The 71,034-nt window shown below is 39.2% G+C and overlaps 7 protein-coding genes and 1 long non-coding RNA gene across 8 annotated transcripts in view; 4 read left to right on the top strand and 4 right to left on the bottom strand.

Annotated features, from left to right (window-relative positions):
* The window catches only part of LOC134656607 (uncharacterized), a 2,583-nt gene extending 1,009 nt beyond the window's left edge, over positions 1-1,574 (bottom strand). Inside the window, exons 1-3 of the mRNA XM_063512163.1 lie at positions 1,309-1,574; positions 351-516; positions 1-19 (exon numbers count right to left, since the gene is read on the bottom strand). The exon at positions 1-19 is cut by the window's left edge and continues 93 nt beyond it. Coding sequence (XP_063368233.1) covers positions 1-19; positions 351-516; positions 1,309-1,372 — 249 coding nt within the window. The 5' untranslated portion in view covers positions 1,373-1,574. The remainder of the gene's footprint in view (positions 20-350; positions 517-1,308) is intronic.
* A 268-nt stretch (positions 1,575-1,842) lies between these two features.
* LOC134656208 (DET1 homolog) lies at positions 1,843-5,136 on the bottom strand. The gene is made up of 5 exons (XM_063511713.1): positions 4,764-5,136; positions 4,561-4,686; positions 4,129-4,340; positions 3,018-3,920; positions 1,843-2,180 (listed from the first exon to the last, which is right to left on the bottom strand). The coding sequence occupies exons 1-5, from the start codon at positions 5,079-5,081 to the stop codon at positions 1,988-1,990; spliced, it is 1,752 nt and encodes a 583-aa protein (XP_063367783.1). The 5' UTR covers positions 5,082-5,136; the 3' UTR covers positions 1,843-1,987.
* Positions 5,137-5,668: 532 nt separating this feature from the next.
* On the top strand, positions 5,669-10,946 carry LOC134656521 (cyclin-dependent kinase 7). Its single transcript, XM_063512081.1, has 7 exons — positions 5,669-5,848; positions 5,987-6,155; positions 6,794-6,928; positions 8,372-8,537; positions 8,700-8,877; positions 9,582-9,754; positions 10,732-10,946. The coding sequence occupies exons 1-7, from the start codon at positions 5,795-5,797 to the stop codon at positions 10,871-10,873; spliced, it is 1,017 nt and encodes a 338-aa protein (XP_063368151.1). The 5' UTR covers positions 5,669-5,794; the 3' UTR covers positions 10,874-10,946.
* A 2,555-nt stretch (positions 10,947-13,501) lies between these two features.
* LOC134656512 (tubulin polyglutamylase ttll6-like) lies at positions 13,502-37,426 on the bottom strand. Its single transcript, XM_063512071.1, has 17 exons — positions 37,117-37,426; positions 36,935-37,037; positions 34,806-34,980; positions 33,616-33,816; positions 33,334-33,426; positions 32,795-32,936; positions 31,867-31,982; positions 31,419-31,547; positions 29,137-29,290; positions 28,037-28,108; positions 27,398-27,564; positions 21,376-21,471; positions 20,270-20,396; positions 19,353-19,553; positions 18,311-18,451; positions 15,234-15,332; positions 13,502-13,658 (listed from the first exon to the last, which is right to left on the bottom strand). The coding sequence occupies exons 1-17, from the start codon at positions 37,120-37,122 to the stop codon at positions 13,572-13,574; spliced, it is 2,109 nt and encodes a 702-aa protein (XP_063368141.1). The 5' UTR covers positions 37,123-37,426; the 3' UTR covers positions 13,502-13,571.
* Positions 37,427-38,652: 1,226 nt separating this feature from the next.
* LOC134656484 (ubiquilin-4) lies at positions 38,653-52,660 on the top strand. Its single transcript, XM_063512020.1, has 11 exons — positions 38,653-38,883; positions 39,008-39,194; positions 39,313-39,410; positions 44,877-45,020; positions 47,255-47,393; positions 48,450-48,557; positions 49,075-49,346; positions 49,692-49,805; positions 49,905-50,084; positions 50,689-50,821; positions 52,451-52,660. The coding sequence occupies exons 1-11, from the start codon at positions 38,677-38,679 to the stop codon at positions 52,525-52,527; spliced, it is 1,659 nt and encodes a 552-aa protein (XP_063368090.1). The 5' UTR covers positions 38,653-38,676; the 3' UTR covers positions 52,528-52,660.
* Positions 52,661-52,947: 287 nt separating this feature from the next.
* On the top strand, positions 52,948-54,528 carry LOC134656520 (uncharacterized). Its single transcript, XR_010097523.1, has 2 exons — positions 52,948-53,118; positions 53,359-54,528. It is a non-coding gene; the product is annotated as an uncharacterized LOC134656520 (long non-coding RNA).
* A 2,470-nt stretch (positions 54,529-56,998) lies between these two features.
* Positions 56,999-58,835, top strand: LOC134656241 (GPI mannosyltransferase 2). Its single transcript, XM_063511743.1, has 2 exons — positions 56,999-57,057; positions 57,135-58,835. The coding sequence occupies exon 2, from the start codon at positions 57,140-57,142 to the stop codon at positions 58,739-58,741; it is 1,602 nt and encodes a 533-aa protein (XP_063367813.1). The 5' UTR covers positions 56,999-57,057; positions 57,135-57,139; the 3' UTR covers positions 58,742-58,835.
* Positions 58,836-63,212: 4,377 nt separating this feature from the next.
* On the bottom strand, positions 63,213-67,885 carry LOC134656440 (methyl-CpG-binding domain protein 2). The gene is made up of 5 exons (XM_063511973.1): positions 67,707-67,885; positions 65,089-65,254; positions 64,517-64,661; positions 63,968-64,113; positions 63,213-63,309 (listed from the first exon to the last, which is right to left on the bottom strand). The coding sequence occupies exons 1-5, from the start codon at positions 67,826-67,828 to the stop codon at positions 63,289-63,291; spliced, it is 600 nt and encodes a 199-aa protein (XP_063368043.1). The 5' UTR covers positions 67,829-67,885; the 3' UTR covers positions 63,213-63,288.
* Positions 67,886-71,034: the final 3,149 nt, after the last annotated feature.

Raw genomic sequence — 71,034 nt, 5'->3', positions numbered from 1 at the left:
CGGCTGAGGCGCTGCAAAACTATTATTTCATTTCGTTAGAATCGTTAGCTAGTACCTATTACATACTGTAGTTAGTATTATATATGGCTACATCATACACAATACGATACAAAATAATGAACGCTCAGCTGCAAAAGTGTGTGGCCACTTTATGAATGAATTCCATTCCTTATGAATCCCACATCCGATATCGGATCGGACAATGTGAACACGCTCTTACATCAATCAGCGTGGAACTAAACTAACAATAAGTACCTACCAGAAATAATATCATAAGTGCGATATATGTTTACAGCGAAACGCCATCTATAGGCATTTCTGAACATCTAGATGTCGCCCCAAATACTTACAGATTAGGAATAGTACGTATGAACCAAGCTGGAATGGCGCCCCACTGGTTGAAGCAGGTGGTCCGCGAGACGGGTATGAAGTACAGTTGGAGAGTCCCGTCGGGCAGCGTCACCGAGGTCACGTCTCCCTCGCCTACTATTTGCGAGCATGGGAACACTGGTGGCGCTGAAACTGCCGTAGCTGATGAGTATAATCGGCACTACGGCAGATAGGTTTTTCAGACAAAACCGACACATTAGGGAGTATTCCTGTAATGTTCTGCCGCTAGGGTGCAGCACACATAGAGTAACTTATATACCTATACCTACTATGCCGTAAACAGTTTTTTGACAAGTTTTCACGGATTACTTGTTACCAAGAAATGTGACATTGTGATTGATGCATCAAGGCGGTTTGTTTACTGCTAGTGGCGCCTCCTACGCGTAGCTTTGCGTAATATTCCCTACCCATTGTTAAAATAATAACACTTGTGAAGTTATGTAACTAGATAGGTGTCACAAGGGAATATGACAAGCTCTCCAACTGTGGGTCAAGTAGGGAACAGTAGCTCGGAAAAAAATTGCCGGGTACAGTGGCTCACTAAACCTAATTCAAAGGTTTGATTTAAGATGGACTATATTTACGCTCTACGTATAGGTGCGTTATTCATAAACTCTTTTCATAAAAACCTATGCATGTCTTATATTTGAATGAATTGAACAGGACATTTTAGTGCATTGACCTGCTGAGAGGCCGTCCTATATTGTACTATAGATAGAAAAACTGCTCAAGTATGTGCAGGTGTTACTCACTCCAAAAGTTAGGCGGCCTTCCCACAGGTGGAGATGGGGAGACGTGCGTGCGTCTGCTCTCATCTCCGCCTTGAAGTGGAAAGGCAGCCTAAGGCGAGTGAACCTTCTGTAGATACTTAAAGTAAGGTAAATATTACTGATTCTATATGGTATCACAGATGCTTACTTGGTATGTAAGGAAAGGCAGCCTCGTTATTCGGATATCCGTTATGCGGTGAATAGTATTGCATCTTGAAATCTAGTGCACCGGTTTGTTCATCTTATGGGGTATGTTAGAGGGCTAGATTACTTTTGGTGTTGTGTTCCCATTTTTAAATAAATGTTTTGATTGTTGACATATCTAGGCCGATATGTTATCTGTCAATGACACAGTTGTTTACATGGCATTCATTATGATTAGAAAAATAAACAAAGGGAATAGGTTTTAACAAGTTTTTTTTTACTTTCGGACTGTTTCCATTTTCCGAAAGATTCAAACAAGAGGCATAATCCAAAAGTGGTTATTTATATTTTGTTCTGAATAATGTAACATTTATATTTAATACAATTATTGCATATTATTAGCATATCATTAGATTTTAGTAAAATAAGTCATTCTTAAATATTATATTTCCACGATATAACAATCAACATTCTTGTTATTATATCATTATCACTTCTAAATTAAAGCATATATGTATTATACATCAATCTACCATCCTAAATCTTAGCGCGCTTAAATGGACTATACTCAAAACCGAGTGATAAGTTTTCCGCCAACTGCCACACATATCACACCAGACATTGTCACAATCCAACTAGCTAAAACCAGCCAGTTGAACAGCTTGATGGGGACACAGCGGACGTCAGCTCAAGACAGCGTTTCTGATATGAAAGTTGACGATGTATTCAGCGTTGGTGCGCTGCACGGAGATGGCGAAGGGGTCTGTGGGATGGAACGTGAAGGCTACGAGGCGGCGCGCCGACGCCGGCACCGACTGCCCCAGCACGCCCGCGTAGATCTTAAACTTGAGCAGGCCTGAGTCGCGGGCGTAGAATCTACGAGATATAAACGTGACTTCAGCAATGTAGGACGCATATTATAGCCTGACCAGTAATATATGATAATTGTCAAGAGGGCGCTGTTATTCTCATGTATAGGGTGACAATTCAGTGTAGTATGAAAAAAATAGTTCCAGTGAAATTCCGCAACATGGCGCACCCTCAATAGGATCCTGGTTCACCTATACTAGTCAACGAAACTGCCATTCAAATATGAAACGTGACTAGCGTTTTAAAGGTTCAAATTTATTTGACTCTAGTAAGACGCCTTTAATCATGATTAAAGCTGCAATCCACTACCTACATGATCTTTGCTACAAACAATCAAAAGTTAAATAAAAAGAGGTAATATACGAGTATCTACAGACTTTTTTGAGAACTTCAAAGACTAATGAACACAAGTAAATTAATAATACAAGTTTTGTAAAGGACTTTGTAAATGATTCTAGTTTACATAATTATTTGTATCTGAGAATTTTAACTATTCTATGTGCTATGCTGACATTACTACATTATTAGCAAAATTCATCCTGAGGGTCGCGAAGTTGGAATCTCGACACAATGCGAATTTTAATTCGTTTGTGGTGACCGTTCCGACTGAACATCTAGCGACCTTCACCAAGGAGTTTTGGCCGAAGGGTGTCAAGTTGCGGCGGTTCCGCGGCCGGTTCCCTGACACTGCGGGGTTGCGTAATGCGTTGCAATCATAATGTGTTTTTTTAGTGCTTAGTTATATTTTTATAATATGTATGCTAGTTTTTAAGGTATTTATGTATGGGCCACTAGTTGCCTGAAATAAAAGATTTCATTCATTCATTACTGACTAATTCTTACCTAATAGGATATTCTCCATAAGCTTTAGGCCTTTCCATAACTGATACCCATTTGTCATCATAACTGAATAATCCTAAATCTAGATAAGGAGATCCACTGTAAGACTGTGCACTTATTGGTAGTTGAGCCAGAATTCTTTTTGTAGCCTCTGTCCGGCCGCCATAGATGGCTCTCACTATGGTTTGTTTAAACCTCTGCTGTGTCAGTCTAGCATACAAGTTGTTGGAAGGAGAACAAGTGAACTGCGAATCTGCACACAGTCTGGCATTTCTAAAGCAGTCACAATAATTTTCAAATAATTGCAACAGCCCCTCTGATGTGTTTTCGTACACTTCCAGTATTTTACTTTGACTAATATTGTAAATGACAAAGAATGATGATTGACTATTTGGTTCAGCCACCCTCAGTGTGACCACTTCCTCGCTCGCATATTTTATAAATAAATGGTCTTCATCTAACAATTGCATCTTCCACATCCTTAAGCTTTTGAACATGTCAAAGTATTTATAAAACTTCCTTAATTCCAGAGGATCCTTTGTTTCATCACTGATGGACTTGGCTCTTTTAAACAGAAATACAAGAAGCCTGTGCTTTAGGCTATTTATTGTCTCTTCATGGAAAGGCCTCTCATTAGCTGGTGGTGCAAACACAGAGTTCACAAGGAAAGGATCATCATCATAACAAAACCTGCCGATTTTCCTGATTTCTATCAGCATTCCGTCTACAATTTGAAACAGGTGTATGGTCTGGTGTTGCACTGACAACACTGCCAACACTTCTTTGTATAGATAAATGCCTTGGTTATGTGATAAATAGATTTTGTCTATTCTAAAATGTTTGGTGTCACACAACTTTCCATGGTGTAAATCTACTAAATGAAGGGAGTAGTCTTCCAAGGCAGACCTGTAAACAAAAAAATTATGTTTTTATAAAATTTTATGAAAATCTATTTCCAATCTTTAAGTTTTTACTTTGTTAAAGCCAGCATACAAGCCACAAGACAAAGCCTAATTAACAGTCAGTTCCGAGGAATCCTATTAAAATAGGTGTTTCAGTTATAAAAAACTCACAAAACTTTTTTTACTTATTTAAGCTTCAATTATTCAATTACCTTATAGTTGGTGTAACTGCTTCATTGTTACTATGTATATGATAGAAGTGAGGTCTCAAGTCATCAGGGATATGAGCAGCGGAACCAATGATCACATAGCGGCCATCTTCCGTGAACAGGCTACACTCTCTGTTCAGCTGTTGCTCCATCGGCGGGTTGTTTGGTAGCCTCTCAAACACTCTTTGCACACACACATTAACTGTGAATTTTGGCTGTGAAGGTTAAAGTTATATTTAAAATAAAAGTTGTATTTTTAAATTCAGTAGGTACTTATAGTTGGTCAAACCAAATTGGCAGTAAATAAGAACAAAAAAAACTATACTCATTCTTCTTTTGGGTGCTAGTACTAGTGTAAGTGCTAAAGCTAGTATGATTCTCTGTCTATGTTTGAAATGAGACAGTCCTTTGACAAACTATAATAGCAATCCTTACCTTAAAAAACCTATAAAATATGTGCGTCCTTATCCTGTAATGAACGTCAGCATCAGCATTTAACAAGTCCAGAGGATAGCCGGCAACCAAGTCTGCAGCAGCAGCAGCTCCCCGATACTCATATATCTGCAACATTTCATGTGTTTACCAAAACAAACCAAGACATTACATTGATATGACCCCTTAAATATGTTCAAACTTACTTCTAGAGACATTTGATCTGCAGAAAACGCTATGAAATGTTTCCCGTCTGGACTAAATTTTCTTAGGAAGCACGGTGGCTTTTCAACATTGACTATGGTCAAATTTGGAAAAACATTTTGATAGTATTCGCGGACAACATGAAAATGAGCGCCTGGTCGCCGGGAGCCGTAAATTTCTCTATCCATGAGTCGAACTACAATGTTTTGGGGTTTTATTTTTCTTGGCACAATTTTTTCGGTGCAAATAAAATCTTCCTCATTGAGAGTACCAGGTGGAATATCTTCATAGTATACGGGATTAGTGCTAGTTGAAGCCATTATTATTCTAAACGACGAATAATCATTTATAATTACATCTAAAAGCTGCCGACACCGCGTCGCGTCTTGCAACAAATAGATAGATGACAGCATCAAAATAAATGTCAAACTGACAGATTTATATCATTGTGCGTTCTGATACCATTAAATTTCCATATTTAAATTAAATTAAATTAAAATTAAATTAAATAAAAATTTATTTCAGGAAAATACCCATTATTATTACCCGTTATTATTTAAAGGCAAAGAGTAGTATAATAATATAGGTTCAGGCGTAGGCGCTAATAACTCATGAAAATTTAACTTAATTAATTAACTTAATTTTAGAAGAAATATTGTAATAAATGGAAATACTGCGGTGATTAATATTTGATTTTCTTTACTAAATAAAAGTATGATAAGCCTGAGGTATTTGAACGCACTAAAAGCTATTTGAGCCAATTAATAAACCATCTGCTTAATCATCTTTCTTGTTCTATAAAAACCGGTTTTTGCTTTGGACCAACTTTGGACATCCCTCACGTAAGGAAAAAAAAACATAATTTGTCAAATTTTGAATTTGCCATCGTTTTGAGGCGACTAGGCGAGTTCAAAAAGGCCATCGCACCTAGAAATGAATGGTGTATTTTGTACAGTCTTTGTTTAGTATAGTTACTAGCATAATGAGAATAAGATAAATACTATTTACTTGTAATAATCAACAAAAAGTCACAATGGAAGAGCCTACCTTACGTTATGAAAAAATTGACTTCCTTGGAGAAGGCCAAGTGAGTATTACTCAAAATACATATTTACTAACCTAATCATAACATGTGTAGTTTTTAAAAGTTCGTAGCAATATAAATAAAATTCAGCCCGAAATTCATTTATAACCTCAACCTTTTGTTTTTGTTGTTGCATTTCAGTTTGCAACCGTTTACAAAGCAAGAGATGTGAAAACTGACAAAATAGTGGCTGTGAAGAAGATTAAAATAGGTTCCCGTTTGGAGGCTCAGGATGGCATAAACAGGACTGCACTCAGAGAAATAAAGCTGTTGCAGGAGCTGCAGCATATTAACTTGATTGGACTGTTAGGTATTGACCTGAAGATTCTATTTTTTGTACATATTATAAAGTTCTTATGCCTAGTTTAACCCTATGGAATATTTATCACATGGCTAGGAACAATTTTGTCAGGAAGCATGTTATTATTGTAATACTGGATATTATTACATAGATGGATGATAGATACTGTCTCCTGTTCACACTTTGAAACCATGTTTCCTCATCTACAAATCATGTTAAAAGTACTTCATGCAGACAGGCCATGTGTTACGGACTGTGGGATTCAAGGTGTATTGGCATTTGGCATGGGAATGTGGTTGATCTAACTCTACACTGCTGGATTAAGACACTTAGATGCTTTAAGCATTTCCAGACAATTTATCAGCTTTGCTTATTTGTTAATCTGGCACTGACATTGTATTTAACCTTTTGTGGCTCATGAAAGTCATGAAACAACAACAGCAAAAAATTTAACTAACCCAGAGTAATTGTCACTAATAAAATTGTTTGTGAATCTTTATTTACATCAGTCTATAACAAAACTGAAAGTGATTTTAGTGTAAATGTTGAATAGGCACTAAAGAAGCACACAAAAATATTTAATCAATTTGTTCCCAAGGTTGTGTTATATTTTGTATTTTACAGTAGGTAATATTTTCACTTTACAGATGTATTTGGACAAAAATCAAATGTATCTTTAGTGTTTGACTTTATGGACACTGACTTAGAGATAATAGTTAAGGACAGCAACATTGTGCTCACTCCGGCTAATGTGAAGGCTTACATGATCATGACATTGAGTGGTAAGTACCTTTGTAATTTAAAATAATTAATTTAGGGCATTTTATTATTTTGTATTTCATTTCATTTCATTTATTTCCCAGATATAAGCTAACAGTATTTCACCAAAACGCTTACACGGTATAGGTACAATAAAAAATAAAAACTTAAAAGTAAACAGTTGTGGGTAACAGGCATGCAATAAAAATTAAGTCAGAGAATATACCAATTAATTACACAGAAATCACAGAATAAATAAATGTCGCTATCAATAAAAGTCATTAAACATAAACAAATAAAAAATAAGTCAATAAAAATTATAATAATACAATTCATTTACATAGAGTCGAGAACAGGTATGACAGCTTCTAGGAAAATGCCTAACTGGTTAGCAAAGATGTCGGCATCCGGGACCTGCATCAGCAGATTATTTATAAGTGCGATGGCCCGAGCGGAGGGCGCACTCGCAGCACGTACAGTCCGCGTCACAGGGCCTGCCAGTAGGCGCCTACGCCTTCGTGCGGGACGTGCGCCACCCGAAACCGAATCCCCTTCCATTGGACAGAAGCTGGGTAACGGAACAGCCAGCCCCACGCGGCCCAGGACACTAGGATTGTCGACTCTACCCCAGAACAAAGAGTGGAAATGCGCTACGAGGAGCTTTTTGCGCCTGAGTTCCAGAGAGTCCAGGCCAACCATGCCCAAGACAAAGCGGGAAGGGTAGAGAAAGGGATAGTAGCCAAACATCTTTTTATAGGCAAACCTGGCAAATTTGCGCTGCACTCTTTCAAGCACGAGCGTATACTTGGCCTCATGCGGATCCCACACGATAGCTCCATACTCCAACCGACTCCGAACATAGGCAAAATAGAGCGCCAACGCTGGCCTAAGACTTGTAAATTGGGCAGCTGTTCTAATGATGAACCCTAAAGTTTTGCACGCAGTTTTACAAGTCCCAGTTATGTGTTTTCGGAAGTCAAGCTGAGTATCCATAATAAGCCCAAGATCTCGTATATCAAAAACCCTTTCTATGCTATGTATATTGATTCTGGGCTCATTGGAGATGGGCAGGACAATCAATAAGATAAAGACAGAAGCTGGTACTTTCACTATCCTTTCAATGACAAGTTGGTCATATGATTACCCCTTTATATTATTACTTAAGAACTCTTCCTACAATTTGGACATCTTAAAATATTATAACTATATTATAGGTACCTTAACCCTGACATTTGAGAGACATTAATGATTAAACCTTAAAGAGGTTGAAAACCTTAGTTAGAAGTACTAACCCATACTACTAATTGAAAGTGCTGTAAGATTTTATTGCATAGAATGTTTGAATGCCATTTTAACCTTTTACTTTCAGAATATAAGGTTTTAAATTTATATTAAAGAATGGAAGCTTCACTCATGCACATAAAAAAAGTATCCATAAGCTTAATAAATAATATTTGTATTTTAAGGTTTAGAGTATCTGCATCAGAACTGGATACTGCACAGAGATTTGAAACCAAACAATTTATTGATAAATCGGGATGGAATATTGAAAATTGGTGACTTTGGTCTTGCCAAGGCTTTTGGGTCTCCCACCAGAATAAATACACATCAAGTAGTGACCAGATGGTACAGGTAAGGCAATAATACTTAAACATATTTGTTACACATGCCAGTTTTTTATAAATTTATCAATGATTTAATAAAATAAGGATTTGTCACTTTTTTTATATTTGTTACAAAAGATAAATGTAATGTTCTATTTTCACATAGGATTTTTAGATAATTTTATTCTAGATCACCAGAGCTGTTATTCGGGGCTCGGCAGTACGGCACAGGTGTGGACATGTGGGCCATCGGCTGCATCTTAGCAGAGCTCCTGCTCCGGGTGCCCTTCTTGCCTGGAGAGTCGGACTTGGATCAGCTCACGCGCATATTCCAGGTGTTTGGCACACCTAATGATGAGAATTGGCCTGTTAGTAACATTATTACGATCTATTAGTTTCCCCAAAACGCGTAAAATAGTATTTCCTTGTATATATTGCTAGGAATCGTTTTTTTTTTTTTTTTTTTTTAATCTTAATTTTAAAGGGGTTTTGTCACACAGTGACTATGTCACCCCTGTAGTGAGATAAAGTAATAATGTAGTAGTGTAGAATTACTTACACCACTACATTATTTTTAAGTACAGGTTGCACATCATCCTGGCCTCGTCCGATAGAGGCGATGCCAGGACGACGTTGCAAGTCCCTAAGTTGGTAGTTTTGATGAATGTCATGTCACTCCTCAGCGCCTCGTTGCGGACACATTCCATCAACACATGGTGGACGTCTTCTATTATATCGCACTCAGAGCAGTTTGGTGTTGCAGCAAGTTTCATCAGGTGCTTAAATTTGTTTGATGGAATGTGCCCGGAACGAAGCCTAAGGAGTGATATGCTAGGAATCGTAAATTTAGGAATGAACTGTCGCCTGCGGTATTTCCGGACCGTCATGTAAAGAGTGTACGCCGGCAATGCACTTGCAACCTCTCTGGTTTTGAGGCGCTTACCATCGGGCGATCTGTCCGCTCGTTTGCCTCCTATATCATAAAAAATACTTTCTCAATTAGGTCAGGCACTCCCCTAAACACCAAAAAAGTTAGGAATCACTGCTCAGCATATTTTTTAAATGTCTCCAGGGAATGAAGGGGCTGCCGGACTACGTGCAATTCAAGCAGTTCCCAGCGCAGCCGCTGCGGCACATCTTCAGCGCGGCGCCGGACGACCTCATACAACTGCTGGAGAGCCTGCTCGTGCTGTTCCCGCCGAAACGCTGCGACTGCACGCAGGCGCTGCAGATGCCGTACTTCAGGTATGCCCACAGGTAGATTAAAAGATAAGATAAAGATAGTTTATTCAAGTAGGCATAATTACAATGCGCTTATGAACGTCAAATAAAGCTAGGTAGACCGGCTCCAACCCTACACGTCTGCCACGAGAAGATTTAAATCCCCCCTCAATTGGAGGAGGGTATCCCATTATGGGACCGGCAACAAACTCGGCGGGACACATCTTTTCAAAAATAATTACATCTTATAATTAACATGCATTACGAGAAAATAAGGAAAAAAAAATATACAAAAAAAATACTAATCAACTTAGAAACATTTTAGTCCGATGTTTCATTTGGTTTTTTATTTGACTGAACGCGTGTTTCAACAAGCATAACTTATTAATATCTGGGTGACCGAGCTTCGCTCGGAAAACATAAAAACTCGAAAATGCGCGTTTTCCCAGAGATAAGACCTAGCTAGATCGATTTTTCGCCCCCGAAAACCCCCATAAAGCAAATTTCATCGAAATCGTTAGAGCCGTTTCCGAGATCCCCGAAATATATAAATAAACAAGAATTGCTCGTTTAAAGGTATTAGATAGATAGATATAACGTTTATAAAAAAATATGTTTTAGAAGTTATTATGTTAGTCCGTAACTTATTTATTTTATTTTAGTTATTTATTAAACAAAAGTTACACCTTTTTTGTTAAGGACAAAGCTCCACAAAACTACATTTGTTCGACTGTGGAGTCGCAACTTGTTATAACCTTTAGAAAAAAACATGTTTTAGAAGTTATTAGATTAGTTTAGGTAGATTTGTAACCCTTCGGAAAATCCGTCCATTTAAATAAACCCATTCGTGAAACATTGGACAATAAATCTTTTGAGGTTGCGATACTTACCCGTTGTAAGTATGGGACCTATTTCCTTTTTTGCTAAAAGAAACACTACGCAACCCACAGACATGTATTGTATACTATAATCCTATTTCATTATGTTATATTATTTCCCAGCAACAAGCCAGCCCCAACAGTGGGCAACAAGCTCCCAATGCCCTCCAGTTTCACGAAGATCGAGACAGAGAAGCCCACGCTCAAGAGGAAACTGCTCGACAGTATCGACGGAGGCTCCCTACCCAAGAAACTGCTCTTCTGACCGGCGCCGTAACTTAGTACGACAGGGAGTGCAATCTATATCATTTACAAAGTGCAACTTGAGAGGTACGCTTGTTTTCTTACGTGAATGATCAATATTCTAAATCCAGAATGCAACTACTTTTGTAATAACATACAAAATCCATATCTAGAAGGCGTCTACGTATCAGTGTTGGCCGAAACGTTAATGCAATTGAAAATGTTGGCCATTAACCATTATAAATTGAACCGTAAACTGTAATCGTCCGTTACGGTTTAAGGTTCAATTTATAACGGTTAATGGCCAACATTTTCAATTGCATTAACGTTTCGGCCAACACTGCTACGTATACAGATGTAGTGCATAATTCACTGAAACATACCTACGAACGTGTCTTGCCAGTCTCGGTACAAAAAGTACTGAGGTTAGCATGACAAATATGAATGTTTCCGAGGAAATACGATGGAAAACAATTCTGCCCTGCTAATAGTACTTGCATGAAAATCATCGTTTAAATAAAGAACTTATTCAAAGAGAAAAAGATAAACAATTGCATGACTTTTCAACTGCGATTACTGCGTCTGTTGTTAGCACGGCAGAATTATGCAGTACAGATTCTGTAGGTACTTCGTTTTTTTTAGCATTAGAACGAAGGTAAGCGATATTAACGTGTTTTTTTTTATTTAAAAACAGTTATATTTTAAGTCACAGCAAATATGTAACAATTATGGTTTATGCGTCGTTGGACTAAAAGTAAATATGGCGATGTATAAAAATGTCTACTTGCATAAGTTCGTGCGTATATAATTTCGACGAAGTATAAAAATGTGCATCTGTATATTAGACCAAATACAAATATGTTGCGGCACTAGACTAAAAGTAAATATGGCGATGTATAAAAATGTCTACTTGCATAAGTTCGTGCGTATATAATTTCGACGAAGTATAAAAATGTGCATCTGTATATTAGACCAAATATAAATATGTTGCGACACTAAAAGTAAATATGGCATATATAAATATTAATAAATAAAATGTTCTCAGTTTTTTTTTATAATTTATAGATAAAAGTTTGTCTGTTTAGAATTCAGCTTGTTTGTTGATCGCTTATCTATTAGCTTGTTCATATTTATTGAATATTATTCGTTTTAATTTAAGAACTAGATGTTACGAGGGGATGAATTTGTTCCGTATATGTATTATTATAATCCTGGACCTATGTAAAGAAAGTAGTCATTTTAATATTCCGACTTGATAAGACTTAGACATTTGTATACTTTGAAAGTAGTCATTTTTATATTCCGACTTGATAAGACTTAGACATGTGTATACTTTGAAAGTAGTCATTTTTATATTCCGACTTGATAGGACTTAAACATTTTGAAGTATTGGCTTTCTAATACTTGGACCAATTTTTATTTTATATCTAGACATTTTTATACATCGCCATATTTACTTTTAGTCCAACGACGCATAAACCACAATTATAAATCTTATACGATCATTTTACATTCTTTTGCTTTAATAAACAATAGTTACTAATTTTTTTAAAGCGTTTTTTAATAAAAAGATACGTAAAGATTGTTACCTTTTATCTAATGCTAAAAAGAAGCATAGCTTAGAAGTTAGAAAGTGCAATTTGAATTTAGAAATTTAAAAGGTTCTTTGGTTCACTCGACTTATTCGTCAATTCATACTAAACAAAGTTCAGGTTTTTAACTTTGTAGAAACTTGAGCTACATTGTTTTGTGAATAGGGTATCTATCTGGGGCCCGTTTCTCAAAAGCTTGTAACTTGTAATACAAGTGGAAGTCCCTTTCTAACAAAAGCTGTCAAAAACGGACTTCCACTTGTATTACAAGTTACAAATTTTTGAGAAACGGGTTTTGATATCAATGAAAAGTAATTCCTGTGCCCTGTTTATCAAAAGCTTGTAACTTGTAATACAGTTGGAAGTCACTTTTTGACAGCTTTTGTTAGAAAGGGACTTGTATTACAAGTTACAAGCTTTTGATAAACAGGGCACAGATAGTATTAAGTGATTTCAAGTTAAAGCGGGACTTTGTACAACTAGACCTATAGTTTTAATACATATAATGAATTTGTTTCATATTGATTATGAGGAAAGTTGAAAAAAAAACTGCATTTAAGTAAACAAAAGTAAATATATTTTCACAGAGTTTGCTTATTTTTTCATCACCAGAATTTTTACAGAACATAACGATTGGACAGTGTTCTTGGAGCTTGACTAGACATAGCATAAGCATAAGATTTATGAATTAACCCTTCGTATGCCTCTGTCAAAAATTTGCTACTGAATTAATAACCTTGAAACTGTAAATTACAGTCCAAATAGGGTATTTAACTGTTGCACCATGCAAAAAATAAAACACCAGAAGATTAATACAAAAAACTATAAAGAGTAGGTAATTTGATCGTGACGTCACATGCTAGTATTTCATATAAATTCCAAAGTAGCATACAAGTTTCGACTATTCAAAAAATAAACTGATTTGACTGGTAGTCAATAAATACCCTATTGTGTGTGACGGATACGTGACAACTTGACAAGGCATACGAAAAGTTAACTAAAAAAGTACATTATAAAAAAAACCTTGAGCAAAATAGGAACGCTCGATCTTTATCTTTACATATGACAAATACAAATTACCTTTGGCAATCTTACAACTCGCTCAACGGAACCGAGCAAATAGCGTGTTCAAAAACATAACGGGGGCACGCGTTGGTCAACATTGACTTGGGGCACAAACATTTCTTTTTGAGAAATGGCATCGGTGTTGCTTATCTGGAAAAAGCAAAAAAAAGAGCTGTAAATGAACTCAAATAAGGGGGTAATTAAATAAAATGATATAAAATCATATGTCCGAACGAAGCTTTGGTTTCGGCATAAAAAATCACGTTTCGGCCGAAATTAGAGCGTTGCCCAAAAATTCGGTTTCGGTCGGACATTTAAAACAAATTATACAGGGTGCTTCCTGTAACAGGAGCAATAAATTAAACTTAAGGCTGTACTCCTCAAACTGACCAACATTTGTTCAGCAACATTTAAAAATTATGAATTCTTTAGACTTCCTCTTTTTCATACAAAATAAATATTGCCTTCAATGTAGGCTGACATCAGTGTGTTTGACGTTGCTTGTCACGCTTTAATCATAACAAAATTTGCAATACATTGCGTCTTAGAATAAACTTTAGTGTAATAAAAATCAAAACACGAGTTATTTTCAAAAGTTGCTGAACAAATGTTGGTCAGTTTGAGGAGTACAGCCTACAATTTAATTTATCGCTCCTGTTACAGGAAGCACCCTGTATATACTTACTGAAACTGAAGGAATATGTGGTACTCACGATAAGAGTCAGTGCGGCGCGACCACATTACACGTCGCGCTCCGCCAGCGCCGCCAGGCGACACTGCACGACCAGTCCTGAGGAAGTAACAGTAACTTCAGTAATATGGTGTCGCGTTCAACGAAGGAATTAGATCTTACGGTCAAGAGCTACTGAATTTAGCCCAATGTATGAATGATCACAGAAAATTAATGGATTCGGAGAAATAATCATTTTGCGTTGTTATTGAAAACGAATGGTCAGAAGACTTGAATTGACTACAGATTAAGCAGATTTAACTGAAATCAGTTCTGATATGGTTATCAAATCAATGTATAGGGATACAATTCGGCGACTTCACTGAAACCATTAATTATCGCAGACATGAGGGTCTAATCGGTAGCTTTTTCGAAAAAGTAAGTGAAACTTGCCTTCATCAGAATGGTCCCCGCGGCCGCCCGGCTTGTGTTTCTGTTGGCCAGTCTTTACAATGGCGGGCTGTATATACAAAATGTAAACTGTTCCAAGTCCTTGCGTAAGTCCTTATATCTACAATTTTTTCGTAATGTTTGTTTCGTTCCACCGATATGCATTTACACTTTCTGTAGGCAAACACAATATTTTACATTAATAATAGCTACAACGGGCAATTATATTTGTTTTTTTTTTTACTTTATGTCAAGGTTCAAACGCCAATTCATAAATAAAAATAAACATGTAAATAATAAATTAAAACAAAACATTGTGTTGGCCAACTGAAGAGGAATATGTTACAATGAAATGGCCTTTGAACAGTTTGAACACATTTTAGAAGAAATTTCAAAAGTGACGGTAAGTACAAAAATTATATCATTTATTACATTGGCGCAATTCGTCATTATACATAACAACATTGTACAGTCAGCGTTAAATAGTGATGACCCAAGTGGCCAATATATTGTTACATACTTTTGTTACCCTAGAAATAAGAATGTGTTACTATTTGGCAACTTTGGGTGGCACTCAATAAAATTAGTTAAGAGAATGTTTTAACCTTAGGCGAGTTGGAGACGATAGACAGACGACCATAAACGCCGTATTTGCGCTCGTCTTCGGGCCTCAGCGTGCCCATTTTCTTCATCACGAGGTAGATCTGTACACGAAAATTAACTCAAAAGGTTAGAGCACACATAACAAATCAACGCCTAAAATCAAAATACGCTAACAGCAGCCATCATGCTTATGTTTATTTGTTAGGTAGTCTATTTTTAATGAATAAACGGATTTATATCCCAAAAATGTGGAGAAAGGACAGGTAAAAAAGCAAACCCCGTCGCCGCGCGCTCTTAATTGCCGCAGTTGGCGCTACGCGAAATCGTTGTAAGTACTAGTCGATCACTAGAGTCTGTGCGGAAAGAGTCTCTTTCCGCACAGACTATACGGAATTCTCGCTGTCGTTGGGAAGTATTTCAGCAGAATCTCTGACCTATTCGAGCATGCCGTAGCTCCGTATGAGGAAGTCCCGCTGCGTCAGCCGGTTGACTCGCTCGCGCTCCTCCTTCTCCACGATGGGGTCGGGCTCGAACGAGCACCTCACGTTGAGCTTGACTCACTGCCCGAGAGTAAGACTTTAGTCACGGACCTGTTCGAGCATGCCGTAGCTCCGTATGAGGAAGTCCCGCTGCGCCAGCTGGTTGACTCGCTCGCGCTCCTCCTTCTCCACGATGGGGTCGGGCTCGAACGAGCACCTCACGTTGGGCTTGACTCACTGCCCGAGAGTAAGACTTTAGTCACGGACCTGTTCGAGCATGCCGTAGCTCCGTATGAGGAAGTCCCGCTGCGCCAGCTGGTTGACTCGCTCGCGCTCCTCCTTCTCCACGATGGGGTCGGGCTCGAACGAGCACCTCACGTTGGGCTTGACTCACTGCCCGAGAGTAAGACTTTAGTCACGGACCTGTTCGAGCATGCCGTAGCTCCGTATGAGGAAGTCCCGCTGCGCCAGCTGGTTGACTCGCTCGCGCTCCTCCTTCTCCACGATGGGGTCGGGCTCGAACGAGCACCTCACGTTGGGCTTCACTCACTGCCCGAGAGTAAGACTTTAGTCGCGGACCTGTTCGAGCATGCCGTAGCTCCGTATGAGGAAGTCCCGCTGCGCCAGCTGGTTGACTCGCTCGCGCTCCTCCTTTTTTTTTTATGTTAAACTGATCGGCGATTGGCTCTAGACACACCTGATGGAAAGTGAAGACAGAGCCTAAGATGGAGCTCACCGGTTCAGTAATAGCCTATTCACTCTAGCTTTAAAGAGACCGAGGTCATATTTCTCAGGGAATACGGATGACGGGAGCGCATTCCATTCCTTAGCCGTCCTTACCAAAAAAGACGAGGCAAATCGTTTTGTGCGGACAAATGGGATGTTAACCACGAACGGGTGCATTCGCTCCCCGCGCCTGGACGTCCGATGATGAAAAGGGGAAGGTGGAATCAGGTCATGCAGCTCTTGTGCGCATTCTCCAGAATGTATCCGATAGAACACCGATAGACATGCGACTCGTCGGCGATGATCGAGGCTCAGTAATTTTGATTTGACAGCTGGGTCATCGCCTAAAAGTCTATGAGCCCGGTGCTCTATTGAGTCCAGGGCCGCCAGCTGATACTTGGCGGAACCGTCCCAAAGGTGGCAGCAGTATTCCATGCACGAGCGGACCTGTGCTTGGTATAGGGAGAGAAGCTGATTCGGCGTGAAGTACCGCCTCACCTTAAATAGGACACCAAGTTTCTTGGCAGCAGTTTTAGCCCTGGACTCAATAGTCGACCCGAAGTTTAGGTTGGGTTTTAGACTTAGACCAAGAAGCTCAAGATGGTTGGTCACGGGAAGGGACACATTCTGGAAAGTGGGAGCCAAGGTGAACTGGCTCCGTTTTGCGGTGAATAGGCACGCCTGTTTTTGTGGCGTTGAATCTAACCAAGTTGGCCGCGCCCCATTCGGACACGGTATCCAAGGACAAATTCAACCGTTCCACCATGGTCTCTCTAAGGGTTTCGGTGTCACCTACACTGGCTCTGGCGTTAGAAAAGTATCTCTCTGTAACCGTGCTGTCATCCGCATACCCAAAGATACCGGGCTTGAGCAGATCGTTGATGTGCAGCAGAAAGAGGGTTGCAGAGAGGACTGAGCCTTGAGGCACCCCGGCGTTAATAGCCAGAAGATCAGACGAGCATCCATCAAGGACAACTCGAATAGATCGGCCTCTCAGGAAGTCAGTGATCCAGAAGCTCAGGCCAGTGGAGATCCCATACGCGGATAGCTTGCTTATTAGGCTGTCGTGCCAGACTGTCAAATGCCTTGGAAATGTCGAGGGACACGGCGATAGCCTCACCATGTCTCTCGATGGCCTCGCCCCAAAGGTGAGTGGCATAAATCAGAAGGTCCCCAGTAGACCGGTTTCGGCGAAATCCATATTGCCGATCACTGAGGAGATCGTTACCTTCGAGGTATGCCAGGAGCTTGGTGTTCAATACACGCTCCATAATCTTGCAGAGTATGGAGGTGATCGCGATGGGCCGATAATTTGACGGGTCCTTCTCCACGATGGGGTCGGGCTCGAACGAGCACCTCACGTTGGGCTTGACTCACTGCCCGAGAGTAAGACTTTAGTCACGGACCTGTTGGAGCATGCCGTAACTCCGTATCAGGAAGCCCCGCTGCGCCAGCTGGTTGACTCGCTTGCGCTCCTCCTTCTCCACGATGGGGTCAGGCTCGAACGAGCACCTCACGTTGGGCTTGACTCACTGCCCGAGAGTAAGACTTTAGTCACGGACCTGTTGGAGCATGCCGTAACTCCGTATCAGGAAGCCCCGCTGCGCCAGCTGGTTGACTCGCTTGCGCTCCTCCTTCTCCACGATGGGGTCAGGCTCGAACGACCACCTCACGTTGGGCTTCACTCACTGCCTGAGAGTAAGACTTTAGTCACGGACCTGTTCGAGCATGCCGTAGCTCCGTATGAGGAAGTCCCGCTGCGCCAGCTGGTTGACTCGCTCGCGCTCCTCCTTCTCCACGATGGGGTCGGGCTCGAACGACCACCTCACGTTGGGCTTCACTCACTGCCTGAGAGTAAGACTTTAGTCACGGACCTGTTCGAGCATGCCGTAGCTCCGTATGAGGAAGTCCCGCTGCGCCAGCTGGTTGACTCGCTCGCGCTCCTCCTTCTCCACGATGGGGTCGGGCTCGAACGAGCACAGCACGTACGATGGCTTCACTTCTTTCTCCTCCACCTGTTACAATATTGGATAATAAACTTTCTGGCTATCGTAACATATACAGTATGTAACTGAACGAAAAGCAATTACTCAAACGCGTTAATAAAAAATAAAAATAAAATTCATTTATTGCAAGCTACAAGGCTCATAATTGGGTGTTTACAGTTGTAGGTATAATCAATATGTCATTCCTAAATGTTTAGGTCCTGCTGACTTTTACTATGGGACCAAACCCGAAAACGAGGAAAAAAATTGGATGTTTCATACATTTTGCTGGTTTGATGTTGAAATTTCCTATGGGAAAATCAATTTTTTTTCGCGATTTCGGGGTTGGACCCATAGTAAAAGTTGCTTAGTATGACCTAATTAACGGGTTTGAGTAATTGCTTTTCGTTCAGTTACATACTGTATAACTTAAGATAGAGAATAAAAATTGAAGAATAATATTTGCCTACGTCCCTTTTCAGCAGCGTTTTGTCGCTGGAAAGGCACCACATTGACCCTGTGGATACCAAGGTTGACTACAAAGTACCTACTCACAGTGGGGCGACTCGAAGGGACGGCTTCCGAATTCTTCAGATTCCTCTCGGGCCGTTTGGACTTGGCCGTTTTGTTCCCCGAAAGACACCACACTGACCTTGTGGTTACCAAAGTTAAGTACAAATGGGTGAATCAACTTTTTCTTGTCACTCGTTGCCATGGTTACGTTCTCCTGGGTCACTCTTTAAAACCCGATTTTTAGGCATTTCACCAAACACGCTTTTTTTGTGTACCCTTTCCATTGAGGGTCGTCTACCAAGCGTGTCAGAAGTTGGTGTACAATGTCTTCTAACAATCTATGCTACTATTGTCTCTTGGCTGACCGGACAGAATAACAACAAGAAATAGTTGATGCACCCAAATACAAAGTACTCACAGTGGGGAGGATCGAAAGCGACGGCTTATTCCCAGGCTTCCTGTTCTCCGTCTTCTTGGCCCCTTCCGTCTTTTTGGACTTGGCCGTTCTCTCGCTGGTGGAGGCCACGCTGGCCTCGTCCGGGGCCTTTTTCTCTGGGTCCTTGCCCGGTTTTTGTGGCGGTTTCGTTTTGAGGAGAGCTTCTGCTTTCGCTTTTGTTTGCTATAAGATAAGATTTCTTTATTGTCAACTAGCGACCCGCCCCGGCTTCGCACGGGTAACAAATTATACATAAACCTTCCTCTTAAAAAAACGCTTCAAAATCCGTTGCGTAGTTTTAAAGATCTAAGCATACATAGGGACAGACAGACAGCGGGAAGCGACTTTGTTTCATACTATGTAGTGAACCTGTTTAAAGGAAGTAGAATGAGAAAATCCAGCACTAGATATCCTGCCTATAGAATTGGAATTTGGTGTAATTCTTTAGAAGTTCTATCTAGTTTAATAAGTTTTTGGCAAAAATTTAATTTTTGGTACAAGCTTTTATCGCTGACTGTACTTTTCTTAAGACAGACAACTAATACTCATCGAGATAATTCTAAAAACCCCTAACACAATTAGGTTGCGTTGTTTCATCACAGAGTTCCTATGGCCACCTCCTGTCTCCATCATCAGATCAGTTCGACAGTACCGTATTATTGTATTGTCATCAGAACCACATACAGCTGCCAATTTTCATGACGCTACGATCCTTGGAAGATGGTTGAATTAGTTACCTTAGGTTCCATTACATAGTTACATACAGGTCGACCTAATAAAAGGCCTGTAATTATTATATTTCAGTATATTTCTTACATATACCTTTGGCTGTTTGGCTTTGGCATATAATTTTTTTTCAATCTTTATTCCTAAGTAACAAGGTCAAATGCAGACTGCACCTGGAACTCCTCGCGCTGCAGGCGCGTGCAGTCTCCGCGGGCGCGCGAGGAGGCCGTGCCGGTGTACAGCGAGCCCGAGGGCTGCTGGAACAGGCTCGCGTACTGCTCGCCCACGGGGTACACGCGTCTGACAAACACATTACAAATACTAATTGACAGCAGAATCGAGTATATGTATAGCAGGGATGTTACGGAGCTCCGTTTCCGTTAAGTCGGAACTTCCGTTTGGTATTACACATTCGTTTCTGTTCCGGTTCCGTTACTTTTGAAACGGAAGTTATATCGGATGTCAATGCTTAGTGCGGCAGCGGGACATGAGCGGTGTACATCAAAAACAAACAGGTTTATACCTGTCATTCGCTCATAGTCCCACTTGCCACGTGCTGCAGTAATTAGATGTTCTGGTTTATCCGTGTTTTTGAATTTAAAGTACGTATTCGTATGTGTTGTGTTGTGTAATGTATACCTACTGATAGTACTGACTCAGGCTCCGGTTCTGGTTCCGGTTCCGTTTTCGGTTCCGATTCCGTTTCTGGTTCCGATAAACTAAATTTAAAACATCTGGTTCCGCTTTCGGTTCCGATAAAACCACATCCGTTACATCCCTGATGTATAGGTATAAAAGCACCTTTGACCCATAGTCTAATAAAACATGGTCTCCTCTTCCCAGAGTGACACAAGCCTACGTCACAATAACATTGCCACTTTATATAGCGCTTTTGCACATTATTATATAGCGCTGTCGCATGATGACGTAGGCTTGTGTCAGTCACGTGGTCGGAAGAGAGTACCAGGCGGAGTATATTATTATACCATGCTTTGACCCTTTGTACGTCACGCCTCTCGTGCGTGACGCATCATGATAAACCTCGCATTGCATCAAGGTTGATATGGTCTGCAAGCCACGCGCGTCATTTGACGTCTTTGGCGACATCTCTTACGTCATCATCATCTACGGCTAGCTTGGCGAATTCGTCCTGATTGCAGATCGTACTTTAACGAAATACAACTTTTTAGAATTTTCTATCTCATACGCCCCATGTTCGTAGTTTTAGAATAAGTAGGAAAAAGACGCCTGTGAATGGTGTGAAGGGAATCTATATTACCTAAAGTTTCCTAAATGCGTTTCCTCCCACTGTATCTGCGTCTGCCACGGTGTTTTCTCTGGCTCCTTTTCTTCGCCGGAAACTACCTCCGAAAACCTAAAAAAAGACCAGTATTAAGTAGGGTGAAGTTATGTTCGTTATAATGGACGTGTTGTTGAAATCACAAGTTTCACTTTCTCTGGGTGGCTAAAAACAACTTCGAAATAATTCCCATGCCGTATAGGTTCTTACGGCCGAATACAACCGGGTCGGTACGCTAACATTATAGGATTGTAGGTAGGTGTGATCCTCCTCGAGTATGAGTTGCTTGTGACGCTTGTCACACTGCCAAATGCTCAGCATGGTGAACGTGTCCATTAGGACTGCAATTTATACGGGACCCGTACGCTGACTGCACCCCGACTGCGCAGTTTCCGTAATTGCAGTCAGGTTGCAGTCCGTCTGCACCGGCCTTAGAAGGCCGTGGAATAAACGCTAAGAAGAGAGGATGGTACGATGGTAGGTACTTGTTGGTTTCCAGAGGGGCTGCCGCGAAAACCGAATTTCGCAAATTGCGGGGATCTTTCTCTTTTACTCCAATGAAGGCGTAATTAGAGTGAAAGAGAAAAATGCCCGCAATTTGCGAACTTACATTTTCACGGTTATAGCCCAGTAAGCGGTCGCGGAAGCTTGTTATGTCCGTCAGCCAGCGGGCTCAGCACGGATCCATTTTTATCCACTATCACTAAGCCCGTCACTTTCGCACTTACATACTTGTTAGAACGTGACAGGCATGGTGATAAATGATAAAAATGCGACCGTGCTACTAGGGCAGGTCTAGTCGAGTGCGACCGAGAGGTCAAGGAATAGATGCGAGGTACTTGTTGGTCTGCAGCAGCCGGTCGCGGATGCGGCGGCGGTCCTCCTCCAACACGCGCCGCTTGTCGCACTGCCAGATGTTGAGCATGGTGAACGTGTCCGTCAGGAGGCTCTAGTCGAGTGCGACCGAGAGGTTAAGGAATAGATGCGAGGTACTTGTTGGTCTGCAGCAGCCGGTCGCGGATGCGGCGGCGGTCCTCCTCCAACACGCGCCGCTTGTCGCACTGCCAGATGTTGAGCATGGTGAACGTGTCCGTCAGGAGGCTCTAGTCGAGTGCGACCGAGAGGTCAAGGAAAAAAAAGCTGGCAACCCCAGGCTAGCATACACAAATTACTCGGAGCTCTGCGACTTTTTATTCGAAATTAACATGTAAAATCATATAAAAAACAGTGTTGGTGAATTTAAAAGATATAATAGCCGAAGGACTTCAATATTATAAGGATTAAACATCTAGCTGAGACGGATTAACATCAAAATTAGATCCCGGTAAGAATTAACATCTGACCGTTTCACTTCGAAGTTTGACAACAAATCTTACGTATGTGCCATACTCATTTTTGATTGGACGACACACTTGACAGGCGTGCACTACTACCAACCGCACAGGCTAAATTAATATTACCAATACAAAAAAAAAACAGTGTTCGTTCAGAAACTGCGAATCGATTCTAAGTATCGATTATACACTCGATTTAATAAGTAATTGACGCAGAATAATAATGAATTGTTCCGAATGTGGTTTAATGATCGCCAACAACTCGGAGTTATTGAGTTGTATATCTTGTAAAGAAAACTATCATTACAAATGTCTGCATATTACCACAGCCGTTTATATGAGAGCAAATTATGAAATTAAACGCGACTGGCGCTGCTCCATCTGCACAAATGTTACATCCCGACGCAAAAATAATATCAACCCGGTGATGGTGCACGATCAACTGAATAATACATTCCTGAATGAAACAAACATGTCTATAGATCATCTATTACATATGGACCAAATCAACTTTACCCACTCGGACGATACTCAGAACTTCCAACTATCCCAACGGAACTTTCAAAATTCCTGCAGCATGACCGGCAGCACCAGCGGCACCGGCGGCAACAGCTTAGAACAAATCGGCGCTCTATTAGATGTTAAGCTTAGAAATAACAACATTTCAATTATAAATGAACTGAAGGGGATAATTATATCAGAAATAAACACTACAATCAATCAGCTCAAGCACGAGTTCAACCAACATAGCTTACAGCTTACTAGTCGCCAAGATCATCTGGAACTGCAATTGCAAGAAACAACCGCTCAAATAGATATGTTACAACAGGAAAATAAAGTCATTAAAACACAGCTACAAGAATTACAAACGCGCCTGGATCAAACGATGAATGTAAATAATAATAACAATCACAGGACAATCGTTTTATATGGCTTGGATGAGTTTTACAATGAAAACGAGGATGACATATGTTATCGACTCAATAATATGTTCTACGACTTGTTAAATATTAACATTAACGGGTTTATTGAAAGTGTAAAGCGAATCGGAAAACGAGGAAACCGTCGTCCTCTTGTCATCGAGCTAATTAGCAGACGCATGAAAAATTACATCATGAAAAATTCTAACGCATTTAGGAATACTGGATATTCTATTTCGGAAGTGCTAGATGGACACGCTCTAAAGTATAGACAACACCTAAGAGATTGTCTCCACAATGCCCGCGAAAGCGGAAAATACGCTGTCATCCGTAATAATAAACTATTTATTGATGGTAAAGAATTCATACCGATACCTCCGGTGCAATCAACGGCAACACCTACGACGCTCAACAACATAATTCAACCTTCGTTGGACAAACGCCCATCTGAGGAGGAAAATATCACAGTTCGTGAGACATCTGAGGTAGAAGACAACATAGGACGCAGCAATATCACAATTCACCACACACCTGTGGCAGAGGACAGTGCACAACACAGCAACATTTCGGCCAACAATCCAGCAAACAATCAGGGCGCAACCGGCGGAAACGATAATCTTTTTCGTGTATAACACCGTATATATACTCCACCAAAATATAAACGGCCTTATAAATAAGGCGGATATGTTAACTGTTCATTTACAAACATTAATGGAATCGAATAGGCTTGTAGACGTACTATGCATTACGGAACATAATATGAAATCTGGTGACGAAGTACATCTCGCTGTTTGTAATTATCAATTAGCTGCACATTACTCAAGGCCTAACAGGAATGGAGGGTCATGCATACTAGTCAGAAATACCCATAAATATGTAGTTTTACCAGATATTGCCCAAGCCTCCGTCTCGAATATTATTGAATGTTCGGGTATAGAACTAGTAGAACATAAGATCATAGTAATCTGTGTATATAGAATACCTAATAATAACTTATCAAGATTAGACGTATTTCTAAATAAATTACATAATATTCTAACCAAAGTCTGTTACAAAAACAAAAAAGTAATCGTTTGCGGTGATTTTAATATAGACCTGTTACAAAGAACGAAACAATCTATTTTATTTAAAAGCCTCTTAGAGAGCTTCAATCTAAAAATAGGAGTACTAGAGCCGACACGTCTTGGTAGTAATACCTGTATAGATAATATCCTACACAATGTACCCGGAAGTAAAACTGAGGTGTTAGAATTTGCTATATCTGATCACACAGCACAGTTAATGCGATGCCCGGTCAAAAAAACATGTAGGTTTTCTCACTGGTATGTTGTGAAGAGAGATTATAGTGATGAAAATGTGTCTAAGTTTGTAGAGTGCTTAGAAAAACTCAGTTTTAATGAAGTTTATATGACAGATGATCCCAACATAGCATTTAACTATTTCATGGACGAATTCACTCTATTTTACAATATGTGTTTTCCTTTAAAAAAAATTAAAGTAACCTCGCACAGTCGCCCTAGATGGATAAGTAAGGGTATAAAAAAATGTTGTAAGAGGAAGCGAGATCTCCTCTGGAAATATAGATTGCAGCCAGACATAAACAATAAAAATAACTTTCAGCGTTACTCCCGTCGATTGAGAAACATCATATTGTTAACACAAAAATCGCAAAACGACCATTATATAAATAATTCTAAAAATAAATCAAAAGCAACCTGGCACATTATCAACAACCCGAAAACGAGACGCCCAAAGGAGACTATCGAAAAAATAAAAGTTGACGGCAAAGTTATCACAAATCCAAAAGATATAGCTGAAGCATTTAATAATAATTTTATCAACCTAGCATCTTTGAATAGTAATAATGACAAGCTGAATTTAGAGAATAATAGTAATAAATATAATAACAATAGTAAAATTAATAATACAATGACGTTTAATTCAATTAATTCAATATTCATGGCACCAACAACTTGCGATGACATCCGTATAATTATAGATTCATTAAAAAATACACATAGTACAGGAATCGATGGACTAACAACCAATGTCATTAAAAAAGTAAAGCACACTATCTTGAAACCTTTGACTTTCATAATAAACTTAAGCATTGAAAAAGGGATATTTCCAGACAGGTTGAAAACATCTATCATTAAACCCCTCCATAAGAAAGGTGACAAACTGGATATTAATAATTATCGACCGATAGCGTTATTATCAATACTTTCAAAAGTTTTTGAAAAAGTTATTTATAATAATATCAGTTCGTACTTTGAAAAGAACGATCTATTTGCCAAAGAACAGAAGGGGTTTCGGAAAAACAAATCAATAAACATGGCTATATATGAATTACTACAGATAATCATGGCAAAAGTAGACAAAATAATACCAGTCTGCGCAGTATACATGGATATGACGAAGGCTTTTGACTTCGTCGACCATGAATTATTGTTAAGTAAGCTATACAGATATGGTATACGAGGTAACGCTTACGATTTGATCAAATCCTATTTAAGAAATCGGAAACAAATTACTCAAGTGAATAGAATATGCTTAGACAGTAAAACTGAATTCACGTTTTCATCAGATACACAAGAAATAATACGCGGGGTACCGCAGGGTAGTGTTTTAGGTCCTTTACTGTTCAACGTATATATTAATGACCTCCCACTAGCCGTTGAATATCCTATGATACTCTTTGCTGATGACAGCACAGTAATTATCTCAGGAGAAGATTCAGATTTAGAGACATACCAATTGAACATTAATAGAACGCTTGAAAGGATAATTGAATGGATGGACAAAAACAATTTAAAAATTAATTTATCTAAAACACAAATAATGAATTTTAGACAAAGAGTTAATAAAACAATTGATTTAAATATTAATTATAAGAATACACAGATTGACGAAACTGAAATGACGCGCTTTTTAGGATTACATTTAGACAATAAATTGACATGGAAAAATCAAACCGATATAGTATGTAGTAAACTAGACCAATATTCCTACGCTTTATATAACCTAAGGAAAGTAGCTAATCAGGCTACTGTGCTTACAGCGTATCACGCATATGTAACGTCCACTTTACGGTATGGAGTTATATTCTGGGGAAACTCCACAGATAGGGAAAGAGCGTTCAGAGCACAAAAGAAATGTCTTAGATCAGCATGTAATGAAAAATTTTTAGAGTCATGTAAACCCCTGTACATAAAACATCAAATATTAACTTTACCTTGCCTTTTCATCTATGAAGTAGCTATACACGTAAAACTTAACATCGGTCAATATACAAAACTTAATAGCATTAGACATCAAGGAGAAATATACGCAAAACCATTCAAAACGGCCTTACTTTCTAAAAGTGTTTTTGGAATTGCACCGAAATTGTACAATAAACTCCCAAAATCCATCTTATCAGACTGTAATAATTTACAACGTTTTAAGAACATTTTGCATGACTTTTTATCAAAAAAAGCCTATTACTCCATTCAAGAGTACCTCTGTGATACATTTTAACATATGAGACCGCTTTTGTTAACTAATAATGTACTTAAAAATATTGTATTCTGCATGACTTATGTATTAAGTAGTAATAAGTAGTTATAGTTATAAGTTTGACTGTTTGTACGCCTAATGGCAAGACCATGGTGATTCTATATTTTAATGTTCCATCATTGTATATACCCATGTTCTACAGACAATAAACGAATTATGAATTATGAATTATGAATAGATGCGAGGTACTTGTTGGTCTGCAGCAGCCGGTCGCGGATGCGGCGGCGGTCCTCCTCCAACACGCGCCGCTTGTCGCACTGCCAGATGTTGAGCATGGTGAACGTGTCAGTCAGAAGGCCCTCTTTCACCTCGCGGTCGAGCTGCGTGTCCGTGTGGAAACTCGGCGAGTGGTTCACCTACAAACATGAATCTAGTATTAACTGGATTGGGCATGAGTGGTGGGGATAACTGACAGAACGGGATAGACTTATGTATCTTTCAGTAGGAGTAGCAGCGAAAGCGCTATTATTGTTTGTCCTTGTCACAGTCTCACTTTTTTTTTATTCCCCACCGTAAATTAGTGGATGATTGGTCGAATTTATTTGTTGTCCACCATAACAAATAAATTCGACCAATCATAGCATCGCATTGCGCATGTTTTGTCCCTCACGGAGGCACGTGTAGACCACTTCTATAGGATGCTACCTTCTATGCCTACAAAGTGTGTTTGCCATTTACTGTTGTGTATTTAAGAACTTGTAATTTACGTGGTATGTATTTGTCAGGTGGGCTAACCTAACCTAATTAACCGTATCAAAAATAATTACCCTCCTACTCCATGATTGCGGTAAGTAGAGAATATTCTTATGGAAATAGATATTAACTTACTTCTAAAATATACGGGTGGAGCTTATGATCCAACAGGATGTCGAAGCCGAGAATTTCGAAGCAAGCGTGCACCTGAAAACGTTACACTATTATATTGTTATAGTAACAAATGACAGGAAAGAAACTTTTAAATCTCAATTTCCAAATATCTACAGCTCAAGTTTTAATAACTATTTAGGTACTTCAATATAAGCAAGTATAAGAGTAGAAAATATACTGAATATAAAGATACCATTATTTATTTACTAACGCTATAAGTACCTACATTAAAATATGGTTGCCTAATGACGATCTATGCAAATGGCGAATCGACTTAAACGCATTTTATCTACTTACTCATATGTTGTATTAACCCAAATATCGACAAATGCTTATAATAACGCCTAAAATAGAATAAAAACTAATTACTTAACGCAATGAGCAGTTCGAAAAACCATATAAAATAATACATAATTACATTAATTAGACTTAATAAAGATAAACTCCACAAAGTGAGCACCTACTGAATATTTACAATAAAATGTCTCAAATGACGTGAAGTAAGTATTCATGTTGCGTGTAATAAATATGTAAACAACACTCTTTCTACATGACATAATCAATACATTACCTATACATACCTAGGGAGGTGAATTCGTAAATGGTCCAGATCGCATAAATATGCCATCTGGGGCTTTACGAATTACCGCCCGTGGTTAGTCTAAAGTTTTACGTCTTGCCTTGGCCAGGAAGTGAGATTTTCTTCTCGCGTAGCGGGAAGAAAATTCCACTTACGGGCCTAGGGTGACGTAAAGAATGTTTGTCAAATGATCAAAGATTGACTTTAACTGAGTTTTTCTATCAAGTTGATACTTAATGTAAGAGCAATTAAAGTTCCATACAGAACGACCCGTTTTAAATTGCTTTTTAGGAGTGTATGTAATTGACGTGGGTTAGTGAAGATTAATACATCATTTAGAAAGGGTTGTGACGTGTAAAATGTTTATTGAAAGTCACAATAAGACAACGATAAATAACCTTTACAGGAATTACAGGCAAAGGATGGTATTCTGTACTATCTGCGAAGCTACGAGAACAACCGATATTGTATAGGTAGTAACCATGTCGTGTGAGGGGAAGCACGCGTGGTAGCTGTGCTTGAGGATGGGCCAGGCGGAGATGACGGTCTTCACGATCACTTGGTCGATGGAATGCCACAGTGCGTCCAGGTCCACGCCTTGCGAGAGCAGGATCTTGTTGAGAGTCGATATCTTGCTGGCCCCGGAAATGTTAACGTTGTAGGCGGTGGCATATAGCGAGTAACGTTGAGCGAGTTGTTTCTTCGCCAATGTTTTATTTTAGGATAAGTACTGAACGCGCCGGCAATGTAAACAACCTCCTTATTTAGATGGTGCGAGAACTCGCATTCGAGTTTCATTACAATGCGTCATTTGATCGGTCGGCTGAATTTTTGTAACCTCAATGGTCCACAATGTAACTAAAATCGTATACGAGTACGCGCGCCGTCTAAACTACGAGGGGTATTCAAAATATTCTCGGTATGAGAATGAAAACAAACAAGTACGAAAAGTTTGATATTTTTATTTTTCAATATACTCCCCCCCTATGTTCATACACTTAAAAGATCGATCAATTATTTTTTTTAATCCCTCGTAAAAATATTTTTTATCTTTCGTGTAAAAATGCTCCTCCACTGCCGCCTTCAATGCTTCATCGTCAGAAAATTTATTTCCACGCAGATCCTTTTTAAGATTGGGGAGCAAAAAGAAGTCGCTGGGGGCTAAGTCCGGACTATACGGTGGGTGAGTAACAGTTTTAAACCCACGTTCAACAATAGCTGCCTTGGCAATATGAGCAGTATGGACGGGGGCGTTGTCATGCAGAAGCAGAATACCTTTGGTTAACTTTCCTCGCCTCTTTTCTTTAATTACATCCTTTAATTGACGTAGAATGTTAGCGTAGTACTGTCCTGTGATATTTACACCTTTTACTTTATAATCGATTAGTAATACTCCTTCACAATCCCAAAATATCGTGGCCATGACCTTGCCAGCTGAAGGGATGACCTTGAACTTCTTGGGATGAGCTGAACCCTTAATGTGCCACTGCATGGACTCTTGTTTACTCTCTGGGTCATAATGATGAACCCAGGTTTCATCTCCAGTAACTATTCTTTGCAGCACCTCATCAGGATTTTCACCGCACAGGTCAATAAAATCGGAACAACAAGCTACACGCATGTCTTTTTGAAGCCGAGTCAGCATTCGCGGAACCCATCTTGCACTTACTTTTGACATATTAAGATGGTCATGTATAATATCATGTACGGTACCAATAGAGAGATTGGTTACTTGTGCTATAGATTTTACCTTCACTCGACCATCTTCCAATATAAGTTTTTCCACTTTATCAATATTTTCTTGTGAAGTAGCTACTACAGGCCGGCCAGGTCTAGGGTCATCTTCAATACTCTCCCTTCCGCGTTTAAACTCGCTTGACCACTTTTGAATGGTAGATAAAGAAGGAGCAGACTCCGGTAAACACAATCCATTTCCTCTTTTATGGTTTTTTGATTTTTACCCTGTTTTGTCAAGAATTTTATCACGCATCGATGTTCTAATTTAGTTAACATTGTCAATTCGCACAGGATGTTCATGTTTGTTCAGCAATTGCAGAAAAACAAAAGACTATCTCGGTTCGAATTATACTTTTTTTTAATGTCAATGAATAAACCTTAGCGGCCAGTAACGAAAGAAATTTTAGAAGAGGTCGTAAGATATCAATACCGAGAATATTTTGAACGCCCCTCGTAAATGTCGATCGCTACTCGTTGCGTTGCGCGCTGCGATACTTTTGTAATTTTACGGACCTTGTAGAGTTAGACCGAGATAATTCTGCAACGATTTTGATAGCACACGCAGTGCAAGTGTTATTTTAATTAAACCTCAAACTTCTGTGAAATTATGACGTAAGTATTATAAAAAGAAATTGCTCTAGTATTCGTATACTTTAAAGCTGAGCAATAAGTATTATTCATCGTAATTGTAATTCACGATAACAAATTAAAATATAAGTATAATATATTAATATACCGGTCTATTCCTGAGAGTAAAGTCTAAAACCGAAAAGCGTTTAGTTACAGTGCTACGCTGTAGCGCGCCGTAGCGCGTAGCAGTCTAAAATCATAAATAGCCGAACATTATCTGATTTATCTGTAGGTAATCATTTTCCGTTTGACTTGATTAGTATTGATACGATGCTGTGTACGGGCTGAAATATTTAAGTGCCAGCGGCACATTCAAAATTTAATATTTAGCTACACATGCGCATACAATGTTTCAGGTACCTAAAATAAGGTAGAATAATTGAAAATGTTGCTCACCGCTTGCTACCAGCCTCGGAGTCGTACACGTAGGTGCGGCTGTGCTTGTTGAGGGCGTAGTTGGTGAGGTGCATAAACACGTTGGTCGTGTTGTTCACGTTCGGGTCCGCGTACCGCGATGTTGCGAATCTTAAAAAAATATTTTGTAAGTACAAAAAATCTCTAAAGCTTAAATCAAAGCTCATTTATATACCTTCACAATTAAACACACTATTGCTCGCCGCAATACAAGAATATAATGCAGAGAAAAGAAGTGGTAAACAACAGTCGGTCGTATCTCTAAAAAGCGATCTCTTCCAGACAACCTTTACGTAATTAATCATCAAGGCAATCCTAACAAGATTAAACTAATTTCTTTGATTAATTTAATTAAAAATTAAACTGATTAAAGATTAAGGTTGCGTTGTTTAAAAAAAGATTCGCTATTGCTGCGGTTCGGTAAACCTACCTGACGAGTCCTTCATTGTAAACAAATACCCTTAAAGGATCGCAGGAAGTTATAAGTGTGTAGACGCGGATGTCGAACTTATACCCGTCCACTAAGTACGGCTTGGCAAGGTAAACCTGAAAACAGTGTTAAAGTAATTAAATACTAAAGTACCTTTGATACATATTATGGGCCAATCATACTTAAGCTCAATAAAGCGTGTGTTGAGAGTAATACATACAAGACCAAAAGTAAGTCAACGAGTTCAGGGATTCTTTGGCCTCCTAGTATGTAGGTCGTTTTGAGAAGTGTTTATTACGGATCACAGATATGCTACGAGTGCTACGCCGTAGATCGATGTAGACAGAGGGCCTACCGCGAACCACGTTCGACGTGTTGCCTCCCTGTCACACTTACGTACGAATTCACAAGTGCGACAGAGAGGCAACACGTCGAACGTGGTTCGCGGTAGGCCCTCTGGTACTTGGTGCGAAGCAAAGATGCCAATCGTTTAGGTACGCTCCGTGTAGCGAACGAAACTCACTGCCCTCCTAAGGTAAAAGGCCGTATTTTCAAAGAACACTATATGAAAATACGGCCTTAGGAGGGCAGCTCAACTGTGTCCCTGTCAGACTATACTATACGGAAGAGTGATAGAGAGAGATTACCGTATCGTTCGCTACGGCGAGCGCAACGGTAATAATCTCTCTTGGCAAGGCACCCGTTTTTCCGTTATGAAAATATTTCTTTGACTCATCAGATGTGTCACGCGCATTCAAACTATTGAAAGACATAGGTAAGCATCATTTCTATGTCAATTATTTATTATGTTTGTATGTCCCCGAAAGAGATTAGCTATAGTATAGGTACTTTCACAAGACCGGCACATAGTCAGAATAGTCACTACTTAAGTCAAAAATGTGCTAACTCTGAATGATCTAACTCTTACCTGACAAATAAGTTTGTCCGTAGGTTTAATGTCTTTCAGTGATTTAGTCAAATAAATTCCACGACCCTGGCTGCCGCACTCGGGTTTTATTATAAACGTTTTATTTTTGCGTGCCTTGCTGTAAGTCAGGGCTTCGCCGAAACTGAAATTCAAAATTTATAATAAGTAAAAATGTATAGGCTTATATGACTGACAAAGTAACCTAAATTGTAATTACTTTTTTTGTGAATTGTAGTAATAATTGGGGAAGTACCTACCTATATTCTACTTTACGTAACGACCTAACGACTACGTTACCGCAGCGACATATACCATACCACTACTACTTAATAATCACTCTGTGTAGTTGCTGTGGCGAAACTAGGGATACCTGTTGTACGAAACGTGTATAGCTTACAAAACTAGCTCGTCCCAACTCGTCCCAAGAAAGGGTGCCCAGACAGAGGCAAGCCAGCCAGCCAGCCAGACAAATTCTTGATTGCAAATTTTACCTATAATATAAGTAATAAAATTAGGCGAACTGTTAACGTTATACTTACTCTGCTGGAAGACACCACGTTTTCGGAAAGAAATTGTACTCCTTCGGGTATATCTTTTGCATTCTGTTTAAATTCCGCGCAAGGAGATCTTTCCTGTAAAATCCAAAAAAATTAAAAACCACCCGTGACGTGAAACCCGAATTTCGCAAATTGCGAGGATCTTTCTCTTTTAGGTACTCCAATGAAGGCGCAATTAGAGTGACGGAAAGATGCCTGCAATTTGCGAACTTCGAGTTTCGCCGTTATAGCCCTTATTCGTCAAACATAAGGTTCATTTCGTACCGACAAATCTCCAGCATGCCCGGGAAGTGGTTGATACGTTGGAACCGCTTCATCTCCTTCGCCCGTTCGACGGAGACGCTCATGTCGGTCCAGTAGAAGTTCCACGCGTCTTCCTCGGACACTTCTCGCATGCCGAAGGCGCTGGAAACCCTTCGGATGGACTCGTACCGACAGTTTGTGAGGCATATCGATATTTGGGATCTGTATGAGCATTAGAAAATTCATCTTTCGTGGTTTTTTTTTATTTATAGTACGTTCCCTGTTCTTTTAGGTAGGTATGTAAGCAAATTAAACCACTCGGTCACTCGGCCAAATCCTAATAATAATAATGATCTAACTTAACGGCCGATTGAGCAGGTCACAAAAGTATGAGTTTTTTTATTCGTAATTTCGTATCTTTCTATAAATACCTAAAAGAACTGAATTCCTACCTGTAAAACATAATGATGATTTTTTTTTTAATTGTATGTTATTTTGTCATCATTCCCTGTACTTACCACAAGCAAGAAATTACACGTCTCATTTAATTTTAAAGTTTTTTGCTATAAGTCCAGCAGCTAGATCAGTGGTTCCTAACCTGGGGGTAATTACCCCCGTGGGAGTAAAACTGGTATTTTACGGGTGTAATAAGCTAACCTAATATAACAATACAACAAACGTACACGTTTTATTTTTTATTACCAATGGGAGGAGGGGTAAAATCAGGTTCCCTAGTTAGTCATAGGGGTGACCAGACTGAAAAGGTTAGGAACCGCTGAGCTAGATGCTTGAACGTGGTCCTTCGAACCGGATTTTTCTGATATCGATTACAAGGCTGTCGTAGACACGACGGAATTCAGATCATAATGACTATTGTGGTTCCATTTCCCCTGAGAGGTTTCATTCGATCTCTGTAACGATGTCTGTGATCGTAGGTATTCGCTTAAGCTTTGGTTTCCTCCGAAAGCGGTGCCGTCATATAGCGGCCGTCTCCATACAAATACTACGACATCCATATTTAGCCGTATTATTTAGTATGGAGACGGCCGCTATATGACGGCACCGCTATCCTAGGAAAACCGATCTTTAGCCTACAAATTGATGATCGCATTGTTGACGCTCGGGGAATCCCTCTCTCCTCCGACCATAGACAACCCCGGCTGCAAATGTTTATATAAGTATTTTTTTCACGTAAATGTGATCCTACATACCTCTTTCGCTTCTTTTTCTTGCGGGTAGGCTCGGAGGCGACGATGGGTGCAGCCCGTGACGTGGGCTGCGACGTGTCGTCCTCGCCGCTGAGCTTGCTGTTGTAGTTGCGTATCAACGACACAATGGACTCGTCGAAGTCGCGCTCGTCCTTTCCCATCATTTCAAACATTTCTTCTGCAATCACATTGCTTCTAAGTTACAAGTAGCCAGGTAGCTACACCAAGCTAACTTGGCAGCGATTTAGATAGCACAGACTGTGCAAGTGTTTTTTAAATTGTCAAACTTCTATGAAATTATGACGTTTAAATAACACTTGCACAGTCTGGGCTATCAAAATAGCTGCCAACTTATTAGCTTGGTCTAACTCTAGGTACGTGGCTACGTGCTGACTTCAGTGCTTAGCACATTACTCTGTAACGCGGACTTGACTATGTTGTGTGATCTACATCAGCGATAGTTAATACTGCTACTTACCTATAGTTGAACTAATACCAGGTGTTTTTTGCTATACCTTTTAGTTTTGCACTGCTGTGCAGTACAGCCCAACGTACAATCTGCTAATTATATACGTGGGTGAATCAACTTTTTAGTGTTCACCATCACACGTACAGAGTCCCTGATCGATAATACAAATTTAAATAAAAGTAATGAGTTTTTTTAGTATTCCGTTATGTTCCTATTAATATTATCTAACAGTTTATTACAAAACATTTTATTTTGTTTACAATTTACCCGTTCTATATTGGTTGTCCAAAAGACCAAAAGTTGGTTTTCAATAGTAGGACAGATTGTCCCCGTGCAACGGTGCGCCATAAAACTTTGTATCATAAAAAAATACTGTTGTGGAATTGGTATTTAAACACATAATCATGTTTATGGTTAAGTATAATTAATAAAACATACCGATTTATTATATTTGCGTTAGTTGGTTTATGAATAAATTGCCTGTTAATTTTGTCCCTTTAATTGTCCACGCCATGCAGGTCAACTGGACAACCATAAATTAATTATGAAATCTAAATATAGATAACGTAGTAAGATACTTGACAACAAGTTCAAATTTCTGGTAAGCAGATAGGCCTACCCGTCATTTTGATTACACGAAACTCGCGGCGTCAGTCGGTCGAGTACTGTTGGAGAGCGTGGGTGGCTTTATTGCATGTCCATCGGACCACTGGCACAAATACATAAATACTTAACATATTACAATAAATGACATTGTACCAGATACTATTTTATATATATTTTACCATAAGGGTGAAAAAAACACAAAAAATCCATAACATTGAATATACGGATGAAAGTTTTAGAAAAGTCCCTCAGACAACTAGTCACTTGGACAACGGAAGTGGTTGTCCGTAGGACGTTTTGGTTGTCCGTTGGATAAAAACGATGAGATAAGATTTTTTATAAGGTATGAAACAAATTTAATTATCTATCAGAAAGCACTAACATACATATATATGTTATTGCTTTCTGATATTTTATTGAATTTGTTTCATTTAGTACCCTCTTTAAGATTTATTATTAATATTTCCATTGGACAGCCAGATATGTCTATGGGACAACTAAGTTGTCCCGTAATTGAAAACCAAATATCATTATTTTATTTCTTTTTAAATTCAAGAACAGTTCATAAATGTTTAAAGATACAATAACACAATATAAAAGAAAGTAGCAGGAGCAATTTTCTTACATTACTATAACTATTTCGCGTATAAATTAAAAAGTTCCGATTTTGTTAAATAAGAGTTGTCCAGGGGACACTTTTAAGGGAGATATTGTGAGATTTCGTAAGATATACGTCATATATAAAGATAACCTATTAAACTGCATTGTTTAATGAATGTACGTATAATAATTTTTAAACAATAATTGATATCTAGTTTGTTTAAAAATACTTTTGGAGAGTGGCCCAGGGGACAGGGCTGATCTGGGCTGGTGAACATTTTTAGCCAAATACACTAAATTCTTAAAGAAACAGCTCTGCTGTATGCATAATCATAAACAAGAGAACATTATCTTTAGATTAAAATATATAAATATGGAAAATAAGAACTAAAAAAAAAATTCACAATTTCATCATGTGGACATTTAAAAGTTGATTCACCCACCTACATATTATTACCTCGTGATTTATCATTTTTTCTCTTGAGAACTGGGCTGGGCCTCTTAGAAGTTTGTTCGGATGGCTGATCCTCATCGCGTAACAAAGCGTCTTCCAACTCCAACTTAAGTAAGTCAAAATAAGCAGAAATTAAAAGAAAAATAAAGTTCTAATACCTAGCCAAAATACATCAAGTAGCTTACCTCCATTTAGGGTTCGAGTTGTATAAATGGAAAACCTAAAAAAGTGAGCTTGACATTATCTGGCTTGCAATAAATACGTGTCAATGCCAACTTTCGGGACTTATGGCTAAATATTATCGTAAAAGCGGAATCCTAAAACATAAAAAATGTACACAATCACTAAATGGTAAAACACATATTTTTATAAGTAATTCGAACATACGTTTTATTTACTAATATCATTAAAAATTTGCAAAAGACATTATTGGAAACTGTTTTGTTTTTGTTTCGTGCCAGTTGTCATGTCAAACAAACTAACCGTCACAAAATTAATCATTTCCGCTTTTCACAACATCCGGAAAACTGCAAAAGCCTTGCTACACTTATAGCCGTCACACACTACCGCACCGCACCAAGGTCACGGTGCGCCGCACCCATAAGTGAGAACGAGAAAGATATATGCACGGCTGCATAATGACAAAAGGATCATCGTCACCTATTAAAAATAATTCTAATTGAACATAACGCTAGCGCTAATTGCAGTTTGAGCATTACACATATTTACCAGTACGGTACGAATAAAGCATTATGTGCGATTGTCAAGTCATTATATGTATTACAAATTAAAGATATCTTATTGATACGGTTTTAACACCCCCTGGCACTGATTAAAATAACCGACTTGGTTTCACATTACATCTCAAAACTTTTTTGTAGTAAAAGCGTTGCGAGACTTGCACCTTTTTACATGTAATGTTTTTGATTGGATCTCATCTCTTTTTGTAGGCAGTCCTTCTTTTCGGGTACTCATACCCATACTATGTATACACATAGTATGGGTATACATAGTATGGGTATGACTAAACATATCTTCATTCATACTCACATCGTACATCGTAGTGTACCTTTACTTTACCTACTATTTGTAGGAACTGCAACAGTAACTTTGTAATATCATATATTTATATGAGATTACAAAGTTACTTATGCAGTTCTCAAATCTTTAAAACGTGACTGATATTTCAATATTTTTAGGTTTACCTTTTATGTGGCCATTAAACCCTAACTCTGTACCAAATTTCAGCTCTCTGAGTTTATGGGAAGTACTAATTCTATTCTGATGATCATGAGTGAGTGAATGAATGAGTGTCATAAATGCGAAACTTTGCTTTCGCTTAACTTCGGAACTAAATGACCTACAGACTTGAAATTTTGGATTTTAAGTATGTGATTATAGCTTACTTGATGACGAAAATTTCTGCGTTCTGGTCTTATCCAGAGGTTCTCAAATAGGGGCCTGAAAATGCGGCGAAATGGTTCCAGTAAAGGATGGTACGGCAGTGTTTGCTTCGCGCTCGACTTGGCGGGGGCACTGCCGTGCCCCCAGATCGTTCTCGCTCTCACTTATGGCGCACCTAGGTCGCGGTACGATGCGGGAGTGTGTTATGGCTATTAGTTTCTTAAATATGTTCCAAAACCGGTATTTTTACTCCACTGTGCATCCCTAAATAGTGTGATTTGTAAAGGCATGGCAACACTAAAACGCCATAGACAATAAGACAATGCATAGACAAGAAATTTATGAGCCGTCAAGTCAAGTCAACGAGAGTCGTCAAATTCTATAGTGCTTGTACATATTTTCAGTTTTCCGCCAAAGTCCAGAGTCATTTATCTATATTTGCCAAAATGGCAGAAGGCCAGGATGATCCTAAAAAAATTACAATTACAGTAAAAACCCCAAAAGAAAAACAACAAGTAGACATCGAAGAAGATGCCGACATTAGAAAAGTAAGTACGCCACCATCGGAAACCTTACTCATGGCGTAATAACACAGATATTGCATACGCAATCAGTGACGACATTTATTCAATCATTAGGCAACGGGAGTGTAATTTGTGGTGATGATTTCAGTTGAAGGAAGCGCTCGGACCGCGGTTCGGAGCGGAACCGGAGCAGCTATGTCTTATCTTTGCCGGAAAGATTATGAACGATGCCGACACGCTGAAGCAGCACAACATCAAGGACGGGCTGACAGTCCACCTCGTGATCAAGACGCCGCCGCGGCCCGACCCGGAGGGCGGCCCGCGCCGACCCCCAGGTAACCAATCAACTGACGTGTATACAACACTATACCTACCTATTCAATATATGCTATGTCACCTTGTCATGTTTTCAATTATTATGTTTACCAGTGTAACAAATTTGTATGATTTCAGCTGATATTGGAGCTACTCCGTTTGGACTGAACTCATTAGGAGGTTTAGCTGGGCTTGAGAGCCTGGGTCTTGGGCAGAGCACTTTTATGGACTTGCAGGTAAAATGTTATTTCTGTCTGTTTCTAGAAATAAATAAAATAAATAAATAAAAATAAAATAAAAAGCCTTTTATTTCCTGCTACAAATATGTTATATGAATGTATGTTTGGTTAGTTAGATATTAGTTTTTAATGTATTTGGTTGTTAGTATTTTAGTTACTTAGTCTATAAGCAGGAACCCCTTAGGTGAAGGCCTCTTCCAAAGCTAGCCATTTTTCTCGGTCCTGAGCAGTTTTTTGCCAGTTCGGCCCGGCGATTTTTCTTATGTCTTCGTCCCAGCGTGCAGTTGGTTTTCCTTGTCGGCGTTTGCCATCAGGCCCTTTCCATGCTGTTACTGTTTTTGTCCATCTGCGGTCTTTCAGACGCGCCACGTGTCCAGCCCATCTCCATTTTAACTTTCTTGCTTGAGCAAGAGCATCAATTGTTTTTAATTTTTCTCTTATTGTGCTGTGTCTTATCTTATATATCTTTTTCACATTCAGCATGCTGCGTTCCATTCCTCGCTGGCATGTGATTATTTTATTTTTTGCCTTTTCGGTAAAATTCCATGTTTGGCATGCGTAAATTAAACTTGGTATAAGGCATGTATCCATGACTTTCTTTTTTAATGTAATTGGCAATTCACTTTTGAATATTTCTTTATAATTCCAGTATTTGTTCCATGTACTTTTAACTCTCCTCTCTATTTCTAGTTCTTTGTTTGTGCTGCTGAACCCAATCTGTTTCCCCAAATATATATAATGATCAACATATTCTAATGGTTTGCTGTCTAATGTTATATTTATTTTTTTGTAGTTTGACATGGTTTTAGTTTTAGTAATGTTTACCTCAAGGCCTACTTGTTTGCTACTATTGTGTAGGGTTTCAATCATGTATTGTAGATTGCGGGCTGATTCTGCTAGTAGCACTAGGTCATCTGCAAACCTGAGGTGGCTTAGATATTTGCCTTGGATAAGTAAGCCTTTGTTTTTCCAATCTAGTTTGCAAATGATGTTTTCTAGTACCGCTATAAAGATTGTTGGGGATAGGGGATCCCCTTGCCGCACTCCTCTTTCCACTGGAAAACTTGGCCCAATATTTTCTAGCTTTATTCTGCTTGTGCTCTTGGTATATATATTCTTTAATATGCTTATGTATTCTATCTCTACGTTTTGATCCTGTAAGGTTGTCCAAATACTTTCATGAGAGACAGTATCGAATGCTTTTTGGTAGTCGATGAACGCAATATATAATGGTCGTCGAAATTCTTGGTATTTCTCAATGATTTGTTCTAACGTGTGTATGTGATCTATGGTCGAGAAACCCTTTCTGAAGCCGGCTTGTTCGATAGGTTGTTTCTTTTCCAGTGTGACTCTTAATCTTTGGTTGATGATTGTAGAGAAGAGTTTATATGTTGCTGGTAGTAGACTAATGGGTCTGTAATTGCTGATGTCCTTGTGGTCTCCTTTTTTATATAATAGAATAATATCAGATTTAGACCATTGTGACGGCGTTTCATATGTCTCTAGTATTTTGTTAAATAGTCTTTGTAGTGGTGCCACTAAAATATCTTGGGCTTCCTTTATAGCCTCATTTGTAACATTGTCAGCTCCTGGACTTTTATCTGGTTTCAATTTGTGAATGGCATCTATAATTTCTTTATCGTTTATTTGCGCTACATTTGGTTTGGTTTGATCTATTTCTATGACATTGCTGTGGCTCGGGAATTCTATCTCTGGTACTTTGTTTGCGGCACAAGCATATAAAGTTCTGTAGAAGTCTGTTGCAATATTAATGATCTCACTGCGGTCATATTTTGTATCACTTTGAGCCTTTAAACCTTCAATCCATGTCTTTTTTGTTCTCAGTTCTCTGTACCCTTTTTTTAAGCTTCCTTTTAGTTCTAAGTGCTTTTCGAGTGTTGTAGTTCTATGTTTCTGATAGTCCAGTTTTATGTACTTGCTTGTTAGTTTGTATAGTGCTTTAAGCTCATTTTTCATTGTTCGAGTTTTATTTTTTGTTTTTTGTAGATTTTGTTTTCTTTCCATCAGGTTTCTTGTGCGTTCTGAAATTATGTTTTTCTTAGTAGTCGGATTATTTGTTTTAGATACGCTTGGTAGACTGCTTTGGATTGAGTGTATTAATTTGTCGTGTAAAGATTGCACCGTGTCTTTTTGTTTATTCGCTAGTAGGACAGTTATGTGTTTTTCTAAGGTCTCTTTATAAGCTAGTATTTCTTCTTCGTTGCTAAGAGGACTGTACTGTTTGTTTTGGTATCTAGCTCTGCTTTTGATTGGCACTGTAAGTGATATTACTGCTCGGAGTGGTCTGTGGTCTGATGGGTAGTTTATGTTTAGTGTCCCTATGTTTTGAAATATTTGTGGTTGGTTTGAGAGTATAAAGTCAATTTCATTTTTATGTTGCCCATTTGGAGAGCACCAAGTCCATCTAAGTTTGGGTTTCTTCTTGTAAAAAGTATTTATGATAGCAAGTTTGTTTTCTAAAGCGAATTCCACTAGTTTTTGACCTCTGGTGTTCCTCACTCCATATCCATATTGTTTTGTAACAAGAGATTCATTTGTTTCAGGTTGACCAATTTTTGCATTAAAATCTCCCATTAGTATGAAATCCTTGTGCGCAGTGTTGATCGCTTCGTTTATGGTATTATAAAAAGAGTTGACCTCTTCTTCGGGTGCCGCTTCGGTAGGTGCGTAGACTTGTATTAAAGAAATCTGTTTATCTGGGAAGCTCATGTTCAGTAGAGCAACTCGCTCAGATAGTCCAATGTAACTTTCTATATGTTGCTTGAGATATGGTTTTATTATGAATCCGACTCCATATTTGCCAGGCGTGTGACCTGTGTGACAGATAATTAAATCTTCGTATTCGGATATTTCATTACCAAGTCGTCGCACCTCGGATAGTCCGATGATATCGTATTTTATGTTTACCAGAGCTTCTTTTAATTCAATTAATTTTTCATATGACGATAGTGTTCTAACATTGTAGGTTATGATGTTGAGTTGTTTTTCCTTTCTTTGGTTGTGTTTTAAACATTTTAAGGTTGATGAGGTTTCTAGAAATAAGATTCTTTTTAACTTTCTGTGTGAAGCAAAGTATAAGAAGAAATAAAAATTCTACAGTAAATTATTGAATTCCTTAAATATTTAATAGAAAGGCTGTGAAGGTTAATGAGAATATCAGTACATAATCAGGTTTCATTTTAATGACTATTAAATGAATACTGTGAGACAAATGCAGCATGTTATAATACAACATCAATTATATCAGCATTCATTGCATGTTTCATAACTTAAGTGTTTATAGAGTTAGAGCAAGCCAACTCTGCATCACTTTTTCAATGAGTTAAGTGCCAGTTGCACCATCCGCACAGACTGATCAATGTCACCCGGCGCGCCGTGGCACTTTACTATGAAACTTTCCATACAGCAAAATTTCGCGAACTTTTTAACAATGACAAACAGTTTGGTGCAACAGACCCTATTTGTGGCCATGTTATCATTAATGTTGAATTTCTATGAAAATATGACATTTATTATGGCACCGCCTCACTTTGTACTATTCAAGTTGTTGCAAAGTTAGCTTAGGCTAGACTAGTGGTTCCTAACCTGGGGGTAATTACCCCCGTGGGGGTAAAACTGGTATTTTACGGGGGTAATAAGCTAACCTAATATAACAATACAACAAACATACACGTTTTATTTTATATTACCATTGGGCAGGGCCCGATTAACCCTAAGGCATAGTAGGCAACTGCCTATGGGCCCTGCCTCGGTTAGGGGGCCCCACGCGCGCCAAATAAAAATATTTGTTTCATATGGTCAAAATAAATAAAAAATGTATGGTAGGTACCTAATGTCCAATATCAGTTTCTCAGACACACAATCATTAGATGATTATGTAAATTATGTTATTTTATAGCTTTTAAAGTATGTAATGTCGAGCACGAATTTCAGGCTCCTGATGGCCTAAAACCTCATCAATGGAGCCTCTTCGGCCCTCCGAGTAACTCTTGTACATATGACACATATTATTGTTGGGTAATATTTGACGATTGGTTCGTGTCAGAGCGCTGCACACTGCTTTCTTACAGCTCGATCCTCGGCGTCCGCTTTTTAACAAATATCAACATTGATTTCAGAAGCTTGGCCTTTTGCCTCGCATGAAAGCTCACCTCGCTGGTTATAAGTACGCTTTGGGCTTGTTAAGTAATGTGGAGATTGCTGAGCTCGACCTTCAGCCAAAAGTGAGGCTACCTCAATTATTGGTTTGTCTTCCAAATCTCCTCTTCTTCAGCTTAGCCTTTGGTCTCGCTGTGCCAAGCTTGGCCTGCGGTCTCGCTTTTTATTTATTTATTTTATTTTTTATTTTATTTTAGTACAATGGACATTCGTTGGCGTCTGTGCTCCAGCTGAGCTTGTCCTGAAGCACGGTTTTGACCTCGCATGAAAGCTCGCCTCACTGGGCAACTTCGAATTTTTAGGGCCGGCCCGGCCTTTCTAACACGCTCTCACAAATTTTTTCCAAAAAAATTCGCGCTCGCTACGCTCGCATTTTTTGCTGGTTGGCCCTGTACCTACATGGTAGCTTTACTGGTCAATGAATACATGGAAAATCATTATTAGTAGTTTAATTTTAATCATGTGGCTCAGCGTATGGTCTTACGGTCGGACAATCGCTGTTCAGCCTCGCAAAATATTTAACTACCTAGCGAAAAACACATCGCTCGGCTTGTTCGGATCGGCTCAACCGACATCTGGTTCCCTAGTTAGTCATAGGGGTAACCGGACTGAAACGGTTAGGAACCACTGGGCTAGACTGACTAACAAGTGTCTCATCAGATTGTAATATGTAATGAACATGGATCATAATTAGTAATTATCATACATAATAATTATACCATTTCCTTACCTTCCTGACCTGACTGCAGATAGAAATAAAATGTATTTATGGAAAAGTGTCTTCTCATTACAAGTATCTATTATGTTTACTTACAAGGAAGACCCAAGTCTGATTTCTTTGAAACTGTATAATGGTTAAAATAACAAACTCTCTTGTCCTTTGATTTTATGTATATCACAAAAAAGTACACACGAATTAGCACTTTTAGCAGTGTAAATGCTGAACCTGCCCTACCTCTGTTTTCTTTTTTTTTTTTCACTAAAATTTACCAGCTCAATTTATAATTCGTTACTCCACAAGTCCACAGTATAAACATCAATTCTAAATTCTCCAGCATCTCTACTCTACATGTTAAGCTACTCTCATACTTCACAAGTTCATGATGATGAGATGATGCATTCCTGTTATCCCTCATCAGGGACATAGGGCTTGCAGAAGAAACTTCCATTTGTCGCGATCTTGAGCGGCAACTTCCAGCTCTTTTCAGCCGAGACCAGTTGAGCCAGCCTCCTTCTCAACTGATTGCCTCACAAGTTCATACTAGCATAAAAGTGTAATTTCAGGCCCGCATGCAACAAGAGCTCCTGTCCAACCCGGACATGCTGCGCCAGGTGCTGGACAACCCGCTAGTGCAGCAGATGATGAATGATCCCGAGAACATGCGCACGCTCATCACCTCCAACCCGCAGATGCAGGACCTTATGGCTGTAAGTTTAGAAGTAGTAAAATGAACCCTAGAGTGCTCATGCTCATAGCATTTTGACACCCGTGGCGATAAAGCTGAGATTTGTTAAACATGGCACATTTGTCAAGGTATCTTTGTACTACTACCTATAATTGTTAATTTTTTTAATAGTTTCTGATTTATTTTATCTCATATAAATGATTACAAACACATTATTCTAAACAAAAGATCATGATAAGTATTCGCGGCAAAATGCTCCCAACGCGAACCCTAGAGTCTAGGGTTAAACATAAAGTAAAACCTACTTAAAACAATCGCGTTTCATACATTTGTCCGTATAATATGCCATTTTAAACTGTTCCCAGCTACTTGTTTTCACACATTTTTTCACAGTAAATACGCTTTTTTGGCGTGGTCTCTTCAGAATCTTCTTAAATGGGTTTTACTGTAAAGTAAGATGGTAATGTAAAGAGACCCAGCATACAGGCAAAGCTTGTTTTAAAAGGAAAACCATTAAATATATGATCATTGATCAATGAGTCATGGGAAATATTAAGGTAAGGCCTGGGCCTGGTACCATGGGTACTTCCCATAGTTTTTTTTTATACTTATGTATTGTTCTTTTATTATTCATATTATAAAATGCAAGTTGTACAGCGTTTTCATGGATGCATTCTAACGGAGGCAATTATAAATAATAATAAATCTGATGTACCTATGTGTCACAGTGAGAATTATATGAGACCTCTAGCTGCTGTGAAAAGGTACAAAATAGTACATAAATGAAATTCCTTGACTGTATATCATTCGCTAGGAATATTCAGATATATAGATTGGTACATGAGTCTACCTCTCATGGACACTTTCTTTTAACTGAAACATCTGTTGTGAATAAATTGAACACACCTACAGAAAAAGTTTTGCAAAAGCAAATTTTCAAAAAACAACCGACAAAGGTGTTATGATTTGAATGGTTTTCTGTTGGGTGGGAGTTGTAATATTTTGGTTTTAAATGATATGATTATAAGTTTAGAAAAAACTTGTGGCATTGTTTGGTTATGATTAAAATGAATGTTTGAGGATGGATGTCAGAATGGTATAACTACTCAATTAAACATCATCACCATTTATAACCCTACCACTTAAACGCGTTTGTTAATAAGGCAATTTTGTTCCATAATTAAAAGTACCTTAGATTCTAGATCATCCTTTTTAAAACCAACTCAGTTAAGTAGAAGGCCAGAAGTGTTTGTCCTACATCATAATAAGATGCATTGGAGTAAATTAGGACATGCATAAAGCATGCATGAGGAAAATTGTGGAAATGGTGTCATTTCGACAATCACATTTTATCTACTACACTAGAAGCAATTAATTCTCTCGCAAACTCTTATCAGACACCTTGATAAGTGTTGCGTTGCAGTAATAAGTCCTTCTACTTCATTAATATTTTCGAAATTACGCTTTACGCTGCTTCCAATCTTCTTGCTTTAAACGTACGCCCAAATTGCCCGAACGCGCCCGCTAGTTTGCTGTACATTGCGCGCCTTATGCGATCCTTGCACGAGTTGCGTTAATGAGGCGCGCTATCTTAACCAAACTTACGCGAGCACTCGCCTCGCATTTAGGTTGTCTGTTCGCACCTTAAAACGTACATGTTGTATGTAAAAAAGAACATAACAACACAAACAGTGTGACAGTCACCCCATTGACATTGTCTGTACACTGCACTCTTATCTAGGTTGTACTTGTGCACGTAAATAAAATTAAATGTTTAGTTACATGTGAACTGAACTTCATTACTCGTATTTCACAATGATGTTGAGAAAGAAGCATTCATATTACCGATTTATCATGTAAAGTCGGACGTTTTAAACTGTGGAATGTTTGTTGCTGTATAATTAAAATTATACAGGGTTTTTTTTTAATAACCTGCAACATTTTACGATTTGAATATATTGGTCATACTGAGATACTTTTACTATGGGACCAACCCCGAAATCGCGAAAATAAAATTGCCTCTTTCATAGAAAATATCAACACCAATTATAGTTGCCATTCAATCTGGTTTTTTACTAATATGGTTATGCTATTTTACTGGGGTATAGTAACAAAATTAGAGTTAACTTGGTACGCTTGGCAGTGACAGTATATGGTCCCGCCATACTTTACGTAAAACTTGGTGGACAAGTTTGCGTGGACAGGCTGCAATTTATTAATAGGTATATAGTACATTTACATCAATGTTGTGCACAGAGGAACCCGGAGATCAGCCACATGCTGAACAACCCCGAGCTGCTGCGGCAGACCATGGAGTTGGCGCGCAACCCCGCTATGCTGCAAGAGCTCATGCGCTCCCACGACCGCGCGCTATCCAACCTCGAGAGTATCCCGGGTACGTACTGACACGTGCTGCACAACCCCAGCAGCCCATGGAGGTGCGCAACCCCGCTATGCTGCAAGAGCTCATGCGCTCCCACGACCGCGCGCTATCCAACCTCGAGAGTATCCCGGGTACGTACTGACACGTGCTGCACAACCCCAGCAGCCCATGGAGGTGCGCAACCCCGCTATGCTGCAAGAGCTCATGCGCTCCCACGACCGCGCGCTATCCAACCTCGAGAGTATCCCGGGTACGTACTGACACGTGCTGCACAACCCCAGCAGCCCATGGAGGTGCGCAACCCCTCCGTGCTGCAGCTCATGCGCTCCCACGACCGCGCGCTATCCAACCTCGAGAGTATCCCGGGTACGTACTGACACGTGCTGCACAACCCCAGCATCCCATGGAGGTGCGCAACCCCAACGTGCTGCAGCTCATGCGCTCCCACGACCGCGCGCTATCCAACCTCGAGAGTATCCCGGGTACGTACTGACACGTGCTGCACAACCCCAGCAGACAATGGAGCTTCGCCGCCTCGATGATAGAAAAATTTAATTCCTCGTAGTATTTAATTCCTTTAGTAGTCTGCCCGTTTTCGACGAACGGAAGCTTTGGTCGGCCCGAGTACAGCAAGAACGTGAAAATGGGATTAGAAAATTTCTCTTGAATAGAAAAGGAAGTCAGCCATGCCATATGCATTTTGTGTGTGTAAAACTGTCATCGATCGTTCGTTCGTCTATTTACCTCTTGCATATTCTAGCGATAGAGAGGCAATTGAACGTACGATCGAAACTGTTGAAGGCTTTCTGATCTCAGCTTGGCCTTGATTGACTGTATATTTTTTCTCTCTCTTTATCAGGAGGCTGATAAAAAGGAACAAAAATTGTGTCTCCACGGAATCATGCCAATCGTTGCCGTTTTTAGCGACCCATTTCCATGTTTGGAATGGGTTTTACTATGCAGCCTTTTCCAAAAGACCATAATAAATCTTTGTACTCTACAAGTCACAGTATTTTTGTGACTTTTTAACGTTGAACCTGATCTTTAATAATTTAGGTGTATTTTTAGGAGGCTACAACGCATTGCAACGCATGTACCGAGACATACAAGAGCCCATGCTGAACGCTGCCAGCAGTATGGCCGGAAATCCCTTTTCGGGGCTAGTGGATAGTTCAGGTAAGCAGTCTATACTTTAATATGTATATAAATATATGTTTATCAATTTACAAATATTTGATGCTATTTGCAGGACAATCAAATCATGATAAATATTAAGGTCAAGATGCCGCTAACATAATTGTATAATTGTTAACTTTCAAGTTTTCTGGCACTGTTCATTAATACACCGTTTAAGTATGTTTGATTTATATAGATAATTCATAATTCTTATGTATTTTCATATTTTAATGTTCAGGTTTATATAATCCAATTAAGGAAACTGTAAGTCTACAATATTACTAAATGCTATTGTATCCAATGTAGCAATACGAGACTGTTTGTTTCTAAATAAATAAAATAAAAAAAACATAGAGCCCTTGGCGTTACAAATAGATGACGATGTTTGTCATATCCATCCTTTATTTTATTTATTAGGGCTAATTATATTGATGATAGCTGCTTCCCCAGGGACTCAGCTAAGTAAAAACTTACAGAACACTACAATACCCAAAAACTAAAATAACCTTTGTTTCAGACGGTACGAACCCGCAGCAAGGCGCCGAGAACCGTCAGCCGCTGCCCAACCCGTGGCAGCGCGGCGGCGGCGGCGGAGGCGGCACGGGCGGCGCGGGCGCGGGCGCGGGCTCCGGGCCCGGCCTCATCAACACGCCCGGCATGCAGTCGCTGCTGCAGCAGATGTCCGAGAACCCGCGCCTGGTGCAGTCCATGCTGTCGGCGCCCTACACCAACAGCATGCTGCAGGCGCTCGCCGCCGACCCCGACATGGCCAGCCGGCTCATCAACCAGGTACAATACAACTCTAGTGTAAAAATACCTAGTAGAGACTAGTAGGTAGGTGGTAGTGTGTAGATAGTGTTATTCTTAATTTGATTACTGGGCAAAGGCCTCTTACCTAGTTCTCCATGACTCCCGATTCAGCGCTTTTTCCGGCCAGTTGTTAAGAAAGGCGTCAGTCGTTCCGCCATCTCTGCCGAGCCTGCCCCGCCCACGCTTCTTCGTCGGCATCCACTTGGTGGCTATGTTAGCCCACCTATCCAGATGCATGCGATAGACGTGGCGGTTTTTTTTCCAACATCAGCAATGCGAGTTCCGGACGAGATTGATTAACTAAAATAAATATGTTTCTTCTAGAACCCCATGTTCGCGAACAACCCCCAACTCCAAGAGCAGATGCGAACCATGATGCCGCAGATGCTCGCCCAGCTACAGAACCCAGAGATGCAGCAGATGATGTCTAATCCACAGGTATATCCATGTCAACAATTAAATTTTAAAGACATTTGCACCGCTGGACATTTAATTAAATATTAAAATTTCGTTGACTAAATACTTGTGTGTGCACAGGCGTTGAACGCGCTGCTGCAGATCCAGCAGGGCATGGAGCAGCTGCGCACGGCGGCGCCGAGCCTCGTCACCAACCTGGGGCTCGGCGTGGGCGCCGCCGCCGCCCCCGCCGCGCCGCCGCCGCCGGCCACGCCCGCCCCGCAGGCGCGCCAGCAGCAGAACGAGGAGCTCTTCTCGCAGGTACCGACCCCCGAGTGGTAGTGTGGCTACAGATCTCAGGAATATTCCTGACATGTCAGGAATTTTGGCCTTATGTCAGGAATGCGGACGGAACACGAAAATGCCAGGATTTTTTTGATTTAAGGGGCCCCACGCCAATGACCTTCGATCTGAATCCCTTAGTTTTCTAATGTTTTTGTAGCTTCTCATATTAACAGCAATGGCTTTAAACAATGTAGTATCCCATATTTATTTCAAAGTTTATAGTCAAAGGAGATATTTGGCATCAAGGTGAACAATTTTAGGCCAAAAAACTGGTATTCTGGCCATAATTTTTGTGTATTCCCGCGCCAACCTGGGGCTCGGCGTCGGCGCCGTTTGGATAAAATGTTTTATAATCTAAGATGTTAGGCGAACAACCGCTAATTTCACCCAACTCTAGAATTTTTGAATTCTTCATCTGGTGTCTTAGAGTTGTATTCTACCTGTCCAATTCCTTTGTCCAATGTGTATTGCGTTGCGTCTCACATTTTTCTTAATGTGAGAGTGAGACGCAATAACATTGGACAATACCACCCTAATATTATTTGATCCACATTTACATATACGTGTGGTATTGTTACAGTTCATGCAGCGGATGGTGGCCGCCATGGCCAACAACCAGAACAACTCGTCGCAGCCGCCCGAGCAGCGGTACTCGCAACAACTCGAGCAACTGACGGCCATGGGCTTCCTCAACAGGGAGGCCAATCTACAAGGTGCGTATACAGAGGCACAGTACACTAAGAACAGTAGTGAATCTAAGGCCGCTCGGCAAGTTATTTACCTACTCTTGCGTTGGCGCTTAGGGTTGTCACTTATATTTTTAGTTAAATATGATTTGCGTATTATGAGTAGCACTAGGTTTCTATTTATATAATATAATGAAAAGTTCTATCAATTCATAAATGAGGTATAAATTAAGGCCGGTAAGAGCAGGCAAATGCGAGCGTACACGAATGCGCGCGATCACAGTCGCGGTACAGCCCACACTGCCGCCACCGTATTCCCCCGTATATTATGTGAATGTGTGCGTGGCAGCGCGTGCGTACACGGCGCCCGGCGCGCACGCACAAATTCAAGCCGGCAGCGACACATTTCTATGAAGATTCACTACTGTTCTTGTACTGTGACACAGGGGCTACCGTGAAAACCGCAAATTGCGGGGATCCTTCTCTTTTACTCCAATGAAGGCGTAATTAGAGTGACAGAGAAAAATGCCCGCAATTTGCAAACTTCGATTTTCGCGGTTATAGCCCAGAGAGTAGAAGTCTTATAATTCTGCCCTCCTTAGCTTAAAGGCGGTATCTCAAAAACAAATGAACTTGAAAATTGAACTTTCAGGTTACGATTTTAAGGTACATGTTTGCATTCAATTTTCATTGAAGACTGATTTCTAGCTTAGCAGGGCAGAGTTGGTGTGGCTTATATATGTGCACTTAGCCTCTTGTTTTACCACCAGCTCATTTTAGCCAACAAGTAATATAAACATTCAAAATTTAGTTTATTACAGTTACACCAGAATGTTATTTATTCTTTTGGTATATCTAGATGAAATAGTTTCCTGATAGAACTAGCGTTTGTGCCAAACAAAAGTTGTCAATCAGGATTCTAAGCGAATTTGTGTAAGAAAGTTATATAATAACATCTGTTAGATTAGCGACAAAAATGAATAAGTAATAATTAAACTTATAGGCACCCTGGACCTGGATAACCTCTAAATTCAATGTTAAATTTCAAACATCGTTTAAAATGACACAGGAGTTCCCTAGGAGCCAGCAGGACTCTGTTGCAACAACGGCGTTTAACACTTTCAATGCCGAAAATAATACGATTAATTAATAAAATTAATAAAAGTGCCGAAAACCCGACTATCGGGTATTTTATGATTTCGTTCCCAGGCCGGACGACCCGATAGTCGGGATCGTGCTACTACAGCTTTATATGACGACATTTTTGTGGCCTGGCGCGGACGTCTTGTTTGGCTGGGTGGCAATAATAATAATAATAATTTGAGCCTATATACGTCCCACTGCTGGGCACAGGCCTCCTCTCATGCGCGAGAGGGCTCGGGCTATAGTCCCCACGCTAGCCCAATGCGGATTGGGGACTTCACATACACCTTTGAATTTCTTCGCAGATGTATGCAGGTTTCCTCACGATGTTTTCCTTCACCGAAAAGCTAGTGGTAAATATCAAATGATATTTCGTACATAAGTTCCGAAAAACTCATTGGTACGAGCCAGGATTTGAACCCGCGACCTCCGGATTGAAAGTCGGGCGTCATATCCACTCGGCCACCACCGCTTTTCATATGAATGTGATAATAAATGAGTATTCGTTTCCAGCTCTAATCGCGACATTCGGCGACGTGAACGCGGCCGTGGAGAGGCTACTGGCGCTGGGGCAGCTGTCCATGAGCTAACACCGCGGCGAGCGCACGTACACACACACATAGGCCGCGCATACATACCGCTGCTCTCCTGGTACCAGCAACACTGTTAACTGACCATTGGTGAACTTTATGTCCTTGTGATAACGTTTACGAATTGTCAGTTAACCAGTGCAGACGATTGTGCCTGTAATAACATGTAGGGTTTATAAATCCATGGCATTAGGCTCCTTCTACGCTAAGTCTGCATGACAAGTGCTATCAAGTATGGCACGGCCATACATTGTCACTGCAAACTTAGCGTAGACGGGCTTTGAGGGCCTACCGCGAACCACTTTCGACATGTTGCCTCTCTGTCGCACTTGTAAATTCGTACGTAACTGTGACAGGGAGGCAACACGTCGAACGTTGATCGCGGTAGGGCCTCTGGTCCAGTCGACGAAAATTGAAAATTGAATCCACTAGATACCAGCGGCAACATTCATTTGGCTTTTGCATAGTCTTTGACCCAAAGTGTTGCCATATAATTTAATGGGTTCAACTTAGCCACATTTTGAAATGCTATAAGTGACTTGATTTAATCATATTATTTATTTTCGAGGGAATATGTTCTGGAATAGAGAGGTAAAGTCTTAGAAAAAAACGTGGCCCTTAGTTTGACATCCAAAACAGATACATATGGCGCTGTACTGCGCCATATGTTTTGCGGTCACTGAATTGTCAAACGTCAACTTTTGACAATCAGAGTTAGCGCAAAATGTATGGAGCTGTACAGCGTCATCTCGTTTACCTGTCAAATTCGAAGCACGAAATTGTAGTAGATTTTACGCATCTTACCCAATCATGTATCTTTGGTTCTGGTAGTTTTAATTTACACACAAGATACGACTTTCTTTCTCCTGTTTGGAGTTTTTAGTTTTTTAGATGGTAAACTTCTCTCACCTAACATAGTTGGTACGGTTTGAGAGCCAGTGTTCCTAGGCTTCGGTATATTAAATCTTGTTTATTAAAATTGTTTCTGTTGCTGTAAGTATTACGCAACACTTTAAAATATACAGCAACAAATATTTACATTTGTTGCTTTATATTGCTTCCATATTTTTACACTCACCCAAACTTATTAGTCTCATGTCAAATTTTTAATTTCTTAGTGATTATAATATGTTGTTAGGTCATGTCTACTAAATAAGTTGCGAACCGTTCCGTGCTAGTTTCAGGAGAGCGGCCATTGATATTTGCACTATTTTTTATTTACATTGTGGTGGGAGTTGTGTGATTATATTTATCAATATGGCTAGAAATGGCTCTATCGAAACACTCGAAAATGTTGAATCGGAATAATTTTATAAAGACAAAGTCGTTTTGTATTGAGTTGCGTGATCATAAGTGATACGGGGCATTTAGTAGAGGTAGCGAGTTTTGAGACTTGGGAACGAATATGACTGGTTTTCGATATTTCCATAGTGCCATTTAGAAGCCGTGGTTTGACGGGCGTGCCGCAGCGGCGCGGCGCGAGGCTTGACTGTAGAGACCGTCAAGTACATGTAAATGTATCTATTCAACTGTATAGGTGTTTCCTATATCGCAACTAAAATTCATTCCTCCTTGTTTTTTAGTTTATAAAGGAAATTGTTAAAAATAGGAATTTCATAAATATTACAGAAAAACATCAGTTGTTGTCTCTGTTCTATGACTTCTATGATACCCCAAAGAAATATAGAAATATTTCTGAGGTATAATTTATACATATAATAGTGGTTTATGTTATTTTATTTCTTCAACGATTAAATATAATTTTTCAGTTGCGTTAAGTAAATCGGTTTATGTAAATATTTTCCTTTGAAAAAGTAAAGATAAGGAAGCGCGATTCAGCAATAATGGATGTGTCTACACATATGTGTCTGTTTCTATCGTAGCATCTATTTTATTATTCATGTTTGTATTGTTTTCGTTTGATCGTGAATTACAGTTTGTCACAAATTTATATTGGAGCTAGAGGTTGGTTTCAAGTAAATCCGCGGCGCTATATTCACTCCGACTAAAACACTTGGTGTAAACTAATCACGCCATTTTGTTTTAGCTTAAATGGTGTGCCGTACATAAACTGAGTCCCTTTTCGCGTGTCCATTGCCTTCATTTAAATAGAGATATCCTTCAATCGTTGTGGTGGTAAACTATTTTATAAGAGTTTAGCCTTTTGTAGCCTATGATAATACTTTAATATTATTTTGTAGTGGTTTTATAGCGAATTCATTAAATTTAAGTTGTAAAAAGTATAAAAGAGTACTGTTGCTCAGTTTGAGGGGAGTGTGTTAAATTACCCAGAATTATATTTAAAAATGAATTTATTAGTCATTTCAGTATACGCATTATATGTCCAAGAAGCACCGTGACTGTAGGGTTGTACTTTAAAAAATAACGCAGATTTGGTTTATGATGTGATATTATGTAGCCACACTTGACTAAAAAACCTAGTAAAGAATGAAAATTTGACATCAAAAAAAATTTGTGCAGTCACCAAAAGTATTGTAATTTGCTTTTGTTATAACTGAGTAACAATTTGTAAGTTTTTTAAATATGCTTGTACGATTTATTTGGTTCGCAATGTTCGTAGATTCGTTAATTCACGATAGTGCATCCAACACTTATGACTTATGATAGTACAATGTTATCCTGTTTGTACAGTACTGACGCGCCTTCGTGATCAATGTATCTAAAAATTAAATAATGTTGTTTGTAAAGACGTAGATCGAGGCCCGTTTCATGAAAGTATTGTAACAACATGTGGAATAATCTTCCATGAGACGGGCCCCGGGAGTTTTACGCGAACACCAACACGTGATATAATGCCTCGTGTGGTTCAGCTTTTACCGTTTCAATGCAAAAAACGCGCGTATATTGTCTAAACTGCTAGAAATGTCTGAAATCGTATGATATGAATCTGGGTGTAACAATATTATTATGTGACAGAATGCAATTATTATTAACAAAGTAAATTACTTATTGTTTTATTTTACCCTACTAAACCATTCTTAGCATTATTAAGGCCCCAGTACACAATGGGCCATCGCCGGCCACTCCAAGGTACGCAGCCATGCGGTAGAATGAGATAGCAATATCACTTTCTCCCTCTAACGCATAAATGCGTCCCTTGGAGTGGCCGGCGATGGCCCAATGTGTACTGGGGCCTTTAGGATATTTTTAGACTTATCTAACACGTTCACTGTCCCAACTGTTAACTGTCAACCTTAAGATCGGTTTTCCTAGCATAGCGGTGCCGTAGCGGCCGTCTCCATACTAAATAATACGGCTAAATATGGATGTCGTCGTATTTGTATGGAGACGGCCGCTATATGACGGCACCGCTATCGGAGGAAACCAAAGCTTAAGGGCCTTTTAATAGAGGCTTGCCGTGACCCATATGCCATATGTGGCGCACGGGACAGTGAACGTGTTAAGTAAATGCTTGCAAATGAGACAAGCGAGTTGCGCAGGTTGTATGTATCAAGCGTAATAAAGCCCCCTCTAGGCGAGTTCAGCAGGTTGTATGAATAAAGCCCCCTCTAGACTATGTGCGTGAATCGTGGGCGAAGCCGCGAACGCGAGTGTGGAGTCGATTCGCTGTGCGAAAATCGACTACACACTCGCGTTCACGGCTTCGCGCACAAGTATGGAGGGGGCTAAAGGGTAAAGTAAGTATAGTTTGTCAAAGGACTGTTTCAGTTCAAACATAGAGAGAATCATACTATCTTTGTCTTACACTAGCACTAGCACCCAAAAGAAAAGGATAAGAATAGTTTTTGTTTTTATTTACTGACAATTAGGTTTGACCAACTATATATTACAACTCTAAGGCCTCATTCTCACGAACGCTTTTTCAAAGCGCGTTAAAAAGTGTGAATGACACAAATGGAAACATGTGTATTTATTCACACGATGGCGGTAGCGCTTTTTATCAAACATTGGATTTTCCACTTTAAGCGTTGGTCGTTAAATCGAATTTAGCGTTTGGACGGATTCAAGCTCTTTTTTAACGCGCGTTGAAAAAGCGCTCGTTAGAAGGAGGCCTAAAAGTGATATCGCACCGCACTGCGACCTTGCCCTTGGTGCGTCGCACCTATAAGTGAGAGCGAGAAAGTGATATCTTTTTCTCCCTCTCATTTATGCTCTCTTCTATGGGACGTTAACCCTTCACGCCTAACTTTTTTAAATTTGCCGCTCTTTTCTACTGACGGAAATGGCTTGACAGACTTTAGAAACATTTTTTTTCAGGATAAAGCCGTAACACATTACCGCACCGCTCAAGGTCACAGTGCGTCGATCCAAACCTACCGCGAACTACGTTCGTCGTGTTGCCTCCCTGTCACACAAGAATCCGAAAGAATTAGGCTTTGTAACTGAACGTGCCTAGAAGATGTCAAGCACGTCTTGTCCATGTCTTGTCATTGTTTGTGACAACTTGGCGACCAAAATATTGAATCAATGTATTTCTTGTTTCAATCAATTTTAGTTCAGTTTAAATATTAACTGAAATTATTATGGCTCATTAGGCAGAGCGACGTGGTGAGTGAATCATACGATAATACTGTAATGACTCGAGTAATAGCGATGCGGTAACTTACTTCACACTTTTATTTCAGAAATTATGTATTCGCCGCGACAGAAACTGTTATGGTTTGCGTTCAGTTCAAGAGTAATATTGTTAGTACTACAAGCGGTATCTAACTTTATTATCCCGGACCACAATGCCAATGTGTTCGTCAGTCCTGAGGACGCGGGCCTGCACCGCACGGCGGGCGACGCGGCCGTGGACGCGCTGCTCGGCGGCTTGAAGAGATGGGACGCTCAGTACTTTATACACATTGCTCAATATGGATACACGTACGAAAACTGTCTAGCTTTCTTTCCATTCTTCCCTCTAGTGGTAAGATATGTTGCATATGGACTAAACAGTCTATTGGGTTCATTTTTGAACATTCACAGCTCGTTACTCATTTCCGCAACTGTCATGAATATAATCATGTTTATTAAATCAGCTGATATATTACATAGGTTGAGCCTTAGAATCCTACGAAGTGAGAGCAAAGCATACAAGGCTGTGGTACTGTATTGTGTCAACCCTGCTAGCATTTTCTTTTCGGCGCCATATTCTGAAACGTTGTTTGCGCTTATGTCTTTTTATACAATGTTGAAATGCACAGAAAATGAGACTCTTAGATTTGCAAATATTGATATAACTAGTGGCTTGCCTGCTGGGTTTTCCATGATTACTAGGTCAAATGGTACTGTAAACATGGGATTCATCCTCTATACTAGTTTCAAGAATGTGATTGAGAGAACTTTACCTGAGATAGTGTACAAATATAGAACTCTGAAGCGTAAGATTATTATGCCTTTCCTGTTACTGCCACTGTTAACATCTTGTGTAGCTCTCTTTTTGACTGTGATACTAGCTCTGATACCCTTTGTTTTAGTTCAGACTTATAATTACTTGAAATTCTGTGTTCCCGGAGAGCACAATCTGCCAGAATTCTTGTCTAACTCTGCATATGTTCTGCCTGGTAGAGGAGACAGTCCGTGGTGCAACAGCTCCTTGCCAATATCATATAGTTACATACAGAGCCATTACTGGGATGTTGGAGTATTTAAGTATTATAAATTAAAACAGATCCCTAACTTCTTACTTGCATCTCCAATTCTGTTCCTTATAATATATCATTGCATGTCTTATATGAGAAATAATCCTAAGCTATTTTTGAGACTGGGACTAAGAAGCAATATATTTAATTTTGGTTACATTAACAAAGTGCCTTATAGGCCGAGACAAAATTCAAAAGGTTTTGGTGGTAATGACCCTGCAATATTTGTATACATTGTTCATGTTTTAAGCCTAGCTATATTCTGCGTCATGTTTGTTCATATCCAGGTTTCCACAAGATTATTGGCTTCTGCTAGCCCTGTTCTATATTGGATTGGCTCTTATAAGATGAATGTGGGGCCCACACCGACATCTGATCAGAATACTATCAATGAACATTTCCGACGCATAGGCATTGGAAAGCGGATACCTCCACACCATTTGTCAATAGCTAATTTGGAAGGTGTAGATAACATGTATAGTAAATGGAAAACATTTATTATAACGAGGTGGATGCCAGATTTCCAGTCTCGTTTAATACAGTACTATTTCCTTGGCTATTTTGTTATAGGAACAGTATTATTTTCCAACTTTTACCCATGGACTTAAATTTGTTTTCATCTCCACTACACATATCAGTTGAACATATCGCCCAGTACAAAAGCAGTTTATATGCCAATGAATTTGTAATGCATCTATGGGCGTACTAAATACTACAACTACCTGTTCTGATTTTCGAAATATTAAATATCAAAAGTTTTAACTTTAACATAATATACGAATAATTCGCATATCACTTAACATTCCTCTTAGCCATATAAACAGTATTTAATTATGAGAAATAATAATTATACCAATTCGCGTTGCAGTATTAGCTATCGTTATTTAGTAAGTACCTAAGAAATCACTAAAGGGTGTTTTACAACTTCCTAAATGTTGTATCCAAAATTATTTAGTTACCTTATTTAGAAGAGTGTAATTACATTTTCTTAATTGGGTGACTAAATCTTTTAGGAGAAAATGTATTATCCTAAATGATGCAAAACACCCTTAAGATAAATTTGTATTTTTATTAGTAGGAATCAGCATCAATTGAATTCTAACAAATAATAGTTGATAAGATCACACGAGTGAATAGACCTTTCGCGCTTGAAATCTAATAAAGCATGGGGCCTTAGATTATAGAATTTGTCCATTTTAAAATTACAAATATCGCACATTACAATTTTAATAATGTTAATTCTATCGCCTTTTAAGAATTTGAAATATCCACTATTTAAGCATGTTAGTTTTAGCTTTTTTTTTTTGTTAAGAGCAACACACGGATTGTGGAGGATGCGGGTTCAAGTCCTGCCGGAAGCGTAACTTTTTCAATTTTTTCCTTGATTATAAAATTAAGCATGTTAGTCCATCATTTTAAATTAATATCATTCTAGTCATTTGTGTTCATCTAGATAAGGTCTTTTTTAATAGGCATTTCCATAAAGTAATTTTGGACCTAAATATATAATTAGGAAAGCTTTAATTATAATTGTGCCGTGTTAAAACGGCTGGGCTGCTTGATGAGGAAGAGCAATTGTTAATTTAAAACAATGTTATAATAAATTGACCAAATATACCTAGATATAAGAATTATAAAAAAAATTGGTATGGCTATTTTTCTTTTGACATGCATTAGGTAAAATACCTACTTTTCATATAGAACCACAATATTAAATGTTCTACATTCATTTGTTCATGCCATCTAAATTGATTCAACACTTTGACATTAGGTTTGAATTTGAAGATTAAGTGCCCATCAACGTGCACACTAGCGCCATTGCTAAATAATCGTGATTATTTAAATTTAACGAAAGATATTTAAAAAAAGGGGGCCACTACGTACTGTATCTTGTACTAAAGTACCTTTTGAATACATCAAACTAGTTTCTATGTTGCTGGATTCGTCAATCTATGAACTCAAAACAAAAATGGCCGTTTTGACTTTGGAAGCCACAAATTAATAAAAACTTTTTCCAAATGTATGGAAAAAGTTTTTATTAATTTGTGGCTTTTTAGTACATTATCGAATGTTGACCCCTAGGAAACTATTGATACTGGATAGGAATGTAATCGATTGGCATACAAAAATAGCATGTGAAAAATAAAGTTTAAGTTTTTTTGTTCCATACAAGCTTTTGATCCTCAGTAGGAATGGGATCGATAGGCATAAAAAAAAAGTTTGTCAAAAATGACCTTTTTCTCGCACCCTGTATGTTTTTTTCAAAATCTGTAAAAGCCAATCTTCATTAATTTGAAATCGAGGGAAGGTCTTCTAAGACCGTTTTCTCGTAGCAGCACGGGATCTGGTAGCTGCCCTCACTGACCCAAAAAGAAAATCCATCCTGTATTTCGTTATTAAATAAACACGATTATTTACCAGTGGCGCTAGTGTGCACGTTGATGGGCACTTAAGTACAATGCATGCGCTTGATGTAGATTGCATCTTCCATTGATTAATACCTACTTGATTAGATAGTCCATAGGACCGTCCATTTTTACTGCAATATAATATAGTCCGTTTACAAAATAAAATACTAACATACATACAGCCATAGCCAGCCTAGATATAATAATACTGTAAAACCGATCGGGGGGCACGGTAGTGCCCCTTGCCAAGTCGATCATTTATTTTTAATTATCTTTGTGGTTGTGAATTTGAACTTGGAAGTCCAAATCTTGACAAAGGTTTCGGTTCCATGTTTTTACTACATACTTAAGCTTTGGTTTCCTCCGAAAGCGGTGCCGTCTCCATACAAATACTACGACATCCATATTTAGCCGCATTATTTAGTATGGAGACGGCCTCTATATGACGGCACCGCTATCCTAGGAAAACCGATCTTAGAGAGAGTATCGTTGTAGCATCAAGCGGGGCTAAGGGTATATGCTCCCATGAAAAATATATAAGGTAGGCAATTCAAAAGAGGCTGAAGGGTAAATCGAGGCCGATCTTAACACTTAATAAAACTGCATTTTTAATTTTAATTCTCTAACATAGCAGAGTTTATTTCCTCTTTTTGTCTTTATTGAGTCCCCTTTTTAATTGCTTGCCCTGTAAAGTGTATACTCTTGGTGTTGGGAATAAGAGCTTGTTACACCTTCTTTAGTAACTGGCAAGACTGACTTCGCTGTACGTGAGACACGGTATCTGCGACGTGAGCGATGTCCCTCTTTTCAAATTTAGTAGGATGGGACAAGCTCTTCAGAGTGACCGCGACAATCTTACCTTGCATTGTGCGTTCAAAGATGGTTATTTGTATTTTAGTTTTTGTTACTTTCCACAAATTGAAGTCTATTGTATTACCTTAAGATTCAAGTGATTGTATTATTTGAATAAAACGACTGTTTACAGATTATAAAACTTTTATTGCTACTTTCCTTATTTAATACAATTATTATTAGAAAGACGTAAAATGTGGTGTTATAACACCTAAAAGTACCTAATAAATAGTCACATACATTTGTCATATAACTAATGAAATATTAAAATAAAGCTCGACGTTCCCCTTCTGTATACAAATTACAAACACGCTTCGCATGAATTTGTGAATATCATGTGCCGCCAGTGGAATTTTGAGTCTGGGCACACATGCCCATATTACTGACGTAAGATACGGATAAAAGATGCGCTTAAGCTTTGGATTCCTCCGAAAACGGTGCCGTCATATAGCGGCAGCAAAAGACGGCCGTCTTTACGATGGCGACATGTGGAAAGTACCACGGCGTCACAACACACCGTCATCCACCAAGGTCAAAGCGGCAAATTTGAAAAATGTAGGCGCGATGGGATAACGTCCCATAGAAAATTTGAATTTCGCGCCTTTTCCTACTGACAAGATTTGCTTGATCATCTATAATTTACTTGGAGGATGAAATATCATCAGAAGAGGAAAATAATCGTAGTACGGAATCATTTATTCAAATCTCGTGTCATTTATTCAAAATGGCGTCACCGCTATCTAATAAAACGTTCACGAAACTATCGACAAGGTCATGACGGCCGTCATCTTACGTTACGTTGACAGTCAACGTAACGTAACGCCGTCTAGGAAACCGCGCCATCTTGTTTACATAGACAACGTTCTAGTGACGTCAGTCGACGCTATATAGCGGCCGTAATATGACGGCACCGTTTTCGGAGGAATCCAAAGCTTTATTCAAAAATGTCTGTCTAACTACCGATGATGGTATTTATCGTCGAAAGTTTAGTTTTTTTCTCAAAAATGGACGGCAAAGTCGACGTTGCCGGTTAAAAAATAGGTCGCGAAGTGCGTAGTTTATGGTCATTCAAAAAATTAAAAAGTTAAAAACATTGCAGTCTCGATTTCGGGACTGCAATGTCGCATACAAATTCCATTATTTAACGAGTTCCAAACTTTTTAAAACTTCAAATGGCCATATCAAATGAAGGCATAGGTCCCTTAAACAGCCAAACAGATGATCAGCATTTATTATTATAAAGCCTATAACAGACTATCGCACCGCACCGCGACCTTGGAGCGTCGCACCCATAAGTGAGAGCGAGAAACAGATATCTCTTTCTCGCTCTCACTTATGGGTGCGACGCTCCAAGGTCGCGGTGCGGTGCGATAGTCTGTTATAGGCTTAATGTTGGTACCGCGACTATTTAGGTGTCTCAAATAGGTTGGCGTATTTTCAGCAGAAAAATACACTTCTTTTTTTTTAAAAGGCGGCAAGCTAATTTTTTTAATGGTTGTATTTTTTTCTGTGAAAATTAATGGAAAATTAGAACGTTGCTTCTGTAAGTTCTGTAAAATATTTCTATTACTTGCACCATTTTTGAGAAAAGCACTATATATGACTCGGCTGGAAGGCTACTTGCTGGCTTCGGATTCAATTAAACGGACTCCCAAGGTCGTCCGTTTAAAACGAATCCTCAGCCTGCAAGTAGCTACTTCCGAACCTCGACAATAATGTACTATTACTGGGCTTCCTCGAGCTACGCGTGGCGTGTGGCGGGTGCAAGCACGCTAGTCGGTGGTTGAGTGCACCTGCACTAGCGCGGGCTCGGGCTCGCGGAGCAGGGCGGCGGCGGCGTGCTGGTGCGACTGGTCGGGGGGCGGCGCGGCGGCGGCGGCCGCGCCGGCGGGCTGCTACGCGGCCGCGAGCGCCTCCTGAACCAAACAACTAGATGAGCATACTTGTCTGTCGAGTCGCGTAGTGCCAGGAGCGGCCGCCTAGATCAGCTTTAACCGAGTGCTAGGTCATACATATCATATATATCTGTCGTAGTCAGATCGTATAATCCGCCGTATTGCATTACGGCTAGCCGTTTCCAAAAACAGGGGCGTTTTGAAATGCGGCGGTTTAACGATTAGCCGGATTGTCATTGTGATACGTTCTTCAATAAGGCGGCCTACGTTTAGCCGCATCGTACTACTTACTATTTAGATTGTAGAGTGACCAGTTCTTTCGGTCGCCTACGTAACCGGAGTTTAACAATGTTTGCGATTTAATTTATTTTTACCATGGTCCCACCGCACTACATGTGTTTCTTTTCCAAAACATTTCATTCACAACTTAAATGGACGGAGCCCCGCATTGCCTCATTCAGCCGCATTCAATCCGGCTAATCGTTGAACCGCCGCATTTCAAAACGCCCCTGTTTTTGAAAACGGCTAGCCGTAATGTAATACGGCGGATTATACGATCCGACTGCGACATATCTATACCTTAAACGATGAAAGATGTAGACACCGTAATATACAGCCCCACGATAATAAGTTGTAAACGCGGAAAATGCATTTGGTATTTTCTCCGCACATTTTTTACCTGCAGCCGCGCACGTGCGCGCTTAACGCGCTCCTCTTGACGGCGAACGTCCTCCTTGCTGATGGTGACGGCCGCTATCAGCGGCTGCTCAGGGTTTAAAAAAACGCCCGGGTTCTCCAGGATCGCCTGCTTGGAACCGGTTTGGCCTGAAATCATGGAATAAATAGTAAAGGTTACAGTTAATTTTTACATAATGGCAAGTAATGCAGAAAAAAAACAATATAATTGATCTAAAGAAGACCGGTCTGGCCTAGTGGGTAGTGAGGTAGTGACCCTGCCTATGAAGCCGCGGTCCTGAGTTCAAATCCCGGTAAGGGCATTTATTTGTGTGACAGATATTTGTTCCTGAGTCTTGGGTGTTTTCTATGTATTTGTATATATCGTTGTCCGAGTACCCACAACACAAGCCTTCTTGAGCTCACTGTGGGACTTAGTCAATCTGTGTAAGAATGTCCTATAATATTTATCTATTTATTTAAAGTTATAGTTTTCCCATAATTTTAATTTTCTTATTGACTGCTATTATACTCGTATTTCAAACAGCTGTACCTGTAATGGGCTGTGAAGAGACGTGCAGGGCAGTGGCCAGCGACTGTATGGTGGTAGCGTCAGAGTTGTAGGGGCCCAGTGGCTTGATGTACTTCGGCAGCGACGTCGTACCGATCACTCCATTGGCATCGCAGGCTGTTAGACCCTGAAAATGGTGGATTATACCGTTATTTATGTGTCAGACCAATAAAAGTTTACTTTTTTTTTCAGTAGTTCTACCTACAGTCAACGACTTCATATCTGGAAAAGCTGGCTTCCTTTAATGCACTAGAAGAGGAGATAGATAGAATACTCTTTATTGGCACACCTCAGTAAAAGATACAGCTTAAAGATAAACAATTGATTAACGATAGAGCCAGGCAACAGGCGGTCTTATCGCTAAAGAGCGATCGCTTCCAGACAACCTTCGGGTAGCGAAAAGCATTTAATCAAAAAAGAGTACGTATTAAAAAAACGTTATAGTTATAGGAGTAGGCTTTAAAATTCTGACTATTAGTAGAGCTATTAGTAGTAAAGAGTCAGAATTTTAAAGTGAAAGAGACAAAGCTTAATATAATAGGGTGACAATTTACCTCCAATCTTTTCTCCCAGAACAGCTGTTTCGGTTTTTCCGTAGTGCCATGCTTCAAATCCGTCTTCACCATGCTCTCCTGGGTCTTATACACGGTCACCGGCTGTTTGAAAATCGAAGCTGTTTGGCGGATAGGTGGCACCAGCGACGCGTCAGAACGAACTCCTCTGTAAGATTACAACTAATATTATTCTCATTTTAAAACAGTTATGCCACTTCTGATGCCACAATTTTTTTTACGACCATGTAGACCAGTCAATAAAGTGGTAAAAATTATATAAGGACCCTAAACACCAGTGGCGCCTAAATAATTATTGCTTCAGCACACCTGATATTTAAAAATGGAATTTTACTAGCACAAAGAATACTTCTTATTCTTAAGTGTGTAGGTCCCTTAAATATAAAAATCAATGCACACAGAAAAACCCTAAGAATACAATGTTTAGTTACACAACAATACCATGCATCCATCTAAAACACTCATGCATAGTAAATATAAGCATCGAAAATTTTACAATACATTTGACAAGATTGAAAAAAATAATCTTCAATAGGCATTTCACTATACATATTACAACTAACACATAATTTAGAAAAAATAATCTCAACATAACTTTGTCAGAGTCTGTGCGGAAAGAGAAGAGTGGTGGAATGTATGGGGCCCAATACAATCCACTACACTTCTCTTTCCGCACAGACTCTACTCTAAAATTTAGTTCATATCATAATTTTGTCTCTAAATCACACTTCAGCTTCTAATAAACCAAATGTACCAGTTATAAAAATCTTAGCACAATCACTGCTGCAATTAAAAAATAGAGTAGGTGATTGCAGTAAGTTATGACCACCATAGAAAAAAATTATCCTATTGGTCAGGGAAGGCTTTGTTTGCGAGTGAATTGGTAATCATCATATTAGAATAGGTCTCAGTCAATGTGTACTAAAGTAGGTAGGGATTCTTTCTTGCTTAACTACAAGATAAATTTTCTATAACTTTTTTCCATGGTGGGTCATTCTTATAGAATTTCTACTCTCCGGTGACAGTTAAGAAAAACAGGAAATGATCAAAATACAAATACATAAGCAGCAGTGACAATAATGAAGTACTGTGAAAATGCTTCTACAAAGCTTCTAAGATGATCAGACTATTGGATATAACACAGGTATTATCTATAGACATGGAAACATTATAATTTATAGGTAAGGATCAATACAAGTATACATGTAGTTGCAGTTCAATTACTGACCTTCACATTGGGGCCTGCTTACATGCTCATTAGTGTTTATTGCGAGTCTTACACTTGCTACTTGTGTTTATAGTGACAAATGGATGAACTCACACAATAAAACACCAATCAAGCGCCATCGACAATAAGGTCCCTTTTCATAGATAACGTCACATATAAACAGGCTTCAATATCAAGGCCAGCCACACTTACCAGTATTGTCCTGATCAATGTTTTCTAAGGTATAATCTTTTTACTGAACTACAAGTAATTATAATCTGATCATCTATTAAGAGCCACTGTCCGCTGTGGCCAGTCTAGCAGTGCATGGAAAGGACTGGTGATGTCTACTAGCTGTGCATATTCAAGTTTTCCAGCAAATGTAATACCCTATTAAAAACAATGAAACTGGGAGGCAAAAACTAATAGCAGAATAAACAGGGTTCAAAAATATCAGTAATTTATGATATGATACATCTGCGTATCCTTAAATTGTATTAAAAGCTAATTCAATTCTCAGTTTACCTTATAAAACACAGTGATTTATGGTTTCAAATTTTGAATATATTTTTTTATTTAATAAGTTCTATATTAGAGTTTTTCTACTACATAAGCATGAACAAACTTACGAGGTATAGTAAGTTTACAATAAACTCCATATCAATGAACCCTGAATATAAAATATGTTTATTCTAAAACACTGATTACAGAGGAAGCTTCTATCCATGATTAGCATACAGTAACAAAAGCACAGGACGGCACTAATGATGACAACACAAGTGTAGAATATGTCACTAATGGAACCTGTAATCAAACTGCGCTCGCACTTTCTTGGCCTTGCACAGCAACATTGTGTTTATCTGACCCTGTTGGAAGTCGAAACACGATAGGTCCATACTATCACCCAGATAACGGACTAGCTCAGGCTTACTGCGAAACTTTTTACCTGTAGGGCTATAGAAAATTTATCATAACCATGAGGCTGTCAGACTGGGAACTGTTAGCTTGACATTCCCTGGTTTAGTAGCGATGGGTGTTACAATGTTCATAAATCACTGGATTGATCATTCGCTATCTCAACTAAATGGATATTTTAATTAATTACAGGCAAAAAAAAATCAGGAGTTGATGATTTTGCAACTCTCTTATAGTAAATTGAATATAATATCATATTATATTGAAATATAAGCAAATAATCAATTCAATGCTTAGTTTCTATCTTAGGTATACTGTACAAAGTAATGTGATGTTTAGTATGTATTGTAGTTTAGTCTAGGAACAAGTAACTTAGGAAGAATCAAATTAAAATGAATGAATATGTCGGAAATACTAAATATGATTTTCATAGGGTAATTCTCTTTAAATCTGAATCGATCAGACGCTTGCTACATACCTATAGTAGTATACATCAACCTTCCCTGCAGACAAGCCAGTTTTTCTCAAAACTTCTTCCCTTTGCCAGCCTTTAGGCAATGCAGGACACTCTGAACGTTTCTTTTCAATTGATATATTCATGACCAATGTAGTATAAAGTTTATTTGCTTCCGAAAATCTGCATAAATATATACAAAAAGTTAAGGACGATCAAGTGACAAATTATAAATGATAATATGTGAAGAGACCAGTTAATGAATGCTACCAACCAATACACAAATTAAACCATTCAAATATGTAAGCAAATTCGTGGAGAACAACATTCATTCAGCTTATTAGCTTTTTTGGTAATTTTGGTTTTTGCCTTTTGGTTGATATGACATGACAGATGGATACGAAGCGGTCGAAGCGTCTGCTGAAAAATACGTTTTGAAATGGACATAGTTTACTAACCTCAAAATGTAGGATGGTAGCTAATCGTTTGAATTAGCAATTTAACCAGAATAAAAATAATTATTTTATCGTAATACTATGTTACATTAAATTTTTACAGTATTTAATTTGATTATCATAATTTTGGTTGTTATCAAAGGCTTGGGGTGGGAACAGGTAGAAAACAAACCTAGTATCTGAACGTATATCATATGTGGTTAAGATCGTTACACACGCTCGGAAAATCTATAAAAAATAAATCGAATCGAATGCATGTCTCCCGTTGAATGATTTATTGATTATTGTATTGACTATCATATGAAATCATAATTTTTTATAGTTTCATTGCTTTCCTTCTATTGAGTTGAGAACCTAATTAGGAGTAGTTTAATATATAAAATTGGCAAATCTTACTGAATATTTTTTGTGTATTAAGTCTCTTATTTCGATTATTTGACAAGAAAGGCGGTTTGGTGCGTTTTGTTCTATCTGTGTGTGCCATTACTGCCATTTTCGAGTTTTCGTTTCGTTGACATAACTGATAGTTGAGTCGAGCGAGTTGATTACCTACTCGTTTATTTTGTGAAATCCGGTGGTTTTTATTGTGAATTTACATTATAAATTACCGTTTGTTCAAGTGAACTGTGCCTGCTTGGATTATGTGAAACTTTTACAAATGTAAGTATTCCCTTTACGTTGTTATTGTCTGTTTTCCTTCATTTAAGTTTCAGAATGATGTCAACTTTTGGTGCAGGAAAATGATACTTTCACTTTGAAGACATCGAAATTATTATAGAAGTACTTTAACCTGGGTCAAATACACTTACACTTGATTATGTTTATTCAATATTGACTGAGCAACGGTTGAGGGCATGTTGAGGGTGACTAATAAGAGAACAGTTTGGGAGATTGAGACCTTTATTTTATACAAGAAGTGTTTACTGATTTGCTACTTAACATAGTGAACATAATTCGCTAGTTTGTAGACCTACATAAGTCATACTGCTCATTTCACACTTCAATTTCAATTTCAATTTCAAAGCCTTTTATTATCGAACATACAGCTAATAATATTTAATACAATATTTATTTATTTATTTATGTGTTTGCAACAACCGTCGGCTCGACGTGTCATTTTGACACAAAGGCCTCCTCCATTGCCTTCCATGCTTCTCTGTCTCTGGCTAGTCGGTTCCATAGTGGACCAGCAGTTTTCTTTAAATCATCTGACCATCTCTTGTATTGTCTGCCTTTTTTTCTTTTTTTGTCGTAGCGTGGGGTCCACTCAGTCAGTATGTTTGACCATTTCTGCTTTTCCCTGAGCATGTGGCCCGCCCACTTCCATTTTAGAGTTTTTGATTTTAGAGTAACATCTTCCAGTTTTGTGATCTCTCTTATTTCCATCGCCCGTTTTCTGTCTCTTTTTGTGTACCCTAAAATGCTTCTTTCCATTCCCCTCTGGCACGTTATCAACTTTTGTGCGATTTTTCTTGTTGCGGCCCAGGTTTGGCATCCATATGTTAGTATAGGCAATATACACATATTGAAAACTTTTCTTTTTATTGAGATGCGGTAATCTTTACTTTTCATAATAGTTTTTAGAGACCAGAACCTGTTCCATGCATTTGTGACCCTTCTGTTCATTTCTTGTTGCATTTGGTCTGACATAGCGATGAGTTGGCCCAAGTAAATGTATGATTTCACCCATTCAATGTCTTCCCCGTCCACTGTGATGGGTACTTCCATTCTGTTGGTCATAATTTTAGTTTTACTTTTATTTATTGTTAGGCCAACCTCTCTGCTCCTGCTTGTTAGGTCTTGCAGCATGTGTCTTAGGGACTCTGGATTGTTAGTCATGAGCACAATATCATCCGCAATTTCACACTTACAATCATGCAAATCAATATTTTTTATAGTTTTTCAGCCCCCATGCCTCCAAAACTGTATTTGAATTTTAACCCTTAGATTCATGTAGTATCAGTAGCTACTCATACTAAAACCACAGTCTATAAAACAATACAGTCATTCGACGAAGCCATCTAGACAGGGCAATCGTGCGAGGTGCGACGGGCGAGGGGTGGGTCGCGCGCACCCGAGCTGCATACATCACCATTGTTAGTAGCTCGGTCCTACTTACAGGGCTAGCGTGTTGCGTGACATTTTAAATATGACACGCTAGTCCTGTAAGTAGTAACAATGGCGATGTATGCAGCTCGGGTGCGCGTGACCCACCCATTGCACCCCACACGATTGCACTGTCTAGACGGCTTCGTCAAATAGCTGTATTGTTTTATAGACTGTGGTACCGGGTCCAAATTCTGAAAGCAGCAGTCTTCAGTTAGTTTATAATTTATACCACTGTATAGCATACCGAGTTAACAATCTTGTATTATTTTAATGCATTATCTGAATTGCCCTAATTTATTGTAATTTCTATCCATTTGTATCAAGTGAAATGATCTAGATAGTCGAAGTACTCACTTGTAGGTTGTAGGTTGTTATGTGTAATTACAGCATATAGGCAATTCTACATTAAAAATGAACAATTCTAACACATTATAGCATATATAATCATTATTCAGGACAAGGATAAATGTCACAACTATGGAACTATGTAGGCATGAATTGATTTTTATAATAAGTGAAACCATTTACCTGCCTTATTGTACAGTCGACGTCAAAGATATGTTTACACTTTTGCACCTTACTCCTTTGTAATAAGGCAAACACCTCTAGTTTTTTTTATAATTAATTTTGTTTGTTACCGCTGGGCAAAGGCCTCCCCTTTCTTCCGCCACTCATCACGGTTTGATGCATGTTCCAGCCAGTCTCTGCAAAATGCGTCATGGTCGGCGCGCCATAATATAAAAAAAAGACTAAACTTAAAAAAAAAATGTTTAGGCCGGACTGGACGC

The sequence above is a fragment of the Cydia amplana genome, chromosome 18, assembly GCF_948474715.1.
Source record: "Cydia amplana chromosome 18, ilCydAmpl1.1, whole genome shotgun sequence".
Classification (NCBI taxonomy): domain Eukaryota; kingdom Metazoa; phylum Arthropoda; class Insecta; order Lepidoptera; family Tortricidae; genus Cydia; species Cydia amplana.
This window is presented reverse-complemented; position numbering and strand designations above follow the sequence as displayed.

Coding starts and splice junctions, on each gene's coding strand:
- LOC134656208 (XM_063511713.1), bottom strand. CDS start 5,081: ATGGCTTCAACTAGCACTAATCCCGTATACTATGAAGATATTCCACCT. Junction 4,341..4,560: donor TATTTTATAGGTTTTTTAAG/GTAAGGATTGCT, acceptor TAACCTTCACAG/CCAAAATTCACAGTTAATGT. Junction 2,181..3,017: donor TATGGAGAATATCCTATTAG/GTAAGAATTAGT, acceptor TATATCTCGTAG/ATTCTACGCCCGCGACTCAG.
- LOC134656521 (XM_063512081.1), top strand. CDS start 5,795: ATGGAAGAGCCTACCTTACGTTATGAAAAAATTGACTTCCTTGGAGAA. Junction 5,849..5,986: donor ACTTCCTTGGAGAAGGCCAA/GTGAGTATTACT, acceptor GTTGCATTTCAG/TTTGCAACCGTTTACAAAGC. Junction 8,538..8,699: donor GTAGTGACCAGATGGTACAG/GTAAGGCAATAA, acceptor ATTTTATTCTAG/ATCACCAGAGCTGTTATTCG.
- LOC134656512 (XM_063512071.1), bottom strand. Junction 29,291..31,418: donor TCCGAGGCTGGTAGCAAGCG/GTGAGCAACATT, acceptor TTCCGGGGCCAG/CAAGATATCGACTCTCAACA. Junction 15,333..18,310: donor GCTACGGCATGCTCGAACAG/GTCCGTGACTAA, acceptor TTTCGTGTACAG/ATCTACCTCGTGATGAAGAA.
- LOC134656484 (XM_063512020.1), top strand. CDS start 38,677: ATGAGCCGTCAAGTCAAGTCAACGAGAGTCGTCAAATTCTATAGTGCT. Junction 45,021..47,254: donor AGATGCAGGACCTTATGGCT/GTAAGTTTAGAA, acceptor TGTTGTGCACAG/AGGAACCCGGAGATCAGCCA. Junction 49,347..49,691: donor CCAGCCGGCTCATCAACCAG/GTACAATACAAC, acceptor TGTTTCTTCTAG/AACCCCATGTTCGCGAACAA.
- LOC134656241 (XM_063511743.1), top strand. CDS start 57,140: ATGTATTCGCCGCGACAGAAACTGTTATGGTTTGCGTTCAGTTCAAGA.
- LOC134656440 (XM_063511973.1), bottom strand. CDS start 67,828: ATGAATATATCAATTGAAAAGAAACGTTCAGAGTGTCCTGCATTGCCT. Junction 65,255..67,706: donor GTTGATGTATACTACTATAG/GTATGTAGCAAG, acceptor GTAATCTTACAG/AGGAGTTCGTTCTGACGCGT. Junction 63,310..63,967: donor GCGCACGTGCGCGGCTGCAG/GTAAAAAATGTG, acceptor TGTTTGGTTCAG/GAGGCGCTCGCGGCCGCGTA.